This window comes from Martes martes (assembly GCF_963455335.1).
Source record: "Martes martes genome assembly, chromosome: 4".
In the NCBI taxonomy this organism is placed as follows: domain Eukaryota; kingdom Metazoa; phylum Chordata; class Mammalia; order Carnivora; family Mustelidae; genus Martes; species Martes martes.
Window position 1 is genome coordinate 164,503,527 of NC_137891.1, and position 70,724 is coordinate 164,574,250.

The window sequence follows — 70,724 nt, forward strand, 5'->3', positions numbered from 1 at the left end:
GGTGACTGAATAGATGTTCTTCAGAGAGGAAAATGCTAATTACTTCTGAAAATGCTAATATCAGGAGTATTATCTCATTTATTCATTTCCCAAAGGAGTTCATGAATAGTATAGTTTCAAGTGATGGAATTAGTTCAGCAAATACTGATTTCCCTACCATGAGTCAGGTTTGTTTTAAGCCCTTGGTTCTCAAAGTGTGGTCTCCATACCAGCAGCATTAGCATCATCTGGGAACTTGTTGGAAATGAAAATCCTTGGGCCTTGGAGTGCCTGGGTGGCTTAGCCTGGTAAGTGTCTGCCTTGGGCTCGTGTCATGATCCCGGGGTCCTGGGATCCAGCCCTGTCTTGGCCTCCCTGCTCAGCGAGGAGCCTGCTTCTCCCTCTGCCCCTCCCCCCTCCCTGTGCTCTCTTGCTCTCTCTTAAATAAATAAAATTTTAAAAAATCTTAAAAAAAAAGAAAATTCTTGGGGCTCACATCAGACATACTGTCTCAGAAACTCCAGGAGTGGGGTTCAACAACCTTTTTTACCAGCTCTTCAGGACATTCCAATGGCTGTTCAAGTTGGAGAACTAGTTAGTGAGGATATGGTGTTAAAGGAAACAAAATGCTTGTCCTCTTGGAGCAGCAATATACAAATAGATAAAAGTAAAATTTCAAGCAGATGTGTTGTTGGGGAAAATAGAACAGGGGATGGAGGGAGAATGGAGAAGGGGCTTAGGCAAGGTCTCTCTGAGGAGTATGAGCTCTGGAGTCAGACTGAGCAGGATATGAATATTGGCTCCACCAGTTACTAGAATTTAAAGGTTTAGTCTCCTGTTGAAAATGGAGATAATATATTACTTACCTTACAAATTCACTCTGAAGGCTAAATAAGATGTTTGCAAAATTCTTGCAAGTGTTTTTGTCACAGGGTAAGCCCCTGATAAATGTTGGCTCTCCAAATATGAAGGAAGAGTACTATAGCTGTATATTTGGAAATCATTAAGTAGAAATAGTGAAGTGGGTAGAAATGTGGCTATATGGATGGGAGAGAAGAGGATGGATAATGGGATCTGGAGGAGGGAGCAAAAGTGGGTTGAGAAGTGGTGAGGAGGTAAAGAAAGAAAGACGAGGAAAGAGAATTTTTATCTGAACCCAGCTAAAGCTAGAAACTTGGACGAGGAGGCCAGTGGATATAGTAACTAACTATCCTGGTTTCCCTGGGACTGAGAATCTCAGGAGGTGAGATTTTCAGTGCTAAAACTGGGAAAGTCCTGGGAGAACTAGAATGAGCTGGTTACCTACCAGTGGATAGGATCATGAGAGTGAAGTGGGGACGGTAACTACAGTGGCCTTTCTTTCTTGGTGCTCTCTGATGTCCTCCTTAACAGTAACATTGTAAAGTATCTTCCAGGAGTTTGACTCAACCAGAAGCCTTAGGTCAAGGGAGCTTGGGTAACACAGTGGGGAGAAGTCAACCTTGCCTGGACAGAGCAGGATAAGGAATGACAGAGAATGGACCCTTGGGGAAAAAGATCGTGACCAGCATAATGACAAGGTATTAGAATTGTCTGGGATTAGTCTGACTCCAGAACTTTTATTCTTTTTTCTTGCTTTGTCTTAAGAGTCTAGGAATGGATAGGTAGGGGTTTTCCACATCCTCAAGTTAACTTTATTATTTTTTTGAAGATTTATTTATTTGAGAGAAAGAGAGAGAGCACAAGCAAGGAGGAGGGAAAGAGGGAGAAGTCGACTCCCTGCCAAGCAGGGAGCCCCATGCAGGGCTCCAGAGGACCCTGGGATCATGACCTGGGCCAGGGCAGATGCTTAACCCACTGAGCCACCCAGGCGCCCTCAAATTAACTTTAAATAAAATTATAAAGTCTATCCAAGGATATTCTTTGGTATCTGAGCAGCCCACAAAACTTTTCTTTGCCGATGTTGGGTAGTGTGAATGCACTGTACAAGAAGGAGCAGGTAGGATCTAGCTGCTCTAGGGATGGAGGGAGGTCTTGGAGAAAATCCCCACAGGTACCTTCGGTTGCCCTGGGATCTTCTCCCAGTTCACTTCCCGCTTGGAAGGCTTACTCCTCAAAATGCGCTGCGGCAAGGGCCAAAGGTCAAAGGCCACCACTCGCCTGGTACTGCCTTACGAGGCCAGAGGGCCCCTTCGGCCCGCAGACGCGATACTCCCAGCCTCCTTTAGGTTCAATTGACTGGAGGAGCCGGGACCCGCCAACCCAACTCAGATTATACGGGCGGGACTGGCCGAAAGCGCTTTGTGATTGGTAGGACAGTGTGGAGGGCGTGGCCTCATATAGAAAGGTTCCTCGGGATTGGTGCGAATCGCTGGGGCGGGGCCTCCACTCCGGCTGGGCGCGAAAGCTCGAACAGTGTCGCTTGACTGGAGACGGCGGGAGCAGCTGCACCCCGGCTAAGAAACTGGAGACCTTCTCCGTTACAGCAAAGCGCCGGGGAAGCCGGAGTCATGACCGGCGAAGTAGTTTCTGAGGTGAGTTCGTGCACAGACCCCCGTCCGCGGCTCCAGAGGCCTGGCACCGAGGAGCGGTGTCGGGTAGGGGTCGAGCCGGACGGAGCGGGTCGCGGAGGCTGGAAGGACTACAGCTCCCGGCGTGCTCTGTGGAAGCGCGGCGCGCTGTCGGGCCTGGCGGGATACCTCCGCAGCCCCGTGGGCTAGCGACCCTGCCGTCGAGTCCCGCGCTGGGCTTCCCGCCCCTCGGTGAGCTCGGCGGCGTCGCTTGTGGCCCCTTCGGCGCGCTCAGGCGGCCGCCAGCGGTTCCTCAGCTGGCCCCGCCCGTCCGGCCTCCCCTTTGGCGCGTTTCCTGCCGCCGGGGCTCTTCCTTGTTCAGCTCCCCAAAACAGAGGCAGGCTGAGGCTGACCTGGGCCGCTGGGTTGCGGGGCGGGATTCCCCGGAAGTGGACGGCGGGAGTCTCTGGGAACTCGGAATTGAGTCTGCAAGGGGGCTTTGAGGTCATCGTACGGGACCCCGAGAGAAGCAGCAGTCTTGGGGCTTCCCGGCTGGTGGCTGGTTGATTGCTGGCGGGATTGGGCATGGAAGCATCTGTTTTCAGACCCGTGTTCTTTCCTGGGGCGGGACTAGGGTGAGACGCTAGCCTTGGGAGCAGAATTTCAGAGGGCTCCCCAAAACTCAGTAATTGAGATAGTATTTTAATGCAGTATTCTTTAAAATAAAGCAAACCCTGCAGTTGCACTACTCCAGCTCACCTTCCCCCAATCCTGGCCTTGTTTCCAATAAAACTTTATTTATAGAAGTAGTTGGCCGACCTCATGAACCATAGTTTATAAATTTGGTCTTTTTTAAATACTGCACTAAGATACTATCTTGATTACTGAGGTTTTTGAGACTTGACTCTGTCTTCATCCTGTTCCTGGCCCTGACTGTTGCTGATACTGGTACAGATTGCCTAGAATAAAGTGATTCAGAGCAACACCGTGTACTGAGTTATGTGGTTACCTAAACTCAGTTTCAGCATCCACAAAAAATCTTACTGCTTTGGATTGTTGAGAGAAACATCAGCACATGCATGATGATCCTCAGTGATTTCCTGGTACCTGTTACCTTTGGTTATTATTTAAATAATTGTACCAAACATTTAAATCAATTTAATAATTGTTTGAGAAACCAATAAGGTGGGTAGTGCCCTGCTACTTTACAGATGTTAATATTTACCCTCCTATTATGTCGATTCAGAACCCTAAGAACACCAAGGATGTAGGAGATCTGGCCTCTAGGATCAGCCTGGTCACTAACTGGTCAAGTCACCTAACACAGCAGTCCTACTTATATTTTTCACTTGTGACTTTTTTGAAACATTTCTTTTTTCCTCTCTTTATTTTAAGATTTTATTTATTTATTTGACAGAGAGAGAACACAAGTAGGCAGAGAGGTAGGCAGAGAAAGAGGGGGAAGCAGGCTCCCTGTTGAGCAGAGAGCCTGATATGGGGCTCGATCCCAGGACCCCAAGATCATGACCTGAGCCGAAAGCAGAGGCTTAACCCACTGATCCACCCAGGTGCCCCTTACTTGTGACTTTTAAAATGGTTTTATTTGGAAAATTTCAAACATACACAAACATAGAAAGGTTGGTATAAGGAACCTATCACCTAACTTCAACAGTTATCCAATCATGTCAATCTTATTTCATTTATAGTCCCACCCACTTTCCACCCTCACTGGATTATTTGGAAGCAAATCCCAGACATCATTTCATTTACAAATATTTCATAATGCATCTCTAAGATAAGAGCTTTCCAAAACAGATAACCACAAATATTACTACCACACCTAAAAAGTTTAGAATTGTTACTTAATACTAAATATCTAGTGTTCGTATTTCATTGACTCATATGTATACTTCCAGTTTATTGGAATCAGGATCCAAAGTCTGCATATTACAATTGCTGATATGCGTGTGTGTGTGTGTGTGTGTGTGTGTATCTTAACTCTATATAGGTCCCTCTCCCTTTTCTTTTTTTCTTGCCGTTTACTGTTAAGGAAGCACATAGTTTTTTCTATAGAGTTTTTCACATCTGGATTGCATCTCTGTGGTGTTATTTAACATGTCGTTTGAATACACTGAGCAGCAGCTCAGACAGAAAATGTGTAAATGCTTGATTCTTTTTATTTACACACCATTACTCAAAATAAAGTCATTGGTTCTATAGCATTCTTCAAAGGTGAACAATGAATTTTTGTTTTTTTGTCCAGTGATTTTTTTTTAAGATTTATTTTTAAGTAATCTCTATACCCATCGTGGGGCTCGAACCCACAACCCGGGATTAAGAGTTATATGCTCAGGGGCACCTGAGTGGCTCAGTGAGTTAAAGCCTCTGCCTTCGGCTCAGGTCATGATCCCAGGGTCCTGGGATTGAGCCCCACATCGGTCTCTCTGCTCCGCAGGGAGCCTACTTCCTCCTCTCTCTCTCTCTCTCTGCACTAACCAAGCCAGCCAGGTGCCCCTTGTCCAGTAATTAATGTCATCCTTCGTTGAACCATTGTATTGGTGCTTTCCTTACTTCAGCCTTACAATCCTATGATGATTTATGTATCATTATGTACTTAGAGATTTTTGTCCCCAACTGGCTAATGCAAAGTATGTTCTCATTTTCTAGGTTCACCTAGAAATCAGTGATTCAAAGCTCATTTCACAGGAAGAAGCCAATAGTTCTTCAGACAGTGGACAAGGCAGCTGCGAAACAATTGTACCCTCGAGTGACAGAGGTTTCTAATAGTGATTTTGTTTTTAGGAATAGAGTGTGGGGGCCTGGATTGTAAGTGGGTTGGATTAATTTCATTATTCTTTTGGTTTGTTAAATTAGTAATGCCTAACCTTATTATCTTATTTATTATAAAAGCAAAATAGTAGTGCTTGTACCCTTTTGACATTAAGCATTTCTGTAATGTTATTGAATGTATAAAATGTTTAAAAGCTACCACATTGCCTTGTTGAATGCATTCATCCTTTAATAAAAGGATTTTTAACACCTGCCAGAATTAGAACAACTTTACACTTTGTAAATATATATAATTATTTTTCTTAGTAAGAGACATTTTTCCAGGGAAAATGTTTTTCAAAACCTATTTTTAGATTTACTTTGCTACAGTCAGTTCTTAGTGGTAGTTACATAATTTCACAAGGTGACATAGCACATGGATAATTGGATGTTTTTGAGAAGCAGTGGGACTAGGAGGTGGGCCAAATGACAGTAGACCTCTGAAAAGAATTATGTTTCCTCCAGATTCAGATGAAGAGATATTCGTGAGTAAGAAATTGAAAAGCAGGAAGGTGCTACAAGACAGTGATTCTGAGAGAGAGAACACAAATGCCTCTCCGGAGAAAACTCCCTATGACAGTGTTGAGGAGGAAAATAAAGAGAATTTATATGCTGGAAAAAGTGGAAAAGTCAGAAGAGTTTACAAAACTCTGGCAGACAGTGCTGAAAGTGACATTGAGGAGTCTTTGTATCAGGAAAACCTTGAAACCCAGGTGATGCCTTGCTTAGAGCAGAGTCTCCAATCTGAAAACTCTGTGGACTCCCCAGTTGACAGAAAGACTCCCAAAAAACTCAAACACGATAAAGAAGGAACTAAAGGAAAAGCAAAAGTAAAATCAAGGAGAAGACTTGAGAAAGAGGAAAAAAAGATGGAAAAAATCAGGCGGCTAAAAAAGAAGGAAACAAAAAATGAGGTATATTTAAAAGAATACATTTGTTTTTTCTAAGACAGATGAATTTAACATCTTAGAAAGAGTTGCTTTCAGTTCTTGAGGTTTCTGTACTCAGAATATAACTTTGAGTTGATTGTTTTGCATTGTGAGTAATGAGAAAAATAATTTAAAACTTGTTGGTCTCATTTTCCATTTTGGATAATGGACACTTCCAAATAAACAGATTTCTGGTTTTCTTTGTGAGCACATGGATTAATTGCTGTCTCTGTTCTGATGAAAATTAACTTTCAGAGGAGAGTTTTTTAGGCATCCATAAGTCAAGTCTTATTTGCTAACTAGAGAAACCATCAAGTTTTATAAAGTAGTTGCTTAATAAGTATTTAATTGACTCTTCAAAAAATATATATACTGTTTACTAAGTTAGTTTAGGACACTAAAATCACAGCATGAACCTCAAAGGAAAACTGGGTAGGAACCAGAGAGAATGTTCTAGAATGCCATATATTTGTCTACTGATGAAATATGGGCTTTTTATGGCTTGATCCAAATTACCTTATGATGTTGTGAAATATTGGAGTTCGGGTGATTGGATTTTGCTTTTTCTTTATGTATCCTCCAGGAAGATGATGTGAAACAGCCATTTAATGACAGTGGCTGTCTTCTTGTGGATAAAGACCTTTTTGAAACTGGGCTGGAGGAGGAGGAAGAGGAAAATGACTCTGCATTGGAAGATGAAGAGTCATTAGAATCAATAAGGGCAGCTGTGAAAAACAAAGTAAAAAAATACAAGGCAAGTAAAAGATGATTGCAGAAGAGCTAACCCACTGCTTCTAACCTTTGCTTTCTCTTCTGATTCACTGTTGGAACTTTTTTTTTTTAAACTGAAGAAAAACATGTGGCAATTGATTTAGGTTTTTTGGCTGTTAATTTTGGAATCAGACAGTACAGGTGATAGACACGCTAACTTATGTGGAAGCTAGTATTTTTTTTTCTTAAGATTTTATTTATTTATTTGAGAGAGAAAGAGAAACAGCGACTGAGAGAGAGAGAGAGCATGAGCAAGGAAGGGGTAGTGGGAGAAGCAGGCTCTCTGCTGAACAGAGAGCTGAATGTGGGACTTGATCCTAGGACTCTGAGATCATGACCTGAGTCAAAGTCAGATGCGTAACCAATTGAGCCACCCAGGCACCCCAGGAAGCTAGTATTTTGACTGCCCTTATAGGAATGTTAAGGGGAAAATGAGATATTTTATATTGTAGAGATATAAATTTTAAGAGATATAAATTTTATAATCCCGTGGCTTCTATGAAATGAACCTCAAGTGTTTCTGGAAAGGTATCAAAGAGAAGCAACAGTCAAATATTATTGTCCTGAGTGTTTGGAAGCACAGTTGTTCTTGCTAAGATTATCTTTAGCTCCCTGGGAGGCAGCGTCCCTCCTTAGGGAAAGATATAATAAAGAAATGTAAGAAACAACAGTCCAAGCTCCATTCAAGACAGTAAATTTTTTTCTAGGCTTTATAGGGATGCTATATGTTTAAAACTTTTATTTGATAATTATTGACTCATTATTAACGTAGCATAATGTGATGTTGGGATACAAAACCAATCTTTTGAGTAGCCAATATCCTCTTATTTCAGTTTAATTTTTTCCAAATAATTTTTTTTAAAGTTTTATCTATTTCCTTTAGAGAGAGAGAGTGAGAGTGAGCGAACTGTAGTCGGGGGGGTGGGAGCAGAGAGAGAGAATCCCAAGCAGACTACCTGCTCAGCAGAGTGCCATGTAGAGCTGGATCCCATGACCCATGAGATCATGACTGGAGCTGAAATCACGAGTTGGTCACTTAACCGACTAAACCATCCAGGCGCCCCTTCATTTTAATTTTTCTCCATATTTTTCAACTTGTAATATTTTCTTTTAGAAAAAGGAACTATCTTTGGAGAGTGGAGTCTATCCATTTGGAGAAGAAACTGAGTTGTCAAAAGGCACCATAAGGAAGGTGAGATAGAGCTCTGTATAATTGTCATGTTGATTTCTTTCCCCAGGAGATTGTGAATTTCTGAGGGATAAATATTTTATCATGTCTGTCATATTTTCCTGGTACCCAAGATACTGCTTTGTATATAGTAGGGACACAAATATGGATTGTGTTGAATTAATTCTGTGATAGGCAAAATAAGCAATCTTGAGTTTATATTGTACTGAACTTAGTGCTTACTTTTCTCTCTCCATCCACTTTTCTTGGAGAGGGAAAATTCTTGAAGCATGAATATCTTTCTGGGTAATAGCATTAATGTAGTCTCACTTTTTGTTTTCTCTAAGGAAAGGAAGGCAGCCAGATTAAGTAAGGAAGCGTTAAAAAAACTGCATAGTGAAACTCAGCGCCTTATTCGAGGTAATGTAAACCAGTGCAGTAACTTTGAGGCAAATCACAATATTTCTTTGTAAGTTCAACTTGGCTGTTAGGGATTTTTTTTTTTTTTTTGAGATTTTATTTATTTATTTGAGAGAAAGTGTGCACACGCCCATGAGTTGGGGGGTGGGGTAGAGGGAGAAGCGCACTCTCCACTGAATAGGAAGCTTGATGTGGGGCTCAATCCAGGACCCTGAGATCAGAGGCTGAGCCAAAGGTAGACATTTAACCAACTGAGCCACCTGAGTGCCCAAGATTTTTTTTTTAAAGATTTTATTTATTTATTTGACAGAGATCACAAGTTTGCAGAGGCAGGCAGAGAGAGAGGGGGAAGCAGGCTCCCCACCGAGCAGAGAGCCAGATGTGGGGCTCTATCCCAGGACCCTGGGATCATGAGCCGAAGGCAGAGGCTTAACCCACTTAGCCACCCAGGCGCCCCCCGAGATTTTTGTTTTAAGACTTTATTTTTAGGGGAGCCTGGGTGGCTCAGTCGTTGAATGTCTGCCTTGGGCTCAGGTCATGATTCCAGGGTCCTGGGATCAAGCCCCACTTTGGGCTCTCTGCTCAGTGGGGAGCCTGCTTCTCCCCTGCCTGCTGCTCCCCCTGCTTGTGCTTGCTCTCTCCCTCTCTCTGTGTGTCAAATAAATAAATAAACATTTAAAAACAAACAAACAATTTCCTGGATCAGTTTGATTTCACAACTAGGTTTAAAAGCTGCTGGTCTTCAGGAAGTTCTTTTGTACTTAGATCCCGTCTTTATTAAATCCGGGATTGTTTTCTGTTTCTCGTGATGACTTTTGCTGTACTGTTTAGTTAACTGAATATGAAATGACATTCCAAATATACAGTATATGTATTTGCTTGTTTTGTTCCATTTTATAGAGTCTGCACTTAATCTTCCATATCATATGCCTGAGAATAAAACCATTCATGATTTCTTCAAACGTAAACCCCGACCCACTTGCCAGGGAAATGCCATGGCACTACTGAAGTAAGAACTCTCTTTCCTTGTGATTATAATTTTTGTAAATATTCAGTTTTATAACAAACATCTGGTATAAAAAGTTCAGATTACTCACTCCTAAAACCAATTTAATTGATATTATTATGAGAGTTTCACACATAGGATAATTTTCAACTTCAGCTCATTTTCCCTTCTCTAGGTCATCTAAGTATCAGTCAAGCCATCCCAAAGAAACCGCAGACACTGCAAATACAAGTGAGAAGAGTAATGACTACCATAGCAAAGATTCTGAGCAGGCAACAGGTGTAGGATATGAAATGGAGATTCATGCCCTCCCTGCAGCTTCAAAGGAACCCCAGATCACTACTGGATCAGATGAGTCTTGCAGTAAGGATTTGATGGGAACTGAAGAGCAAGAAATTCAGGAGAAACAGAAGCAGAGTGACAATAGACCTTCACCTGAGGACAGCTCTGTGGCACAACAGGAATCCAGCATCCTCAGGAATGAGGACGAGGAGTGTCAAGCCAGAGGGCTTGTGGCACCTGAACCTCATGCTCTGGTGGAAGAGGAAAGCCTGAAGAAGACAGGAGAGGCAGATGAGAAGGTGGAGGAGCCTGGGCAGCAAACTAAATCAATAATTGTGCCACCTGAAAAAGTGAGGAGGTTCACTCTGGATAGACTTAAGCAACTGGGGGTAGATGTTTCCATTAAACCTCGATTGGGTGCTGATGAAGATTCCTTTGTGATACTTGAAGAACCTGAGACCAACAGAGGTAATCCTTTGAATTGGGGGGAGCCTCTAGAGTAATTTATTTTGGCAAATTTCTAGTAGTTGCTACTATGGAGGATAGGGAACACAGGAGGAACCCATAACCACATGTGATTGTAGTCTATAGATGTACCAGATATGGGTAAAAATCTATTTAGATAAATTTGGCAGGGCATCAGAGTGTTCTCAACCTTGTTTAAAACGGAAGCCTTTTGGGGCACCTGGTGGCTTAGTCATTTAGCGTCTGCCTTCCTCTCAGGTCAAGATCCCAGAGTCCTGGGAATGAGCCTCACATTGGGCTCCCTGCTTGGTGGGAAGCCTGCTTCTCCCTCTCCCACTCCACCTGCTTGTGGTCCTGCTCTTGCTATCTCTCTGTCAAATAAATAAATAAAATCTTAAAAAAAAAAAATGGAAGCCTGTTGATAGGTTAGTATACAAAAGAGGTATGTCACTGTTGTATTATGGTATGACATCCAAAAAAGCATTATTCATTTTTTTAAAAGATCTTTTTTATTTATTTGACAGAGAGACACACACACACATAGCAAGAGAGGGAATACAAACAGGGAGAGTAGGAGAGGGAGAAGCAGGCTTCCTGCTGAGTGGGGAGCCCAATGTGGGGCTCATTTGCAGGACTCTGGGATCTTGACCTGAGCAGAAGCAGACACTTAACTGACTGAGCCACACAGGCACCCCAGCATTATTCATTTTTTCACTGTTAAGGGAAACATTTCGTTCAGTAAATTGTCTGCAAACTGAATTTCTTTTCTTTCTCCACTCATTTAACAAATATTAAACTATCCACGACATGCAAGGTTCTGTAGGGCACACCAAGAGCAATCTAAAATTCATTGTACATCCCCTACTTACACTCTTGTAGGGGAGATAAATATGCAAATAACAGTAATGCAAGAGAGAAGGTGGAAAGTGACATCTAGAATGAACGTGTGTCACTGATGATTGGGAAAAATTATATGAGGGAAAGGGAAAAGTAGTCTTTGCTGAAGGAAACACTTAGAATAAAGTGCTCTGACACTTTAGAGGAAGGATTGGTTTCTTCCAAAAGGTGGTTAAAAGAAGGCTTGAAGAGTAGGTGGATGTAATTACTTGTTCACTGCCTTTCCGTTTATACTTTGAATAGGGATCTTCTAGCTTGTTCCTTACTCTATCACCAGTGTTCCCACAGTGGATGACATATTATAGGCATTTATATTGGATGAGTGAACGATGAATGATCCTTCAAGACAGAGTTCAGAGTTCAGATATTACCATGTTAGGTAATATTACCATATCCTGAATAGTAGGTAGAATTGGATCTTCCCTCCTCTGTACTGAGGCAGTATGGCATGATAATCAGGAACTAAGTCTCTGTAGCAAGACCAAGGTTTGAATCTGGACTATGCTACTCACTGTTTAACCTTGAGTGTGCTATTATATGACCTCTCCGAGCCATCTTTTTTAGGGGAAAAAAAAAAAAGAATATCCAGTTCCCAGGGCTACAGTGAAGATGTATTGAAATAAGGCACAGAAATAGATGGCATAAGGAAACACTCAAATAGTGGCTCCTGTTTCTATTATTAGTGAAATTACTTACATCATAACCATAACAGCTTCTGGCTGGCAGGTACTCTGTCATCCATGGTATCTAGTGGTAAATTATACCCTGTGAGTCTTTGTTGACTAAATGGGTGGGTTTTTTGGAAGTGGAGGGAAGGACCTTTTTGGAAGGGACAGAGTGAGCTCTGCATAGAGCATATGGGTAGGATGGATAAGTCCGTTTGACCAGAGCAGGAGGTGAAGTGAAAAGGATTGTGTAACAGAACCAGCATAGCTCCATTAGCAAAGAAGCAGGGAAATAAGTTGTTGTCCAGAACATGGAGAGAAAGTTTCGTGATGTGGGACCAGAAATAATCTGAACAGCACCAGAGTAAGAGAGGGGGAAGAAACATTTCTTAAATAGTTACAATACTAGACACTGTGAGGGAATCTAAACAGTTCTGGACTGAGACAGGAAGAGGAAGAAATCTTTTTTTTTTTTTTTTGAGTACCTACTATATTAGACATTGATAGATTCCCTACTATTGTTCTTAATTCTCCCAGCCCCAGGTATTATTTTGCAGTGAAGAGACAGAGACTTGGAGAGGTTGGGTCATTTTTTCCAACATTACACTTGGCTTATATAGGGAACTAGCACAGTGCTTGGCACGTCGTAGGCATTTATTTTTAACTCAAAATATGTTTTCCTTCAGAAATAGTATTTGACGTGAAAGTTGGGTTTCCATGCCAGCCAGTTCCATATGTATGAACTTAGGATCAACTTTTATTTATCCATGCAAGAAACTTTTATCTAGCATGGTGTCGGCTGCTGTGTATACAAGACATAGTCCCTGCTCTCAAGGAAGTTCAAGTCTAGTAGGAGGGACAGGCAGGCACCCAGACCGTTATACGACTAGATGGTAAGGGCTGGGTATACTGTGAGACTAGAGGAAGGGTAGCTCCCTTGAGTACCTCGTTGGGAGTCAGGGAGGCTTCTGAAAGGAACCAGTATCAGAGCTAAGTCCTGAAAGCCAAGTAGGAGGTTCCAAAGCAGAGAGGTGAGGGAGGGCATTCTTGGTGGAGGGAACAGACCTGCAAATGACCCAACAGCGACAAGAGAGAGAACAGGGTATTTTGGTGAGCCAGAGTGAAGATTGCAAAGGCATTGCGGTCATGCAGGGTTTTTAGGCCCTGGGAGGAGCTGAGCCTTTTTCCTTTTGTTAGAAGAGAACCACTGACAGATTTTTAGCAAAGGAAATGACCCAGTCAGATAGCCATTTTGGGAAGTTCAGTCTGGTGGCTAGCTGGGTGGACAGGGGAAAGGGTTAAGAGTAAAAGCAGTAGGAACAGCTTAGTTTACTTAACCTCACATAAAACAAGATTTCCATGAGAAAAGGCAGGTAGATCTCAGCTTAGAGATGCCAGAAATGTAGGACTCCTGCTTCCCGTAATAGTGTAGGGAATAATCTCTGCCCTTAATTCCTCTACTTTCTGGACTAAAAAATGAGAATGAGAACAGTTTTAGATTCAAGCTGCTGCTCCTAGAGACCTGAGCTGGAGCAGAGACTTTTCACGGAGGACATGAATGGAGCTGGACAGAGACTGATTGAGGGAGAGGAGCCTGAGCAGGGTTTGTAGGGTGAGGGGGGAGATGGTTGAGTCATGTAGTAAAAGGCAAGGAAAGTAGGTGCCAGGTACGTTGGAGTTGAAGAGCTTTAAGAGACTGACTTTCTCTAGAAGAATGAAGGCAACTCCTCTGCCTCACTATTATTTTGGGTCCCAAACATATCTTCCTCCACATCCATTTGTTCTGTTCTGTTGGTGCCAATAACAACCTGCTTACTTCTGTTACCTTTCCACTTGCATTTCCCCATTGCTTCCAGCCTTACTGAACTGCTAGAAAAGTAGGTGCAAACTTACATCTTCTCTTCCTAGACTTTTGTTTATCATTTATTTTTTAATTTTTTAAAAGATTCTATTTATTTATTTGACAGAGACACAGTGAGAGAGGGACACAGCAGGGGGACACAAGCAGGGGGAGTGGGAGAGGGAGAAGCAGGCTTCCCACTGAGCAGGGAGCTTAATGTGGGGCTCGATGCCAGGACCCTGAGCTGAAGGCAGAGGCTTAACGACTGAGCCACCCAGGTACCCTTGAGTGCATTTTAGAAAAAGAATCAAACTTGGAGTGTTCTGGACATTTTAGATGGAAGAGAAGGCACGTGTAAATATCTAACATACCTTAACCCCAAAGGAATCTTTTTATAACTGTCAGCTCTCTTAAAACAGCCCACTATGGTGTGAGATCTTAAACAGAGGCAGAAGGTGATGATGCCAGGTCGCAGCTAGCTGAGGGAGAAAGGAAAAAGAAATTCTGAGCTATTTTAGCAATGGGGAAGTAAGGAGAGACCCTATTGTCATTGAACCACTGAACTAACTGCTCCCAGCATATATATTCCCCTTTGTATACTAGTCGGATATGTGGTATAGAGGCCACGTGTAAATAGAATTTCCTTCCTGATGATATTGATCTTACTAGTACAACAGTTTTACCAACAGACTTTTCCAGTCCTGCTGCTGAGTTATATCACTAACTGGATGGATTATCATTTCTCCACTTTTTTAAATTGATGTTGTCCGTATTTAATAAGATTGCTAATTAATAGTGAAATGTTCAGAATAGGTAAATTTTTAAAAAGAGGCTGGAATCTATGAAAAATTAAGCCACTGAATGACTGATAATTATGGTGCAGTTTCTACCAGTTCAATACTTTTTTTTTTAAGAATTGCGTACATTTATCTGAAACTACTAATATATGTTAATTAACTGAATTTAAATTTTAAAAATGAGGAAAAGAAAGAATTGTTTACATTTAGAAACTTCAGTTATAAATTTCTACCGTAAAATGATTTTTGAAGTATACTGGGGAAGAACAATTGCAACATTTTATTAGTTTGGGTTAAGTTATATGGGTATGAATTTGACACAGGTGTTTAGTAGTAAAGGAGTTTTTGGTGTCTTTGGGTATTCCCCCCCACCCCCCCGGGCAACTTTTTGAGCTTAAACATAACTGGAATCTTTTTTTTTTTTTTTTTTTTTTTTTTTTTTTTAAAGATTTTATTTATTTATTTGTCAGAGAGAGAGAGAGCGAGGAGCGATAGAGCGAGCACAGGCAGACAGAGTGGCAGGCAGAGTGGCAGGCAGAGGCAGAGGGAGAAGCAGGCTCCCTGCTGAGCAAGGAGCCCGATGTGGGACTCGATCCCAGGATCGCTGGGATCATGACCTGAGCCGAAGGCAGCCGCTTAACCAACTGAGCCACCCAGGCGCCCCCATAACTGGAATCTTAAAGGAAAGAGTTTAAGCATGGCAAACTGACATACTTGTTGGTGTTTGGATCTAGAACTGGAAGCCTTGAAACAGCGTTTCTGGAAGCATGCTAACCCAGTGGTCAAGCCCAGGGCTGGTCAGAAGGTGAATGTGAACATCATAGTGAAAGGCATGGATACTGATGGAAAGGAAGAGCTGAAGGCAGATGTGGTACCTGTGACTTTGGCCACTGAGAAGCTGGATGGAGCAAGCCACACAAAGCCAGGTATTTAAGTTCATGTTTTTGTTTGATTCCTTACGCTTTGTACTCGGGCAGGTATTTATGGCAACTGAAGACCCTGTTGTGAAAAGTTCTAGAATCTCTTTCCTTGGACACTTTGGAGATTGGATAGCAGTACCTGATTCACATGTAGCATTGCTTAGATGTGTGGGGTGGGTAGGATGACTTTATTTCCAATTGTCTTTGTCTTATAAAAAACAATAAATAGAAATGCCTGGCTGGCTCAGTCAGAAGAACATGCAACTCTTGATCTTGGGGTTGTGAGTTTGAGTCCCCCATGATGTATAGAGATTACTTAAGTAAAAAACTTTAAAAACTAATATATTAATTAAAAAAACTATGAATATTCATGTAGAAAACACAAAGAATAAAGACAAAGCTTCTACGATCCTCTGTCAGAGATACTTATATTGTGTATCCTTTTTTTTTTTTTTAAAGTTGTTTATTGTAGAGAGAGCATGGGCATGAGTTGGGGGAGGGACAGAGAGAGAGAGAGAGATTGGGAGAGAGAATCTCAAGCAGACATCCTCCTGAGCCCAGGGCTTGATCTCACAACCCTGAGTACATGAACTAAGCTGAAATCAAGAGTCCATCCCTTAACCGCCTGAGCCACCCAAGCATCCCTATTGTGTATCCTTTTAATCTCTCTTTCCATGTATGTATGTGTATGTTTTTAGAAACAAACAATAGGGGCGCCTGGGTGGCTCAGTGGGTTAAAGCCTCTGCCTTCAGCTCAGGTCATGATCCCAGGCTCCTGGGATCGAGCCCTGCATCGGGCTCTCTGCTCAGTGGGGAGCCTGCTTCCTCCTCTCGCTCTCTGCCTGCCTCTCTGCCTACTTGTGATCTCTGTCAAATAAATAAATAAAATCCTTAAAAAAAAAAAAAAAGAATACTTTAGAAACAAACAATAGGATGATCAGACCATGCATTCGGATTTCTTTTTTTTTTTAAGATTTTTAAAATTTATTTGACATAGCGAGAGAGACAGGGAGAGCAGGAACACAAGCTGGGGGAGTGGGAGAGGGAGAAGCAGGCTTCCCGTGAACAGGGAGCCCGATGCAGGGCTTGATCCCAGGACACTGGGATCATGACCAGAGCTGAAGGCAGACCCTTAATGACTGACTGAACCACCCCGGCGCCCCTGTGTTCTGATGTCTTACCTGCTTTTTTGTTTTAACAATATCTATAGTCCCCACTTCTACTTTGAAAATACAATTAATATGACACATAGAAAAAAATTAAGACACTGAGGAAAATGTATGAAATGTAAAGTTATTCTTCCTAAAGGTAGCTGTTCACAGTTTTTTGTGTGTTCTAGGAAGAAAATTCATAATGTATATATATACCATTGTGTGTGTGTGCGAGAGAAAGAGACAGACAGACTTTGGATACTTACTCTCAGCCAGGCACTGCTCTAGGTTCTTTACTGTAAATAACATCACTATCTTTATTTTATATATGAAGAAACTGATATGCAAAGCACTTAAACCACTTGCTCAAGTTTACACAGCCTGTGAGTAGTAGAACCAGCAGCCTAATCCAGACCTCGTAACTTCAGAGCTCAGATACACATTTTATTGCTTTTGAAGTTTTTTTTTTTAAAGATTTATTTATTTATTTATTTGACAGACAGAGATCACAAGTAGGCAGGGAGGCAAGCAGAGAGGTGGGGAAGCAGGCTTCCAGCTGAGCAGAGAGCCCGATGCAGGGCTTGATCCCAGCACACTGGGATCATGACCAGAGCCGAAGGCAGACCCTTAACGACTGAGCCACCCCGGTGCCCCTGCATTCTGATTTCTTATCTGCTTTTTTGTTTTAACAATGTTAAAACAAGAGTGGGAGAGGGAGAAGCAGGCTTCCCATGAACAGGGAGCCCGATGCAGGGCTCTATCCCAGGACCCAGGGTTTATGACCTGAGCTGAAGGCAGAGGCTTTAACCCACTGAGCCACCCAGGGACCCACTTTTAAAGTTGTTTTTTTTTAACAGCTGCATAATATTCCGTTGTGCAACTATAACATGATTTGTTTAACCATACTCCTATTAATGAATATCTTGTTTATTCTAGTTCTTGGCATTTTATACAGTGTTGCACCCCAGTATCAGGTGTATATTGGTGTATCCGGATACAGAATTCCTTACTCCGTGGAATTATTGAGTCAAATTTTGATATGTATCATCCCATTGTCCTTCAAAATAGTTGTACCAAGAGCGCCTGGGTGGCTTAGTCAGTTAAGCGTCTGCCTTTGCCTCAGGTCATGATCTCAGGGTCCTAGGATCGAGTCCCATGTCTCACTCTCTGCTTAGCCAGGAGTCTGTTTCTACCTCCCCTCTGCTACTCCCACTGGTAGTGCTCTCTCTCTCTCTCTCTCTCTGGCACAAATAAACAAATAAAATCTTTAGGGCACCTGGGTGGCTCAGTGGGTTAGGCCTCTGCCTTCCGCTCGGGTCATGATCTCAGGGTCCTGGGATCGAGTCCCGCGTCAGGCTCTCTGCTCAGCGGGGAGCCTGCTTCCACCTCTCTCTCTGCCTGCCTCTTTGCCTACTTGTGATCTCTCTCTGTGTGTCAAATAAATAAATAAAGTCTTTAAAAAAAATAGTTGTACCAATTTACACGTGGAATCACAGTGTGTAAGAGTTCCTGTATCCTCTTGTTAATAAGAGATATTATCAAACTTTCTAATTTTTGCCAAATATGTCAAATTATTTTGACAAATTGTTTTGATTTGTATCTCTTTAATTAGAAATGAGGTGAGGGGTGCCTCACTGCCTCAGGTGGTGGAGCATACGACTCTTGGTCTTGGAGTTGTGAGTTCAAGTCCCACGTTGGGTGTAGAGATACTTAAAAATAAAATCTTAAAAAAAAGAAATGAGGTTAAGCATTACTTTTGTTTATTAACCACATATGTTCATTTTTTCTTTGAATATACCCTTTGACCATTTTACTCTTAAGTTGTTTCTTTTTTTCCTTAATATTATCAGTGTTGTCCTTCATGGCTTCTGAGCCAGAGCCAGAGTCCTGCTTCTTCCACCGTGTTTTTGCTCTTTAATAACTTTATAATCTCTGTGTGGTATATTATTCCAGGGTGTAGAACATCACTGTGAAAGTTCTCTTTTACATTTTAGTTCTTTATACTCCTTATTTGTTAAGGTAACAAAAGCCTAGAGTACTAAAGTCTCTGATTTTCCTTTGGGGATGTGACTAGAACACTTCTGGAGTTACCTGAAACACACGCCTCCATGATTACGGTGGGTAGTCGGTCATTCTTTCTGAAGCGTTTCCCCATATTTCTGTTCAGGTGAAAAGCTTCAGGTGCTGAAAGCCAAACTACAGGAAGCGATGAAACTCCGTAGGCTTGAGGAGCGCCAAAAACGCCAAGCCTTATTTAAGTTAGATAATGAAGATGGATTTGAAGAAGAGGAAGAGGAGGAAGAAATGACGGACGAGTCAGAGGAAGATGGAGAAGAGGAGGAAGAGGAAGATTTAGAGCAAGGAGAGGAAGATGTAGAGCAAGAAGTAGAGGAAGAAGTGGAGGAAGAAGGCAATCAGGAGGTTCTGAAAATTATTTAATTTTGTTTCTTGGTCAGGATGGATAAGAGAAAGAGAAAATCAGATTTGAATAAGAGCAGAGTAAGCATGTTCAATTGTATAAGAGATTTTAGGGGCAGAGGTGATGTAACTAGCTCAGAGGTACTAAAATCCTAGTGCATTCAGTTCTCTCAGCACCTTTGACTACCTGCCGTTCACGGGGCCCTAGCCTTGGCTTCTACCTGTTAGTCTGCTTGTTGAAACATAAGGCTAAAATGGAAACAGCTTTGTATTCATAGTTGCTTTTATCTTGTTGTTTACATAGTTTTCTCTATTTAGGATGAACAGCAGTCTTCACTTTGGTCAGGTGGAGGTCTGGAATAAGTTCTCAGACAGGCTGAGATCTTCCTGAGTTTCTTTCTTTCTTCGTGGGGAGGGTATTTTTAGAAGGGCCTCTTGCCCTTGTTTCTGGCTAGGTAAGATAGATGATGATAGGATTTTGGGTATTGAGAAAGAGAAAAAAGCCACCAAAGGAAATACATACATACATACATACATACATACATACATACATACGAAAAAAGAAAAGCTTCCTTGCTGGAACTCTGCAGTCATTGTGAGAGTTGGCTCATATTTATCCGGGTAAAGAAAAAAGAAAAAAGAAAGAAAGAAAGCAAAGGCCGAACTGGGCAGCATGTCACAGTCTGTTTTTGGTCTGAGGCCACTAGTTGTCCTTCAATCTCAGACTAATTATTTAACCTCATATTGCCTCAATAAAATGATAACCCAGTCTTTCACAATCTTTTAGCAATTTGGGGAAGGTAAAAGGTAAAATAAGTATAAAAGAGCTCTAGAGGTGTCGGAAAGTTATGTTCCTGCTAATGGTTAAACCAAGCTTCCTTCAGATTTACCTTTTCAGATCTAAGATGTGACCTGTAACCAAGCAGCCATATATTTGGCTAACAGCATATTTGCTTTTGAATTTTTTGACTCTTTTTATTTTTGGGTGGCGTGATTGGTGAAGATTGCAGAATTCCTTCTCGGTAGTGAAGAAATAGAAACCAAAGACGAGAAGGAAATAGATAAAGACAACAGTGATGGCAGTAGTGACATTGGGAAATCAGTTGGACTTCTGTCTGTCCCCAAGCCTCTGTCATCCGATTCTACCTTACTTCTATTTAAGGACAACTCTTCCAAGATGGGGTAAGTAATTCTCTCTAGTAAAAGATAAGATTCCCTTGGGTTTGTCCTCTCATAAGAAGCAAAAACATGGGGCGCCTGGGTGGCTCAGTCAGTTAAGCATCCGACTCTTGATTTCTGCTGAGGCATGAACTCATGGGTTATGGGATGGAGACTTGCATCTGACTCCAGGCTCAGTAGGGAGTCTGCTTGGGATTCTGTCTCTCTTCCTCTCCCTCTGCCTCTCCCCTTATTCGTGTGCACTCAAGCTCTTTTTTTTTTTTTTGCGCTCTCTTTCTAAAACAAATAGATCTTAAAAAAAAAAAAAACAGAAACAATTTACTTTCTTATTTTATAGTTATTTTCCTAGTGAAGAAAAATCAGAAACAGATGAAATCTCAGGCAAAAGGTCTAGCAAACTGGGTAAGTAATGACTCTTACACAGAACTTGACTTTTCTTAGCTCCTCTAGCTTTGGTACTTAAGGACTACAATTCCATAAGATTCCATTTTTTTTTTTAAACTCTAGTAGACTTTTCTCAGTCTTCCCTGTGGCAATGAAAGGAATTATGAGTTAGAAAATTTTTCTAAAAGGACTTTGTGAATTAGAAGATTTTTCTTGGTTCTGTTCCTTACAGATGACTGTGGACATATAATAAGTCCTTAGTAGTGTGTGTTGATTAAGTGAACCATGACACATTTCTGTCCTATGTAGATGAAAAGAAGATGAATACATGATTGGATAACAGGGAGAGTGATGATAGGTGTTAGGCAGGGTGAGAGAAAGATGGGAACTTTCAGATGTCACTTAGCTCAGTGACAAACCCCAACTGTATAATGCTATTTTAGTATCATAATTCACCTTCACCTTCATGTTTTAGAACTTATAACTTGAGAGGTTTGCCTATGAATGTTACCTGACAGTTTCATTCTCAATTCGTTTTCCTAAACAGATCCACCTTATTTCTGGACCCATGCACTTAAGAGTTATTTCTCTTTCTTTAGATGAAGATGATTCATGCTCATTGCTAACAAAGGAGAGCAGCCACAATAGTAGTTTTGAGCTGATTGGCTCCACGATTCCATCCTATCAGCCTTGCAACAGACAGACAGGCCGTGGGACCAGTTTTTTCGCTACACCAGGAGGATTCAGATCTCCTTCCCCTGGGCTATTTCGAGCCAGTTTGGTCAGCTCAGCTTCTAAGGTAAGATGGTAATGGTTTTCTAATCTCCTCCCCCTTTTACTTCCCACACTGCTAAATTGTGTCCAAGCCAAGCAACTCCCACCACATTATGTATGTTCAGTTTAAAGAAACCACCCCCTTTGTGTATTAAAAACAAGCCTCATCCAGCGTTCTTACTTTCTTGAAGACGTTTTTTCTTTATTCTTCTCTTGGCTATGCATTGTCCTCCTCAGCTGCAATTGCCTGAGAGTAGATAAAATCCTGCAAATAGCAACTTCTGTTGTTGTCATGACAGTGAATGACAATTATAAAATGTTTTGTTTTTGTTTGGTTTTGTTTTGGTGCCAGAGTTCAGGAAAGCTGTCTGAGCCTTCACTTCCCATAGAGGATTCCCAGGATCTGTATAACGCCTCCCCAGAGCCTAAGACACTTTTCCTAGGAGCCGGAGACTTCCAGTTCTGTTTAGAAGATGACACTCAGAGCCAACTGTTGGATGCAGATGGGTAGGTAGTTTTATGTTTCTGTGGGTGGAATGGTGCTGGGTAGTGCTTAATTTTGTTTAAAAATAAAGTGAGCTTCTGTTGCTCCATCTGTGCTTTCTCTTCTGAGAAAGAGAAGGTATACAGACCATTAGTATTACATTCTGCAAGTTTGAACAAAAGCTCTCCAGAAAATAAAACGTAAATAGTCCTTGCTGGCATTCTGATCCTTCGAGCTCTGCTTTCCTTGAAATGCACAGCTCTTGTAAAGGCATCAGATTATCTGTCCTGCTGTGTTAGGATTGAAGTGTGGGATTGAGGGTGGACAGAGCTGTGGCACATTACGTGGACATAACACCAAGTTCTACTCTGGCACTGTCTGAAACCTAAAATTATCCTTTACCCCTTTACCTTTCTAATAGCATTTATTCTCTTACTAAACTCCCTCCCTCTTTAGATTATCACAGGGCTACAGTTTGATCCTTTGTCTTCTCATTTGGGATCCAGCTTTTTTTTTTTTTTTAAGATTTTATTTATTTATTTGAGAGAGAGCACAAGCAGGGGGAGGGGCAGAGGGAGAGGGAGAAGCAAGCTTCCTGCTGAGCAGGGACACTGACAACAGGGCTTGATCCTAGGACCCTGAGATCATGACCTGAGCCACCCAGGTGCCCCTGGAATTCAGCTTTTAAGATTAGTTTTAGAAACATCAAATTTTGGGGACACCTAGGTGACTCAGTTGGTTAAGCATCTGCCTTCGGCTCAGGTCATGATCCCAGGGTCCTGGGATTGATTTCCACATTGGGCTCCTTACTCAGCAGAGGGGGTACTTCTCCCTCTCTCTGCAGCTCCCCCTGCTTGTGCTCTCTCTCTTTCTCTGACAAATAAATAAATAAAATCTTAAAAAGAAAAAAAAAAAGAAACATCAAATTTTTTTACCCACAGTATGCCTGGGTGGCTCATTCAGTTAAACATCTGACTCTTGATTTCGGCTCAGGTCATGATCTCAGGGTCATGAGCTCAAACCCTGCCTTGGGCTCTGCACTGGACATGAAGCCTGCCTAAGATTCTCTTTTTCCTTCTCCCTCAACCCCTCCCCAACCTTCTTTAAAAAAATCCTCTTTAAAATTTTTTACTCACTACTTTGTTTTTTCCCCTAGAGAATGTCTTATATTCTTTATTGTGCTTGTAGATTCTTAAACGTTAGAAACCACAGGAATCAGTACCAAGCTTTGAAGCCTGGGTTGCCATTGGCCAGTATGGATGAGAATGCCATGGATGCGGACATGGATGAGCTGTTGGATCTGTGTACTGGAAAGTTCCCATCTCAGACTGAAAAATCTCTGCCCAGGAAGAATGACAAGAAAGAGAACCTAGAAGAACTTCTGAATCTTTGTTCAGGAAAATTTACTTCTCAGGGTAAATAGCCAAGAGATCAGGCTCCCCATAGTAAATATCTTAAGTCAGTGTCCTTGAAGAGAAGCCTGTTACCCTTGGGTGAGAAATTCACAGAAGGCAGGGCTGTGACAGATTCTTGTGGGTGGTTTGAATTCTTAGCTTCCTGACATTTGGAGCCCTTACTTTCTTAACGTGATAAAATGTCAACTTAAGCTTCAGTGATTTCTTAACTTAACCCATGTGATTTCTCATTTATGGTTAATATGCATGCAAAGCTTAGAAGAGAGTTGGTGTATAGTTAATTTCATATCAGTGCCTACTTATTTCCACCTGCGTGTTCCTTCCTCCCCGATGCTAGAATGTCAGCTCTCTGAGAGCTGGGATTTTTGTTTTGTTCACTACCATATCCCTGGTGCCTGGCACATAGTAAGCACCAAATAAAGATTTGTTGAATGAATGGATGGTGAGCTCTTTTTGGCAAGCTTACCTTAGAACTGTATTGAGCTGGGGAAAGAGGACAGAGCTGTTATTTCTTGATGACAAATCTTTTTCTTTGTTGTGGTATAGACGCCTCTACTCTGGCTCCATCAGAGTTAAATAAGCAGGAGAAGGAGAGCAGCTTGGGGGATCCCATGGAAGAAGCACTTGCTCTTTGCTCAGGTTCTTTCCCTACAGACAGGTGAGTCTCAGTGACTGGAGGGAACGTAGGAAGGCCCAGACTTCTGATAAAATCCTGAGGTCAGCAATAAGGAACCATCTTAGGCGCTTCCTATCCTGAGAGTCTTATAGTACATTTGAGTCTTATTTGCAAAGTAAAGAAATTACAATACTTTCCTTTAGTTGGTGGAGAACAGGGTTAAAGAAAGCAAGAATACGGAGTGACTGTTTGACTCAGTTGGTTAAGCCTCCGCCTTGGGCTCAGGTTATGATCTCAGGGTCCTGGGACTGAGCCTGGTGTCAGGCCCCAAGTTGGGCTCCGTCCTCAGCAGGGAGTCTGCTTGTCCCTCTCCCTCTCCCTCTACCACTCCTCCCACTGGTGCTTTCTCTCTCTCTCAAATTAAATAAAGTCTTTTTTTAAAAAAAAAATATTTTATTTATTTATTTATTTATTTGAAAGAGAGAAAAATCGAGAGACAAGGCATAAGTAGGGGGAAGAATAGAAGCAGATTCCCTGCTGAGTGGGGAGTCCGATGTGGGGCTCAATCCCAGGACCCTGGGATCATGACCTGAGCTGAAAGCAGATGCTTAACCCACTGAGCCACATAGGCACCCCAATAAATAAAATCTTGGAAAAAACTAAAAAGGGCAAGAATAGAAACTTAGAGCTAAAGCTGGGAGGCAGAGAGCACAGAGGACCAGGCATTGCTCATTTCTTTGGCTCTGATCTGCTGTTGGGCCAGGGTTCCAGTCAGGCCTTTGTCTGCCTCCTTGAGTAGGCCAGGATCCCATCTAAACAGCCTCCTAGAGCAGCTCCCCACTACGGGGGCCCTGACCAAGTTCCAGACCAGCGTTGTCTCCTGGGACATTGCCACAGCAGCCACGTTTATTGGTGCCGAGGCTGCCATGGTTAGTGTGGCTGGTTCGGGGGCTGGCTCTGGAACAGTGGCGGCTTTGATCATTGGCTGTGCTAGAAACCCTTCTCTCAAGGGGCAGCTTTTCTGTACCATTCTGGGCTTTGCCCTGTCTGAGGACACAGGGCTCTTCTGTGTGATGGTCTCCTTCCTCATTCTCTTTGCCACGTGAGCCTTCGTGGGGGTCACTTATCTGTCCCTGCTGCTTCAATTTAAGGCAATGGCTGGTACTAAACGTGTGCCAAGCTTTACCATTAAACACAACATTTCTCTTTAAAAGCGGGGGAGGGCAAGAATAAGCACATGAAAGTGTTCATCACTAATAATTAGGGAAATACAAATCAAAACCACAATAAGATACCACCTCACACCCATTAGGATGGCGACTATAAAGAGAAAAAAAAAAGCCCATAAAATAATAAGTGTTTGTGAGGATATGGAGAAATTGGAACCCTTATCCACTGCTGGTGGGAAATGTAAAATGTTGAAGGTTCTATGGAAATCCGAATGGCAGCGTCTCAAAAAATTAAAAATAGAATATGATCCAGCAATTCCACTTTCAAGTATATTCACAAAAGAAGTGAAAACGGGGTCTCAGGTGTTTGTATACCCATATTTATCGTAGCATTACTCATAATGATCAAAATGTGGACACATCCCAAGTGGCAAAACAAAATGTGGACACACACAAGATTATTTAGCCTTAAAAAGAAAGGAAATTCTGACACATGTGACAACATGGATGAACCTTGAGGACATTATGCTAGGTGAAATAAGCCAGTCCCCAAAATACAAGTGCTGTAGGATTCCACTTACATGAGATACTGAGAGTAGTCAAATTCCTTGAGACAGAAAGTACAATGGTAGTTGCCAGGAGCTGAGGGGAAGGAAGAGGGGGAACCTGTTGTTTAAAGGGTAGAGAGTTTTGGGGCACCTGGGTGGCTCAGTCAGTTAAGCATCCGACTCCTGATTTCAGCTTGGGTCACAATCTCAGGGTCTTAAGATCAAATCCCATGCTGGGCTCTGCACGGGCCGTTGCGCTTATGATACATGTATTTTGTTTGCTTGTTTGTGTCCTAGGCAAAGAACTTTATTAAATTAACATTGCTTCAAACTTTGTTCCCAGACTTCTTCGGCTTAATTCACTCCAAAGAATGAATTGTATATAAGCAAAATCTGAAAAGAGCTGCAGTGTCCAAGGGGCTTGGGCTTAAAAATATTAGAGATCTAGATTTCATCAGATCCATGAACAAAATTTTAAAAAGCTGTCATAATATAAAATAGCAGCTCCCAGTAACTTCTTCAAGTTTTATCTTCTTGAGAAGTTGACTCCATTCCATTTGCTTCATTCTTGGAAGCTTCATCCAAATTCTCCACAAGAACTAGAACTTTATCATCATCGTCCTCTCTGGTAGCAAGTGGGGCTTTTCTATTCACAGGTTGTGTGGACAGAGTTTCAGCCAGTCTTAAACTAGTCAGACTGCACCAAGCTGGTTTAAGACAGCCGGTAGCGTTTCTGTCAGCTGCTTTGTCTCAGCATGGCCTGGAATGGTGAAAGTGTTCGCCGCCAGTGATGCCTGAACTTTGGGGTTGTTAGAGTGGATCACTGTTCTTTGTGAACATACTCACTCCTTCAGTACCAGAGATAATTGTTTATCCCTAACTTCTTTAAGGAGAACCGAAGTTTTTTATCATCTGCTATAGCCATTCTATGAACCATCTTCTTTCAGCAAGCAGTTCCTTTCCCACCAATGCGCACTTGTGCTTTGCCATTTGGCGAATTCTTCCTGGTTCATGAGAGTCTCTTTCATCTTGTTGGAGCGGAAATGGGACCGAGTTGGAGAATAGGGTTGGCACTCAGGGGGTCTCGGGCAGGGCAGCTGAGATGAGGTGCCTTATGTGTATTTTATCATAATTAAACAAAATTTTTTTTAAAGGCAAGGTATCTTGTTTCCTGTTTCTTGAAGAGATTATTGGTGCCAATAAAATACTTTCAATTCCTAAGTTGACTGAATCCTTGTAGTTTGCTTTCAACAACTTATTTATTGGTTTCTTGATTTGCACTTTAGGGAAGAAGAAGGTGAAGAGGAGGAATTTGGAGACTTTCGGCTTGTCCCCAATGATAATGAGTTTGATAGTGATGAGGTGAGTCTGAAGGTAATAGAGTGATCCTAACTGATTTCCAGGTGTTGCTGCTGTTTGTCTTTTTCCTAGTCTGAATTGTTGAGAATTCTGGGTTTGGCATATCATCCGAAGCCATTTCCTAGAATGAGATGTTTGGGCAGAAGTTTATAAATCCTGTTTTAGTTGAGGACTAAAGTTAGGCAGAGCAAAGTTAAGCAGAACATGTTTTGTTCTGCTAACCCCATGTGCAATACTCTGCATTTTTCAGGATGCACACAGTAACTCTGATAATGAAGATCTGGCACTGGAAGACCGTGAAGATGGTGATGAGGAAGAGCTCCTGAAGCAGTCTGAGAAGCTGAGAAGGCAAATGTAGGTGTTAGGGCCATTCCTTCCACTGCTAGAGAAAGTTCTCCTAATGGTTAAGTTGTAGCTTGCTATCGTTTTACCTAAGTCTGCTGGTTCTGTTGCTTTTTATGGTTAACACAGATGAAATAAACCCCATTCTCATGCTATCTCTTGAGTGTTCAAAGATGGTATGTACTCTTTCAGTGAGTTCTATACTAAATATCTCTAGTTCCTTCAGCTATTTCTCATATAACGTTGCTTCCCAACTCCTCATGTCCTTGATATTCTCTTTATCCTCAGGTGTGGTCGGACTCCAGCTGTAGGTAGCGATATAACCACATCTTGTTCTGGGTGCACATGACTTACAAAGTAACCAACAATTGTAAGAGCAGAGTCACTGTAGATCCTGAGGATTTAGTAGATGATGAAAATTCCTTGTCTAGGACTAGGGTTTTTTATCCTATGAATTACTGTCATCTCAGGTTTTCCTCATCCTGTTCTTGGGCAAATGACCTCCTGTTCATTTTTGGTTTTTTTTTTTATGTTTTTTTCTGCTCATGAAAGTAAACCATTTATTTTAGAATAGTTAAAAGAAGACAGAAAGCTACAAATAAAAGCTTATCTGTGCTCATCATCCAAATATTTAATGAATGTGTGGATGGTAGCTTGCTCCATAACCATTTTTATACATATATTTTCATATAGTTGAGATCTGTGCCTTTTTTTTTTTTTTTTTTGCATGTACACTTTTGCATCCTGCTTCTTTCTTACTTGGGATATCCATAAGCATTTTCCTGTGATGTTACAGTTTTATAAAGACCATTTTAATAGGTATTCAGTATTATGTACATGATGTACATAATGTATATCATGTACAGTATTATGTACAGTACATGAGTGACTTTTGGAATTCACATATAGGATATCATATTGATCCCTATAGCTCTATATTATTGTCTCTAACCCATCATTCCATTCTTTTAAGATGGGGCTTTAATTTGTCACTTGTCAAATTAACTCTTGGGCACCTGGGTGGCTCAGTGGGTTAAGCCTCTGCCTTCAGCTCTGGTTGTGGTCCAGGGGTCCTGGGATCGAGTCCTGCATTGGGCTCTCTGCTCAACGGGGAGCCTGCTTCCCTCTCTCTCTCTGTCTGCCTCTCTGTTTAATTGTGATCTCTCTCTCTCTGTCAAATAAATAAAATCTTAAAAAAAAAAATTAACTATGTCTTGCAGGTTTGGGTCATCTATAGATTTTTCTAGGGTGGTGGTTCTTAAATCTTACTAAATAGCAGAGTCCTCTGTCCAAATGAAATCTTGGGAAGAATGACAGCTAAAAGTTGTACAGGTCCAAGTAAATGGGAAGATCAGAGAACTCAGCTGGTAGCCCTAGAAGGAATTCCCCAGGAACCCTGAGATTTAGAGGAACTCAGCTTTAAAAAAATAACATAAGTCTGGGACTTATAACATAAGCCTGGGTGGCTTAGTTGGTTAAGCTGCTGCCTTTGGCTCAGGATCATGATCCCAGGGTCCTGGGATCGAGTCCCACATCGGGCTCATTGCTCAGCAGGGAGCCTGCTTCTCTCTCTGCCTCTGCCTGCTGCTCGGCTTGCTTGTGTTCTCCCTCTCTCTCTCTCTCTCTGACAAATAAATAAATAAATAAAATCTTTTAAAAAAAACAAACATAAGTCTTTGATAAAAATCAGCCTTCCGAAAGCCATCAGACTTCTGCCACTCATGGCCATAGGTGACAGGACTTTGAACTCAGAGTGACAGCAGACTTGTTCTCAGTAGGAACTGAGGTCCCCAAAACTAACTAATAGTGGTTTTACTCACCAGTAACTCTGAGCCTCAGTCATGCCTCTAACTTGGGGGTCAAGATGTAGCTGTAAGGGACCCCAGGCTATTATGTTTCTGTACCATACCATCTCTAACCTGTCTCCTAACACTGGTGAGCTTAAATACAGAACAGAATAATCTGAACCTGCCAGCGGGTATGTCCCAAATGTATAAAGGAGATCGGGAGTTCTGGCTTTAAAGAACCTCATTGAATCCAGGCTCTGCTACTTCCTAGCTATGTGACTTTGGGTAATTTATTTACTCTCTCGGTCTCTGTTCATTCAACTGTAAATTGAAGGGAATAATAGTCCCCCCCTTAAGATAATGCCGTGATGCCTGGAAAGTGCAGTTATTGGCATCCAGTGTGTATTAAATGACAGACTTTATCTTCAAAATGTATTATTAAAATTTAAGTGGCTCTATGTTCTGCTTTTCTCACTCCATCCCTGGTCTGTGTATGTTTGTTGCATTTCTGATCTTCACAATTCTTTTCTAGGAGATTGAAGAAATACCTGGAGGATGAGGCAGAGGTGTCGGGGAGTGACGTGGGAAGTGAAGATGAGTATGATGGGGAAGAGCTGGACGAATATGAACAGGAGGAAATTGATGAAGTGCTTCCTTCTGATGAGGAGCTGCAGAATCAGATCAAGAAAATACACATGTCAGTATCCCGACAGGCCCTTTTGCGTGATGGGATGTTTCTACGACCAGCCAGAGTGGTCCTGGTTTTGAACGCTGTACTTTTCCTGCAGGAAAACGATGTTGGATGATGATAAGCGACAGCTACGTTTATACCAAGAGAGGTACCTTGCTGATGGGGATCTGCACAGTGACGGTCCTGGCCGAATGAGGAAATTCCGATGGAAAAACATAGGTATTTTGGTCATTGCTTTCAGAAACACAGCGACCGTGTTTGTCCAGTTTAAGATGGCGAGTGGAAATCCAAACTGCAACAGACCCGGCTGTCATCGTGACTTTGTGTTAGTGAGTGGGGAAAGGTTGTGTCGATGTATGAGGAATGATGAGTTCCTTGTGTCTGTCCGGGCACCTTCTCTTAGGAGACTGCAGAATGCTGACAGCCTTGACTCTTTGCTTTAGATGATGCTTCCCAGATGGACTTGTTCCACAGAGACTCTGATGATGATCAGATTGAAGAGCAGCTTGACGAGACAGAAGCCCGTTGGAGGAAGGAGCGAATTGAACGAGAGCAGTGGCTTCGGGACCAGGTAGAAAATCTGCATGAAAGTCCTCTGTTCTGTTCCTAGTTTATGAAGATGAGAGGACGTACTCACCTCACTTGTCAGGATAGTTTCAAAACCTTGGGCAACTTATTGCTGTCCCTTTTAATCCAGTTTTCTTTTGCGCTTTGAGAAGATGACCATGAGCAGTTCAATTCATGTTTGTCTAGTACCGATTTTTTTTTGTCTACAGCAACAAAGGTTGCAAAAAGGAAAGCAAATGATATCCCAGGTGCCTTAGCTTCACAGTCCAGGCTATGCTAACTATTTGGTGGCAGGGTAGACTTCTGTTAATGCTGATTTTTATTTTCAGGCACAGCAGGGAAAAATTGCAGCTGAAGAAGACGACATTGGGGAAGACAGTCAGTTTATGATACTAGCCAAGAAGGTTACAGCCAAAGCACTACAGAAAAATGGTGAGCTATTGGCCGTCCTCAGGTTCTAGCCCCCTGGATTATTTGTGCTGGACCCTTAAAGTGACTCCAGCCTTAGGGACTCTTGTGGCTTAGGCATGGGCCTGTGTCTAACATTGTCTTAAAGAGGCCCTCCAAGATGGGAAAGGATAGTGTTCTTGTATCTTAGACTGTTGCGCAGTGGACATTGTACTTGTGAGTATATGTAGCTGGTTTGACTTCATCTTCTAAGGCCTCTCAGAGTAGGAATTCTGCCTTCTTTATTTAGTTGCCCAGGATTGTGTTAGAGGTGGACTTTGAACCCAGATATATCTAATTCCAGAATGAGGCTCTAAAACACTATTCTATACTCTTACCATGCTTGTTTTTGTTTATTACTGTCAATTATTTATCAATGTTCAAGTTGGTTGTCTGTCTTCCTGCTGCTCCTTACTATAGTTTCAAGTCATTGTTATAAAACAATCTAAGTTCTTAAGCTTTAGTTTACTGGTCTAGTTACAGGCTTCTTAACTTGTTTAGATTTAAAGGTAATTCTATCCAGCTTTGCCCAAAACAAGCCTCTCTGTCTTGTCTTTTCAGCTAATCGCACTGTGGTTATGCAAGAACCAAAGTCTTTACTCAGAAATCCTTTTGAATCCATCAGTCCGGAAAGTGCCCACCAGGTTGGTTGGGGACTTCATGATCTGCAAGGTTCTATAGGCCTAGGTCAGGCTAAGAGAGTACTCTGTCATTAGCAGAGGGAGGTGCCTGCAGGAAATGGAAGTAGATGTCGAAGGAGTCTGCTCTTTCTTTTCTACTTGAGTGGGGTAGGAATATGTCCCCTCAAGATGAGGGGGAGGCAGGGAGGGACTGGCTTCTCATTCTTCCCTTGGCAGTTGGGATCTGATGCCATCCGACTCTTCTCTCTTTAGCCGAAGACAGGCTCACTGCTAAACCAGCCCAAAGCTGTGCTTCAGAAACTGGCTGCCCTCTCTGACCTGAACCCCAGTGCACCCCGAAATTTAAGAAACTTTGTCTTCCATACACTTTCTCCTGTCAAGGCTGAGGCAGCGAAGGAATCGTCTAAGCCTCAGGTAGGGAATTTGAGAACTGATTTGGTGGCTGTCCAGAGCGAGGTTGATGGATGATTGATTTTTAAGTAAAAAAATATAGATGTTTCTGGCTTAAAGGCTTACACTGTGGTGTTAATCTTGTACTCCCTTATGAAGTACAAGAGGACTGCTACCCACAGTAGGTCATCAGCTTTGAATCTTTCCCGGAAAGTTTATATTTCTCTTTTTCCTAAACATCCATGATTTAACTCTGCGTTCCTTAAGAGCTAACTGAAGGTAAGGACTTGTATGAAGGTCTTGAGCTGGTCCTGACTCTTTCTCTGCTCTCTAGGTAAGGAGAAGGACTCCATCTTTAATGACATCCCCTTCACCTAAGCGCCTCAAAACAGATGATAGCACTTCAGGATTGAAGCAAAGCATCTTCAGATACTTGGAAAGCTAACATCATCAAGGGTGCTGGTACCTTTGCTGAGACTGCTTTGAGAAGTTTCTGGCGTTGAAGATTGGAATTAATGCTCACGTGGATGATCTCCACCCCCCTCCCTCCTTTGTAATCAGCGCATTAAGATTACAGACAGAGATTCCAATTCTTTCCACTGCATCGCTCTGGACATCTTTTTCCTTTCCTAGTATTATTTCCTGGGTTGGCCACTAATCTTAATTCTGCAGTGTTTACAACATTAACCTATGGCTGCTTGGGTGAAGGGTCATTTCCTCCATTGTATATTTGGCATTTTAGCCTAGCAGACTCTTAGGTTGATAGCTCTTTGTGAAATGGGTGGTTAGAGGAGGAGGAGGAAAAAGTGTGGCATTACGGAAAATTCCAGAAAACAGGGAATGTTGATACCAGAAGGAATCCTTCACACCCTAAGATGTGCCCCACAGTGACCTGGACTCAGTAAAAGAGACCTTCTTGGAGGACCTTGGAACCCGCTGATGGGCTGTTATATTTATCTTGCCCCTTCCGTTTTCCCGTATGCCTCTTCCCAAGGCAGCCTCAACTTGCCGATTAACTTTTGCTTCCCTTATAGTAAGGATGCAAATCGGTACCCAAGTCAGAAAGACGTTGACCCTTATTTTCTGGACTATGAGGATGAAGATAAAGGGTTGCACACACCCGGTGTCTGTCCACATTACCCCATGGGACAGAGAGAGCTCTCTCCTCCAGGAGCTACATTCTCAACGTGGAACAGTGTTGCTCAAGGACCTCCCTTCTCATCCTGGCAAAAAGACATATAACCATTATTTATTGCACACAACGGGGTTTATTACATTGCTCTGACCAGAGGACAACACTTCATTGCTTATTCAGAGAGAAAACCACTATCAAGTTTATAATCAAAATATTGTTGAAGAGAATGGTCCCCCACTCCCAATTTTCCCTGAACAATCATGAGGCTCTTAGAATTCTAGACAGATTTTTTTTCTCCCCCTTCAAAACTGAGTGTCACTGCTGCTTTGGAAAAACGTTCCATGTGAATACGGCGGTTTTACTGTCAGCTGGACTTAAGAAATTGGATGAATTGTGCCAGTTCGTTACAGGCAGATGGGGAACACCAATCTAATTGCTGGAGTTAGGGCATAGGTTTTCTACAGTTGTTTCTAATACACAAGATGCTGACCTTGAATGTGTATATTTGTAATCTTGTAATGGGGAAAATGTATATAAAGATGTTTTAATATGTATGTAGTGTTTCAATAAAACTCAATGCCTGAAGGCAGGGTTTGCTGTCCAGATTGGGTGCTTGTTCTTAGGTCAGTGCCTGTCTTATGTTCAGAAGCATTGTTTTCAGGCCTCTTCCCTCCCAGGGGAGCCCCCTGGGTCTAAAGAGAGAAAGACCCCTGCAGTTGCCCCTCCTGGCCTCTCTGCTCTGGTGAACTCCACAAGTGGTTTGGGTTCAGTGCAGGTGAAAAGAATTTACACAAATGGTGCCTGGGGTTATAGCTCTTTGATTGGCAGCCTGAGGTCCAAGGTGAGGGCTAATGCACCCCCCCCCCCCCCAGCCCTCTAGACAGGGCCCTAGGCAGGCAGCCTTCGCCATGCAAAAGAGCTGGGAAGGAGGGCCAGCTATTCCTCCCCTCTTGCTTTCCCAGATCCTTTTTGGAGGGAGAAAAGAAGAGGGTTGGAATTGATAAGGATAAGAAAAGCTTTGCAAAAGATCACCAGGGAGTCAGTGGTTTCCGTCCTAGGCTCTGGAAAGAAAGCTCTCTTTGGAGAAAGCGAAGATGGGTCTTCAGCTCTGGATCACTTTTATCCCCATGCTGGTCTAGCTGTCATAGGGCAAGCCAAGCCTTGACCTTGCTAACAGGATTGGAGAGTTGCCTCCAGACCCAGAGGCCTGTGCCCCAAACACTGAGCCATCACCTTCAGCGATGTATTCATGAATCAGGCCCCAGGGCCCACTGCGATGATGGCTCCTGCTGGGACTCCACGCCTGCTAGCTTGTACTCCTCCCTGGAGGTGAAAGAGCCCACGTGTCTGTGAGAGAGATGCGTTCAGTGTCGGCCCTCTCACCTCCTGGTTCTACACAGTGGGGTAGGACACATGGTTTTACTTCATGTGAACAGGTCTCTGATCTCGTTAATTCAGTCCACAGTTGTACAAACTACAAACCGTTCTAGGACTAGTGCTTAAAGTGTCAGATTCCGTTCACCAAAGTGCCATGGGGACAAGCCGCTCAGCCCTCTTGCAATCCCTCATCTCAACTGCTTCTCCACAAACTGCCCTTTGAGAATTTCTAATGGTCCAGACTGAACATCCGTGGTCTTTATGTCCTGTACTTGTTTAATAACTCCTGGGGCTTCCTGTCTTGACTTGTTCACCTAAGGAGAGGGGAGCATATTTCTGGGAGGAGTGTCATGCTATCATCACATCATACTCAAGACAGCATTCTATCTTCTACCTTGTATTCTTTTTTTTTTTTTTTTTCATAAAGACTTCATTTTTAAGTAATCTCTACATCCACTGTGGGGCTCGAACTTACAACCCTGAGATCAGGAGTAGCTTCCTCTACTGAGTCAGGCGCCCCTCTCCTTATTCCTTGACTTGCGGCCTGGAATGTAGTGCTGCCTAGTAAAGGTAGAATGAATAAAACCACACCTTTCAGAGCCTCCATTTATAGCTATAAAATGAGGATCGTCATTCATGCCTGTCTCGGAGTTGCTGTGAGGCGCAAGTTGGAAAATGAACGTGAATGCATTATGTCAAGTGTTTCTCTACAAGCATAAGAAATCACCACTGTCTCAACTGTATCACGTTTTGTGGACAGCTTCTTAAAAGGTCATTGTCTCATAGGCATCTCAAATGTGTGATGTTAAAAAAGCATCTTAAAAATGTGATCTTCCCCATGGCACCTGGCTGGCTCAGTCAGTGATGTGAGCAACTCTTGATCTTGGGGTCATGAATTCAAGCCTCATGTTGGGCCCAGAGCTGTTTATTTTATTTTAATTTTTTAAAAGATTTTATTTATTTGACAGAGAGATCACAAGTAGGCAGAGCAGCAGGCAAAGAGAGAGGAAGGGAAGCAGGCTCCCTGCTGAGCAGAGAGCCGGATTCGGGGCTCAATCCCAGGACCCTGAGATCATGACCTGAGCCGAAGGCAGAGGCTTAACCCAATGAGCCACCCAGGCGCCCCTGGCCCAGAGTTTTTCTAAAAAAAAAAAATACATATATATATGATCTTCCTTCCTTCTAAAAACCTGCTCTTCCTCAAGTATTTCTCATTTCAGTAAAAAGTACCTCATATACCCAGTCATTCGGGCTAGAAAACTGAAGGGCATAATTTTTTTTTTAAGTTATGAGGATCTTATTTCATTTTATCATTCCTTCAAATCTGAGTCTAAAGGATTTTCTTTTTTGTTGTAATTGACATATAATGTTTTATTAAGGTATACATTATAATGATTTGATATTTGCATATATTGTGAAATGATCACCTCAGTAAGTCTAGTTAATTAACATCTGTGACCACACATGGTTACTTAGGCATTTTTTTCTCATGATAAAAACTTTTATGATCTACTGTCTTGGTGACTCTGTAGTGTGCTATACCATATTATTAACTACAGTCACCATGCTGTAGAGTACATCTCCATGACTTAGTTAATTTATAAGACCATTCTCTCTTTTTAACCCACTGAGCCACCCAGGCGCCCCCATTCTCTCTTTTTAAAATATTTTTCTTTATATTTTCTTTTTTTTTTAAGTATTTCTTTTATATTTTAAGCCCAATGCGGGGCTTGAACTCACAGCCCTGAGATCCAAGACCTGAGCTGAGATCATGAATTAGATGCTTAACCAGCTGAGCCACCAAGGTGCCCCAAAGATTTTATTTTTAAATAATCTCTACACCTAACATGGGGCTTGAACTCACAACCCCAAGATCAAGAGTCGCCCACTATACCCACTGAGTCTCCAGGTGCTTCTGTAAGGGCATCGACCCCTCCTTTCTTACTTCCATAATCAAACACTCTGAGACCTGTTACTTTGACTTCTACATTGCCGTTCCATAGCCAGTGCCCTAATCCAAGTTTCCTTAATTTCCTGCCAGCGGTCTGTGGCAGCCTCCTGAGCTCTCCTCTCCTAAAATATTTTAGCTTGCCTTCCATCTAATCTATGTACAGCAGCCAGAGGGTGACCTTTGTATAAACATAAACTGGAGGAAGCCACTCCCTCATATGAAACCTTTCAGTGTCTTGAGTGTCTGGGTGACTCAGTCGGTTAAGTGCCTGCCTTCAGCTCAGGTCATGATCTCAGGGTCCTGAGATCAAGTCCCAAGTAGGCTCGCTGCTCAGTAGGGAGCTGCTTCTCCCTCTCCCTTTGCTGCTCCCCCCATTTGTGTTTGTTCTCTCTCTGTCAAATAAATAAAATCTTAAAAAAAAAAAAAAGATTCTCTCCTCCCTCTGCCCCTCCTCCCTCTAAAAAATAAAAAATAAAACCTTTCATTGTTTCCATTGCACTCAGAATGAAGTTCAAACTCCCCATGGCCTACAAGGCCCTCCATTATAATAATAGCTCTGCCTCCCAACCTCCTGTCCACTCTCTTTCCACATTACACTTAACCTCAGAGCCTTCCAAAGTATTCTTCCCTTTTCCTGGCATGCCTTTCTCTCCACCCTCCTTTTTTGTCTGGCTAGTGTATAATTCTCCAGATGTTAGCTTAAATTGAACTTCCTCCGAGAAGCCTTCCATTACCACCCCTTTCTTAATGTGCTTACCTCTGTTAGTTTCCTTTTCTTTTGCATCTTTTATCACAATTAAAAAAAAATTTTTATTTATTTACTTGACAGAGAGAGAGAGCACAGAAGGAGAAGGAGAAGCAGACCCCCGCTGAGCAGGAAGCCCAATGCAGGACTCAATCCCAGGACTCTGAGATCATGACCTGAGTTGAAGGCAGACGCTCAACTGACTGAGCCACCCAGGCACCCCCTTTTGTCACGGTTTGCCACCTTAAATGTTTGTGTAGGTCTGCCTTCCCTGTTAGACTAAATTCTGTAAAAGCAGAGACCATATCTGTTTTGTTAAAAAATATAAAGAAAGGGGCCCCTGGCTGGCTCAGTCCATAGAGTGTGTGATTCTTGATCTCAGGGTTGTGAGTTTAAGCCCAATGTTGGGTATAGAAATTGCTTTAAAAAAATCTTTAAAAAATGTAAAAAAAAAAAAAAAAAGAAAGAAAGAAAGAAAGAAAAAGCATAGGTATCACCATACCCAGCACATAGAATCATTCAATAAGTACTTCCTGAGCAAAGACTGATTTAAAGCCTGGAAGAGCTAATGGGGAGAAGCTTGGAGCTGAACTGCTTATAAAGTAGCTTCCTAGTGTGGGATAGAATATTGGCAGTGGCTGAAGCCTTAAATCCTTATTCTGCAACTTACAAGGGGCATGACCTTGAATAAGTCATTGTCTGAACTTCTTTCCTCATCTGGAAATGAGGTCCGTGTGAAATGACTGGGTTTAGCTCACAGGGTTGTGTTGGGATCAGAGGCACAAATTAATCTGAAATGATAGACAGAAGAGGCCGCACTGATGGCTACTAGCCCACTGCTGAGGACAGGCTGGGGGTCAGGCTTCATAGGATTCTGGCTGAATGGGGAGGAGAAGCCAAGCCTAGCCAGAGCCAGCAGCCCATGGCCTGCGAGCTGGCATGTGCTGGGACCTGTGGGAGTGATTGGGATGAGTGCAGGCCGTGTACCCGGACTCTTGCAGCAAACTGAGGAGATCAGCACGACTTTGTGGATGGTTGGGGTCACCTCTGTACCTTTGGAGACCCCGGTACCAGACCTCCATCCCTAGTAGCTGTATCATCTGTCTGTATAATCCACGTCCTTCCCATCCCCTCTTTTTGTCCTCTCTTCTCTCACCTTAAAGGTTTTCATTTTCAGTGTATTGATCTAGTTCTTCCCTGTGGTGGGATACATAATGGGAAAAGGGGGTTTGAAGTAGCTCAGCCTCAGGGTGTTTGGAAGAAACTCTGGGGCTGAACGCCTGGGTTCTTTCCCTTTATTTTAGAAAGCACCATGGTCTGGTATTCTTGATGGCTGGTGGGTGAGGCGTGTGGGGGTGAAGGGGAGGCCCCCAGCTCTAGACTTGGGGAATCACAGGGCCGAGTCTAAGGGGTGGAAAATGCTAGGGAAGGGTTGGGAGTGAGTCATGGTGTACGTTTTTCAGCCCCTGTCTTTCTCTCAGAGGCTGATGGAAGGAAAAAAGCCGACTGCCCACCCCTCTCCTTGTTTGTCTTGTCTAATTTAACTTATGTTATTTATCAAAAAGACAGGTTATTTGGAAAGCCAGATGGACCCAGGCAAAAATCATCTGGGTTTTCCAAACGTGAAAAATTAGGTTCTGGGGGCCCAGGAGGAAAGGCTTGTGTGGTGTATGTGCATACATGTGAACGTGTGTGTGTGTGTGTGTGTGTGGTTGGGAGGGGGTGAGGAATATTGAGAGTACTTTATGTCTCTCTGCAGTCAGACCCAGAAGTTGCTTGACATCCAAGCTTCCTCCCGACACACATACATGCCTCTTTTTCCTTCAAGTTCTTTATGATTAGAATCTAAATGAGAAAACTAAATCTTTATGTTGGTGGCAGGGAGACTTAACTGGCCAAAGATGAGAATGGGTCAGGGCTATAATGGAACAGCGGCTGACAGGTTCCTCTATCTGTCCAGCCCTCACCTCCTACGGTCAGGTTATGAGAGCTACAGAGTACAGAGAGGTTTTTGGAGCAGAAACCTCCACCTAAGGGCGCCTGCGTGGCTTAGTCATTAAGCGTCTGGCTTCGGCTCAGGTCATGATCCCAGGGTTCTGGGATCGAGTCCTGCATGGGGCTTCCTGCTTGGCGGGAAGCCTACTTCTCCCTCTCCCACTGTGTCTCTGTCAAAAAAGTAAATAAAATCTTTAAAAAAAGAAAAAAGAAAAAAAAGAAACCTCCACCTCTTGTCCCTTCAGGGCTCTCCCCAAATGATCATGCAGTTAAAGAAGTTATGTATCGGAGGTAGAACTCACCTTTTCATGGACTTTCTAATGACCACATGACCAAAGAGCAGCAGGGATGAAGAGTGGTCCCTCCCTTTATCCAGAGAAGAAGCCAGTTCTGTAGCTACAACCAGGAATTTTTATTTATTTCTTTTAAAGATATCTATTTGTCAGAGAGAGAGAGAAAGAGCATAAGCAGGGGAACAGCAGACAGAGGGAAAAGCAGACTCTGTTGAGCAGGGAGCCTGACACGGGACTGGATCCCAGGACCCTGGGATCACGACTTGAGCTGAAAGTGGACGCTTAACCAACTGAGCCACCCAGGTGCCCCACAATCAGGAATTTTTAAAGCCCAAGCTTCTGTAGAAAGGAATGAAAGCCAGAGGCCATGGAGGCATGACTCTTGGCAGTGATCTGGGAAATATTCTGACTAAAAGCCGAGAGAAAAACCACCTCTCTCCATACAGGCATGCGTACACACAGAACAGAGCAGACACCCCTTTGGGGCCCGAAAGACCTTTGACACCAGCAACAGCACTTGTCCCATTGTGTCATTTTTTAAAGTGTCATTGTACAGCAAAAGCCACTTAGTAACTTCATCTCATGTGACTAAGTTAATACCAGCCGCACAGTTGTGAGGATTAAATAAGAAAAACATTGGTAAAGTGTCTCCCTCCAGACCTGGCACACAGTAAACCCCAGTGAGTGTTTGTTGAATGAATGGGTCCACGAGTTGGAGCATTAAGACTCCCTTAACCATTTCCCAAGATCAGTTGCTTGAATAACAGATTTGGAGGCTGCCCCCATTGAGCCTGGAGCCCGAGGCGGGATCGAACCGTGCTGCTCCTGTAACACACGTTTGATGAGTATCTGTGAGGTAAGGGGTAGACAGGAATGTGCTGTCCCAACCCACTTCGAGGAAGACTTGTTGGCCCAGTTTTGGGGAACACTTTCTGCAGACAGCTTTCAGTGGTCAGCCCCTTGAAGGACTGCCTTTCAGCAGAGAACCCCTTGCCTGAGGTCATGCCCCTTTCCAGCATGGCCTGCATGCAGTGACAGGAGTATGAAGGGCTGGCCATCTCTGCTCATTCGGGGACAAATTTGAAGGACCATCCAACCTTTAGAGTTCCCTGAGGTGTTGACTAAGGCCATTGGGGGCCTGAATGGCGGTTGGGCTTCTGTCCCCTCACTTCCACAGATGTTGATCCTAAGGGCACTTCTTTTTTTCTTTTTTTAAGATTTTATTTATTTATTTGACAGACAGAAATCACAAGTGGGCAGAGAAGCAGGCAGAGAGGGAGGAGGAACCAGGCTCCCTGCTGAGCAGAGAGCCCGATGTGGGGCTCCATCCCAGGACCCTGGGAAAATGACCTGAGCCCAAGGCAGAGGCTTTAATCCACTGAGCCACCCAGGCACCCCTCAAGGGCACTTCTTAACGAGTGTTCTATATGCTAAACTGCCTCAGCACCTGCTTCCTGGGGTTTGCTTGTCCTGGTGGCCAAGGCTTTAGAATAGAAAAGGAAACAGACTGCAGTTTCCAGCAAGTTTCCAGCGTTGGAGGTGTTGAGACTGTCTTTTTTGCCCACCAGAGGGCAGCAGCAGCATAGCAACCTGCCCTCCTGGGCTCAGGGAAGTGGGCTGGGGGCCTTCTCCCTCTGACTTTCCACCACTAATGTTCCGTATTAGGCAGGATCACCTTCCTTCATGCGTCTACCCTCCTGTCTCAGGGAAGAAAACTTTTTTGGAAATTTCAAGGCCTTAATTTTTGTCAGTCTCAAACCACCCCCTTCCTGTCCCAGCACCAAAAGCCAATCTGTTTTCCTACTGCAACTCCCTTCCCCCTCCTGAGCTGGGCAACTTCCTTGCCCAGGATCTCCCATCTCTCCGCATTTAACACCCACATAGATTTGTTTTCTGTGTGACAGGGTAATTATGAGCTTGGGGCCAGGAGGCCCTGGGGCCAGTCTGAGGATGGTCACTTCAATCTGGTTCTCCCTGTTCTGCTAACATTATTGATTTTTAGTTTTATTTATTATTATGATTTTTTTTTTAATCTGGCTCTGGTGACATGAGGTGTGGAGGCTAGGAAGCAAAAACAAATTTATTTTTGTCACAATTTAGCTTCTCGAAACCTCCTACCCACCCAACACTTTTTAAAATATATATTTTTTTAATTTTAAGTACAATCTGCCCCCAATGTGGGGCTCGAACTCGTGACCCCAAGATCAAGAGTTGCATGCTCTACCTTCAGTCAGGTGCCCCCTCAAAATATATTTTTTTCCAATCTACTGGTTTTAGCATCTCTACTTACCTGTCTTCCTTCTCTCCTCTAATTCCCAACATTCTCCCTAAGATCGTTCTGAGGAATCAGAGGCAGATGTGGCTGGAGGATGGGGGCTAGAAGTGTGGACAACAAATAGGATACCTTCTGTTAGCAAGACTTTACTGCATGCCCTTTATCTGAAGGCCATCTCCAGGCTGAACTCCCAAACCCTGCTTTTTTTGGCAGCCCTTCCCCTGGGGCAGTCCTGAGAAGGGTCAACCTATGTGCCTTTTTTTTTCCTGCCTCAGTTTCTCTGGCTGTGAAATGGGTTTGAGAAAAACCTGACCAGGAAGATTTTAGAGAGCGTGAGGTTGAGACTGGGTGGAGCGAGTTCAGAGAGCAAGCCCGCCTGACCTGCAGGCTAGTCAAGGCATCCCTTACCTTGTCACGCACTCTACTTGCTGGCCGGGAAGAGGAAGGGCTGCCTGGAGGCAATGCATTACAAGTGGGAGGGGTCGATCTGAGCGGCTTCATTGCCTCCGGAATCAGCTGAGGTCAAGGGCGATTTGTGGGGCCACGTTCCCCCGCCCCCCCCCCGCCTGTTTTTTCTGTGTGTGCCAGGGGAATGAATAAATCATTGTTCGGGGGTGGGATGCAGCTGCCGGGCTCCTCCCCTCGGCACATGCCCCGACTCCCGCTCCTCCATTGAGGGCTGCTGGAGCAGAGCGGTTTATACACCCAGCTCCCCAAATCCTATTGAGGCCTCCCCTTCTGCACGAGCCACCGGCTCCAAGCCCATTCAGCTAGGCCCTTTGTGCTGGGGGTTAAGTGGTTACATGTGGGGGGCACCCAGAAAGGACCTGTCAGACCCTGAAAGGCTGTGCTGATACCGTGCCCTCCTACTGATGAATGGGGTGGGTGGAGGAGAGGTGGGCGGCCAGAGGGTGCGGAGGGGGAGAGTGCATGGGGATTACGAAGCCCACGGAGGCAGCTGGTAGGAAGGGGGTGGGACAGGCAGGCACTGCCTTCTCCTAGTCCTCCTTCCCATCAGCTTCTCTAGCCCGCTCCCTCTGTTGTGGACTCTAGGATTTCCCACAGCCTCGGGACCTCGGATTTGCCTTTCTGGTCTCACGGTGGGAGAGATGTTTGGAAGAGGCCATTTACCACTTGGGTACACTGAGGAGAAAGAGTCTACACTACCGTTCATTCCCCCAGCAGCTCCAAAACACCCCTCAGTTTCTCCTTGCCCCTTTGAAGGGGGCAGGGGTGGTGAGTGGAGGGATGCATCTCCTAGCACATTTGTAACTGTGCCCCATCCGAGCTCTAAAAGCTTACTGGGAGCCTCCTCAGGAGCCATTTAGGGTGGAGGGTTCCAGCAGAAGAGGAGATCTCGGTCTGGGTATACTGCATGGATTTTGTTTGGGGGAAAAAAAATAAGATTCCAAGGCTTAGGAAAAAAAAAAAAAAAAGCTTTAAAACTTCTGATTTGAGGGCACCTGGGTGGCTCAGTGGGTTAAGCCTCTGCCTTTGGCTCAGGTCATGATCTCAGGCTCTTGGTTCTCTGCTCAGTGGAGAGCCTGCTTCCCCCCTCTCTCTCGGCCCACTTGTGATTTCTCTCTCTGTGTGTCACATAAATAAAATCTTAAAAATAAAAAACAACAACAACATCTGATTTGAGGGGCGCCTGGGTGGCTCAGTGGGTTAAAGCCTCTGCCAGGGTCCTGGGATAGAGCCCTGCATCAGGCTCTCAGCTCAGCAGGGAGCCTGCTTCCCTTCCTCTCTCTCTGCCTGCCTCTGCCTACTTGTGATCTCTGTCAAATAAATAAATAAAATCTTAAACACAAACAAGCAAACAAACAAAAAACAACTTCTGATTTGATGGCGCTCCCCTCATTTTATAGCTGAGAAAACAGCCATACTGGGGGTGGGGAATGGACGTGTCTTACCTAAAGTGATCGCACAGCAATTTCTTGAGAGAAGAGAACGACACTTTACCTTTAAAGGGCAGCGGAGAAATGGATGAACAAAACAACTAGGTCACCAGCTCTGTAGACCTTCTTTCCAAGGATGAGCTAATTCTGGGGGATGATTTTCCTTCTCATCGGCCTTAAGGGCTCTCTGGGACACCAGAGGTCCTCCAGGGCTGTGTCTAGTGCTGGGAGTCCAAGGAACCATGTTCACAATTACAATGTTATTTAACCATGTTCAAGGCACAGTGCCATTACTTAATCTGGAAAGTTTGAAATGCTTTGATTTGCCTAAGTTCCCAAAGCCATGTGGGGAAGCTGGCAGATGCCGTGAGCTTGAGGAAAGAGAAGAAAGTGGGTAGCAATAGAGTTGGCCCTCCAGGGGCACAACTCTGCTTTGTTCTGATGAGGAAGCTTTGGGGGCGTGCTCAGGTTTTCCCTGCTGCCTGCAGGATGAGGCTCAGGCTACTTGAAATGGTGGTCAAGGCCTTTCACAGCCGGGCCAACTTTACCCTCTAACCTCATCTCCTACCTTCATTTCCCCTCAAATCCCGGTCACCTGGGCCACAGTCTGGGCATACACATGGCATATAATCTCCTTGGCCTTCCCCCACTTTCTCTTGGGGAGCTTCTATTCATCCTTTAAAGCCTGGCTCAAATATCCTCTCTGGGACTCCAGAGAGTTCCTTACCCTCTTTTGTACTCATTACTTTTGCCTCGTAGCTCTGTTGTAGGGCCTGCCACCCTGTACGACCCACTTTTTTTCTATTTCCCTTTCTAAATAGGGAGTTGCACGAGGCCCCCACCAGTCAGATTCAGATTCTGCCCTGAATCCCCAACACAGCCTGTGACCCAAGGTGAGCCCTCTGCTGGGTGTGAGGGAGTGAGGGAAGGGACGGGAAGGGGCAAAGTCTTTGAGGCTGAAACACCTTGATCCTACCCCCCACCCCTTTCTTCCTAGGAGTACTGATGCTGAGAAGTTCACCTGGAGAGGAACTCGTGCCTGTCCTGTTTCCTGGGGTAGAAATACCTCTCCTTCCCCTTGTCTCCTTGCCTGACATGCTAGGTCCTTAGGACCTGGGTCTGGCTACTCACTGCTAGCCTCTCTTGGTTCTGACATCTGTCTGTCTGCCAGGACATCTGTCTCCTGTCCCGGGCTGGCCTAGTCGGGCTGCTACTGGCCCTCTCTGGTGATTCCTATGTCCCTGCCAATTAAACATCTCTGAAATTTATGTAGGTGGGTGGATGCTTTACCACTCTACCTGGAACGACTGGTTCCTTGGCATTCTAACTGGAATCTTCTGGTGAATGAACCACAGACATCCATATATCTGCTTTTCTGTGATCATGTGGCATGGATACCCCTGCCTTCCTGGGGTTTTTTGTTCTCAAGGCTCTGGGCTTTTGAAAATTATGGCATGCCCAGGACCACTGTCTGAGCACTCACTGCACTCATTAGCCAGGGCTGGAAGATCCCACACAACTTGGCTCTTGACTAAGAGAAGAGAGGCTGCAATCTAACGCCCTTGGAATTCACATGCCTTCTCCCAGATGATACTATTTAGAGACAATTAGCTTAACAGGACAATGGAGAGAGCTACCCCAGGTGGTGCGCTGCCCCCCCACCCCCAGCACCGTAGAGGCTCCAAGTCAACAGTCAGCATAGAATTGGGATCTGCAGCCAGAATACATAGTAAGAGGCAGAGGTAGGCATAGCCCATTACGCGATTGCATGTGACACTTTATCCAAGACTTTGCTTCCTGTCTCCACCATTCTAACCTCTACAGGTCAGGAGGTTTCAGCGTCTGGGGAGGAAGGTTTCATTCCTCTTCAGAGGGAAAACTATGATGATTCCACTGCATCTCAAAGGAGGTCACCATGTAAGCTGGGTTGGTAATGGCTACTGTGGGGAAACAGAGTTGCTCCTCCTTAATGAGGGCTGAGAGGTATATGAGAGGGACCCTTGGGTCACCACCTTGTGCTCTTGTATTAATCAGGATTCTTTGATTGCCGGTGAAGGAAATTCCACTCAAGTTAGGCTTGGCAACATCGGGGCCTTATTGGAAGACAGAGAAAGGCCTCAGGAAGCAGGGACTGGAACGTCGCCAGGACTTCCGTCTTTTGTCTCTGCTTCCGTGCATGAGCATCATTTTCTCCTGCTATAAACTGACTCCCACTTGGCAGGGAATGTGATTGCTGGAGCCCTGTCCATCTATCTTCCCTGCTTTGTCTTCCTTTTATTTCAGAAAGTCCCAGAGAAGGATGTTAACTCCCCTGGAGTGGGGTTCCCATCTGGGGACGCATCAGGCTCCCATTTGGCCCACACGGTTAGATCTGGGAGAGATGCAGTCCACGGGAGCAGGGTGTAAGGGGAGGAGCAGCTCGGGGCCCACAGAACCACTAACTATCTGACACAGCTGTAGGGCGCAGCAAGATCGGCAGAACTCAAGACCACACAGGCTCAGGGTGGCTTTAGGAATATCTGGGTCACGTCATTTGATCACTTGGCTAAAGGCAAGAGGAACCTGCAGTGGGTAAGGGAAAAAGGGAGACTAGTTAGTACCTGATGTAGCAATGGGGCTGAGGTCTAAAAAAATAGCAAAAGATGGGAGGGGGAAGCAGAAAGAGATGAGGAAAAGACAAGAGTATTTTTAAATTTATTATGATCTAAAGATAAATTCATATCAGTTTTTTTTAAAGATTTTATTTATTTGGGGCACCTGGGTGGCTCAGTGGGTTAAAGCCTCTGCCTTCGGCTCAGGTCATGATCCCAGGGTCCTGAGATGGAGCCCCGCATCCGGCCCCTGCTCAGCAGGGAGCCTGCCTCCTCCTCTCTCTCTGCCTGCGTCTCTGCCTGCTTGTGATCTCTCTCTGTCAAATAAATAAATAAATAATCTTAAAAAAAAAAGATTTTATTTATTTATTTGACACAGAGAGAGACACACAGCAAGAGAGGGAACAGAGGCAGTGGGAGTGGGGGAAGAAGAAGCAGACTCCACACTGAGCAGGGAGCCCGATGAGGGACTTGATCCCAGGGACCCTGGGATCATGACCTGAGCTGAAGGCAACCACTGCTTAACGACTGAGCCACCCAGGCGCCCAGTTTTATTTTGTTTTTAATGGGGGAAGAACGTGAAGAAGGTTATAGCCAGTTGCTTGCTTTACTTGGGAAAGTGAGGAGTATGGAAGGGATCTCCTAGAGTCTCATGTGGGTGCCCTGAAGGCTCCATTTGTCCCAGTCTCCTTTCTAGGGCTGCCTTGGGCAAGAAGTTAAATTTAAGAAGCTGTAACTTCCCTAACACCAGCCAGTGCTTTCTTATTATTAGAGTCAGAATCAGCTCCCAATCCATTCTCTCTGATTGCAAACCAAGGGCCACCCCTTCACATTTCGTCCTAGAAAGAAGGGAGTGAGGGGGTCAGGCTTTAGTAAGCAGGAACTGAGAAGAGCTCACTGCACAGACACCACGGAGAGGTTCTCTGCCCTGCAGAGAGGAAGGTGCCAGGGCTTAGGTGCGGGACAGGAGGCCCAATCCTGTTCCAGAGCAGATTTTCTTTCTTCTCTTAAAACATAGCTTTCATTAAGTGACTTTAATGAAATAAGCACAAAATAAATATATCATTTCAAACTGCGATAGATTCAATGAAGGAAAGGAACGAAGTGCCCTGGGATAACATAAAAGGGGAAACGAATCTGGTCTAGGAGGTCAGAGAAGGTTTATCGGAGAAGAGAGCTGAAACATGAGTAAGTCGAGAATGGGAACAGAGTTTTAGGTACAGGGAACAGTGTGTGCAGAAGTCGTGTGGCAGAAAGAGTCGTGAGGCCTAACTGCAGAGACGGAGGGCAGAGGATGAAGCTGGGTAGGTAGACAGGACGGGGGGCTCAGAACCCTGTGGCTGCTGCCTTCGGTATTTACCCCGAAAAAGGGAAGCCATTTGAAAGGCTTTAAGCAGGAGGCAGGTGACACGATCAGATTTTCATTTTGAAAATGTCACTGTATTTGCAGTGACGCAAAGCGATCCGAGGGACCCAGTGGATGCAGTTAGAAGATAAACCCCCCACCGGCAGGCCTCGGTCGAGGCTGCAGGAGGCGGGGAGTCGGTTCGGGCGCTCGGGCTGCGGGAGCCGCCAGCTCGGCAGAACCCCCGAACCGGCCCACGTGGGCCCGGCCGCCCCGCCCCGCTGCGCTGACGCCGCCCGACTCCGGAGTCCGGGCCTGGGGCTGGCCGCGCCGCGCGGGAACGCCGCACCCCACGCCCGGCCCGCGGGGCCGCCCAGACCAGGCCGAGGGACGCCCCCCTCACCCCACCCCGCCCCGCCCCGAGGGACGAGATCCCGCCACCGGGTCCGCGGGAGCAGAGCCAACCGCGCCGGGGCGGGCGCGTCCAGGCCGTGAGTCGGGCGGGGAGGGGAGGGGTGGCGAGGGGAAGGGTGGCGAGGGGAGGGGTGGCGGTCCAGGTCTGGGGGCGGGGTGGGGGGGGAGGGTGTCGCAGCCTCCGCCTGGCTGTCTCCTGTGGGGAGCTTAGGGAAGATGGTCTCTATCCTCTGTCTCCTGGGGAGGTCCCGTCCCTCAGGGCTAAGCAGGAAGGGAGGCCGCCTCCCCGACCCTTACTGAGCCAAGGGCCGCCCACTCCACCCCATCCCGCGACCCCGGCCGACTTGCAGATTAGCTTGGGGGGAAGCCTGATGCCGGCGTGTCTGGGTTCCCATTTCACCATCTCAGAGAACCCCGTGAGCCTCAGTGCCGCAACCACCGCATCTCTGCTTGCCTTGTTGGCCCCGCCCAGCTTAGGAAAAAGAGAAAACATTTGGGCCGGCGAGGATCTCCAAGACTGCTTAGAGGCATGGGAGCATGTAGGTCACTAAGGGACTCCGGGACTTTTGCCCATTCCTGGATGTAGGCAGGGTCCCTGCTACCTACAAATACCTCTTCAGTGCGTGCTGTATTTCCACTATCCCTTGCTCTCACCGATCCTCTATTTTTCTAATCCTAGCAATATACAGTCAGTAGAATCCTCTTGTCGATTCAAACCCTAATTTTGGTAGAAGTGGTTAGTGGGGAGGGAGGAATGCTGTGATAGGCCCTCCCTCTGGGGCCTCAGGATGGAGCAAGCTAGGGCCGGGGCACGAGATAGTAGTTGCAGAGGGAAGGGGTCAAGGTCAGGAGAGAGGCTTGTCAGTGGGGTGTGGGCGCAGGGCATGGAGGCTCTCCCTGGGGCAGAGGAGGGAACTGAAGCCAGCTCTTCCAGCCCTGGGCAGCCAGCAGTAACCTCCTGCTACTGTTGGATCCCTCTTTCTGAGCACAGACAGCCCACCGCGTTCACTCCCTCAGCATGTGTTCTGTGACACCTGCTTAGTGCCAGGCTGAGTGCCGGCTCTGGGGATAGGACAGAGGAGATTCGGAAGAACTCCAGAATTAGTCACGTACAAGTTGCTAGCACAAGATAGCCCAAAACCAAAACAAACCCCAAAGCGACTACATAGAAACATTTACTGACCATCAACTCCGTTCCAGGGACAAGGAACAAATACGGACAAAGCAGTGTGTACCAGTGCAGTGGGGACCCAGGGAAGCCATGGTTAACTATGCTTATTGATGATTGCTGGGGCAGGCACGGGGAGGTTATCAGGAAGGACGCAGCGAGGAGGAGAGTTGAGAGCTGGGACATGAGAGCTGGGTTTTGGGTTTGTTCAGAAAGGAATTTGCTGGGAGAACAGAGGAGCTTAGAGGTGAGGGGACACACTTAGAGGGTGTGTGTGTGTGGGGAAGGGCATTGTGTGAAGTGAATGATAGCATATTCTGAGGTTTCTGAGCAGTTTGGGGGTGGTGAGAGGGCCAGAGTGGAAGAGGCCAGTCTGGAGGGGTGAGCAGGGGCCAGCTGAAGCACAACCTTGTGGGCCACGTGGAAGTTCAGCAGTTTAGAGAGGGCACCCGGGGCTGTGACAAGTCAAGTTTACCTTTTTAACTGGAGTCAGGGAGATCAGTGAGAAGGCTGTGGCCCTCGGTACTCCAGGTAAGAAATGGCCTGAACCAAGTGAAAGTGAAGGTTGATGGCTGTGCATACACGCACAGGGTTTCATGAGAAAGATTTGTCAGCATATGGTGGCCAGTGAGATGGGGGAAGGAAGCTGAGTGAGGAGTCGGGGCTGCTTGCAGGTTTCTGGCTGGAGTGACTGAATGGAGAGTGGACCATTTTGCTGAGCACACTGGGGAGGGAGAGCTGGTTTGGATGTGTAGAATTCGGGGAGCCTGTGGTTGGTTGCAGAGTTGAACAGCAGTCAGATCTGGGCTGGAGACACATCTGAGAGTCACCAGCACCTGACGGTTCTTGAAGCTACCACAGAGGATGGGGTCCTTTGGGGAAACAGGCGTAGAGTGACATAGACAGATATAGAGAAGACAGGCTCCCTCAGAGGGCTGAGAAAACCCTACGGGGGAAGGACACTGAGTTAACAGAGAGGGAGGAGGAGAACCACAAAGGGAGGTGTTGCCAGAGGGAAAGGGACTGAGACTGCCTTGCCCCTGCCGCTAGGTTGCCATGACTTGGGACACCCCCCCCCCCGCCCCTGGAACCCCTGTCCTGCTCTAACTCATTCTTCTGCTTCCTGTTTACAGACCAAATGTTCACCATCCAGCCAGGGCTAGCTGAGGGGGGCCAGTTCCCAGGGGGCCCACCGGGAGTATGTCAGCCAGAGTTCCAACCAGACAGCAACTCTAACTTCATGGCAAGTGCCAAAGACGCCAATGAGAACTGGCATGGGATGCCTGGCCACGTGAAGCCCATACCGATGAGGAGCTCCTCTGAGTTGCCTTCTGACAACCAGGCCTTCCAGGCTCCCGGACTCCCTAAGCGGGAGGTGCGCAGCCCCCCAGAAGGGGCAGAAATCCCCGGAGCTAAGCTTGAGAAGCTGGGCGGCGCCAGCGCGGTCTGCTCCCCGCTGGAGGACAACGGCTATGCCAGCAGCTCTCCAAGCACCGATGGCTCCAGCAGCAGTCCTGAGCCAGCCTGTGGGACCCCCCGAGGCCCGGGCCCTGCAGATCCCCTTCTGCCCTCAGTGGCCCGGGCTGTGCAGCAGCTGCAGGCCCAGGAGCGCTACAAAGAGCAGGAGAAGGAGAAGCACCATGCACACCTGGTGATGTACCGCCGGCTGACCCTGCTGCAGTGGATACGGGGCCTGCAGCATCAGCTGGTAGACCAGCAGGCCCGCCTTCAGGAGAGTTTCGACACCATCCTGGACAACCGGAAGGAGCTGATCCGCTGTCTCCAACAGAGGGCAGCCCCCTCTGGGCCCCAGGAGCAGGGCTAAGGGTGTGTCTCCGCCGGGGTGCAGGGGTGTATGTCCAGATTTGCGCGCATGTGTGTGCTTGTGCTCAAGGAAGTATGTGATTATTTGCTGGTATGAGTGCAGGTAAGCAAATGTGAGTGTGTGCGCCGACCTGCAGGCAGATGCGTCCGGGCACGGACCTGTGTGTACACGCCAGCTAACTTGGGTGCAAGCCTCTGTGTGTGAACATAGGGTGTGTGGAGCATGTAGAGGAGAGGGAGTAAGTTTGTGTATGTGTGCATGAACAGGTATCCGGCAATGTGCATATATGTGCGTGAGGGAGGATATATATACAGAAGGTGTGTGTGCATATGCGTAAGTTTGAGGTCGTGGGAGGTGTATATGAATGTGTCTTTGTGTGTGCAGGTGCAGGCATGGGAAGTGTGTATCAGGGGCACGTGTATTTGCAGGCAGACTCACAAGCAGGTGTATGCAAATACATACGCAGCTGTTTATGTGGGGGTATCCACACCCTGTGTTACCCGATGCCAACCCTAGCCTTCTTTCCTCTGCAGGGTCCCATTGCTCCGGAGAGAGGGCTAGCCTGCAGTATTTATCTGAGGGTTGTGGCTGATCCAGTCCCCTGAGATTTCCCAGGCCGGCTCTCCACCCTCTCCCCATCCCTCCTCTCAGACTTCGCTCTGCTAAGGCTATTGTCCCTGATGGTGGATTTGCTTTGGGAAGTATGGTGGCCGCTCTGGCCTGCCGTGGCTTTTTGGCTACAGTTTTGCCAGGGCACCTGGTAGAGAATTAGTGTGAGGGAGGGGAGCTGGGGTGGTGATCAACACTGTGGCAGGAATGGGGTCGGGTGGGATCAGAGAAGAAGATAAAGGACTGTCTCACTTGAACTCTGCCTTGGGGCACATGGGAGATGGGGATGGGAGAGGAGAGTGCAGAACCCTGTGAGGAAAAGGAGAAAGGGAATTCTAAAATATCCCTTTGAAACAAACCACACTTCTCCACGGCAAAGGAGCTGTTGCAGACCATATTGATTTAAGCTTCTGATGAAAGTGAATGTGTGCTTAATCTCTTGCAAGGAATGGACGGGGTGTTCCAAGACTGCTGGGGAAAAAAAAATCTCACTTTCTTCTCTGTGCCTCTACTTGCTGTGCCTCTCTGGCTTTAGTGACACTGGATGTTAAATTAGGTTGGTCTGTTTTCCTGAAATCAGGCTGTCTGGGCCCAGAGGAGCCATAGTCAACTTTCCAGGAGGAGCAGGGGGCAATGTCAGCCTATAACCCTTTCTGTCATGGCATGGTCCTTTTGTTGGGGGTTGACAGGCTCCAGCAGAGGCTCTGTGACATGGAGAGTGGGTGAATTCTGGGGAGAACCAAGGACTACAGGAGCCAAGCTCTCTTCTTTGCTTTTGGGAGCCGTGAGGATACAAGGTCTTGGTGGGTGAGCAGTGGCATGACGCCAAGTCTCCCTATCTTCAAAATGGGGGTGCTCTTCCTTTCTCTAAAGCATTCTATCCCTGACAGGTGGGTGGGTGAAGGGCATAGGGAGTAAGGTTGAAGCGATGGTCCTGGGGACTTTTGTGTCTAACCCTTGCATGTTGAGTATGAACCAGGCCTCTGGGCCAAGCCAGGGAATAAACTGGGGCAGAGAAATGCATTTCTTGAATTTGTGTTTCTATTCTACCCATTGTCTGGTGGTCTCTCACACACCGTGTGAGCTGCCCTTTTGAGCAGAGTTCTGTGCTGGGAGCTAGGGGACAGGTGGGGAGAAAGTCACTGGGGAGGAGGAATTCAGCCTGCTGTGGCTCTTGGGGGTGACAAGAAGTTCTCCCTGAGGGCCTCTTGGTCTGAGAGGGGAGACTTGGCTGCAGCCTGAGAGCCTTGTATAGGATTGCCCTTGTCCTAAGGCAACTTTGGACCTGAAGGTGGGGGGTGGTAGGCATTGATAGTAAGGGATACATATGCTTCCTCCCTCCCTACCCCCACACTCCTACTCACCCCTGCCTTAGAGTCACCACTTCCCTGGAGGGTGCCCTGACTGCAAAAGACTGAGTTAAGGGGCGCCTGGGTGGCTCAGTGGGTTAAGCCTCTGTCTTTGGCTCAGGTCATGATCTCAGTGTCCTGGGATCGAGCCCTGCATCGGGCTCTCTGCTCGGCCGGGAGCCTGCTTCCCCCTCTCTCTCTGCCTGCCTCTCTGCCTACTTGTGATCTCTGTCTGTCAAATAAATAAATAAATAAAATCTTAAAAAAACAAAAGATCGCATTAAGCTCCTTAGATGGTTCGGGCAGATGTGGTTACAGTGCATGTCTATGACTTCAGATATTTACTGCCAGTGTAGACTAGACCTTCTTTTTCACATGGGTTTGTATGATGATTTATTAATTCATTTCTCAAAAATTCACTTGTATAAAAAAAAGGTATCTATTGCTGTATAACAAATTACCCTAAAACTTAGGGATTAAAATAAGACACACTTGTTGGGTGCCTGGGTGGCTCAGAGGGTTAAGCCTCTGTCTTTGGCTCAGGTCATGATCTCAGGGTCCTGGGATCGAGCCCCACGTCAGGCTCTCTGCTCAGCAGGGAGCCTGCTTCCTCCTCTCTCTCTCTGCCTGCCTCTCTGCCTACTGATGATCTCTCTCTGTCAAATAAATAAATAAAAAAAATCTTTTAAAAAAATAATAAGACACACTTGTTATCTCACGATTTCTGTAGGTCAGGAATCTCTCACAAGGCTGCAATGAAAATGTCGGTTCAGGGTCTGTGGTCTTATTTGTCGGGAGCATTCAGTTCCTCAAGGGAGGTCATTTTCCGTTCCTTGCCATGTGGTCCTTCCAACATGGCAACTCACTTCATCAAAGCATGCAAGCCAAGAAAGTGACAGAGTCCTAGCAAGTCAGAGGTGATGATTTTCTGTAACCTACTCATGGAAGGGCTAATCCCTCAATGCTGCTGTATTCTACTGGTTAAAAACAAGTTACTCAAGGGGCGCCTGGGTGGCTCAGTGGGTTAAGTGTCCAACTTGTGATTTCAGCTCAGGTCATTATCCCATAGGTCATGGGACTGAGCCCCACACTGGCGGTGGGGGGGTGGTCCATGCTCTGCAGGGAATCTGCTTGAGATTCTTTCCCTCTGCCCCTCTCCTCAGTCACACAGCCACATGCATGTGCACCCTCTCTCTAAAATAAATAAATGTAGAAAAAATAAAAAAGCAAGTTGCTCAAAGGGAGGGTATTATATAAGACTAATTACCAGGAGGTTGAAACTGCCTACCACAAAAGGCATTTTTTGATTGACTAAATAAAGGCATATTTTTTATTGTTTTTTAATTATACAAACAAAAATTATGTTCTACTTTAATAAATTGGAACATTTCAGAGAAGTCTAATGTTCCCTTGTACTTCTCTCCAACAAGATTAATATATTTTAAACCTCACAAAGTATACTTTTCACTGAAACAGTGATCCAAGGCATTTTTTGTTTTGTTAAAGATTTTATTGATTCATTTGAGAGAGAGTAAGAGAGAGGGAGGGGGGAGAGAATCTGAAGTGGACCCTGTGCTGAGTGCAGAGCCCAACTCGGTGCTGGATCCCAAGACTCTGAAATGATGACCTGAGTCAAAACCAAGAGTCAGCCTCTCAACCAACTCAACCACCCAGGAGCCCCAAGGTATTAATAATTCTTGTCACCTTGACATATGCCATTTAAACAGAAACAATACTGCATCAGTTTTAACAAATTCCACTTATTAAGAGATGTTCTGGCTAAGAGCTATAGCTTAATGCGCATAATTGAAAATTAATAAAAGGAAACCTCATTTATTTTTTTTTATTTTTTAAAGATTTTATTTGACAGAGAGAGCACAAGTAGGCAGAGAGGCAGGCAGAGAAAGAGGGGGAAGCAGGCTCCCCGCTGAGCAGAGAGCCCGATGCGGGGCTCAATCCCAGGACCCTGAGACCACGACCTGAGCTGAAGGCAGAGGCTTAACCCACTGAGCCACCCAGGCGCCCCAGGAAACCTCATTTAAAAAGCAGTAGGGAGAGCATCTGGGTGGCTCAGTTGATAAGCGTCTGCCTTTGGCTCAGGTCTTGATCCCGGGGTCCGGGGATTGACACCGGCATTGGGCTCCCTGCTCGGTGGAAAGCCTGCTTCTCCTTCCCCCACTTCCCCTGCTTTTGTCCCCTCTCTCACTGTGTCTCTGTCAAATAAATTAATAAAATCTTAAAAAAAAGAAAGAGAGAGAGAAATGCAGTAGGGAGGCCAGAAGGGGGAGCTCTCACCCCCCCATCACTCCTAGTCAATTGCATAACCGATGGGACGGGACTACTTTGCATTTCCAACAGGAAAAAGCTTATTCTTTGCTGCCAGAGCAGGAGCAAGAAAGGTTTTCTCCTTGCCGGGCAACAGCCCAGCCAATGAGAATCTGTCACAACTCAGCCGTGACCGCCACTACACTTCAACCTCCCGGGTTACTCCTACATGGACGTTTGGTTTATAACAGCTCCTCCCAATTCTCCTCTTTTCTCTATGGAAGAGCATTCTTCTCCTTTGTTCTCTGGACTTGCTATGGTTTGCTGAAACTTGTTTATTCTGAATTACAGTTCTTTGCTACCCTCAAATAAACCCATCTTTCCTGGTAAAATAACTGACAGTTTTATTTTTAAGGTTTTCAACTTTAACCATGGAGATGTCTAATAAGGAGACAACGTCAATCTCTCAGAGCACAAGATAGTGAATTTTTAGAAGGGGTTCTTTCCTAAATGTGTGAAAGCTCTTGTGAGCACAGCCAGTGGTTAAGATCACAGACTCTGAAGCCAGACCCCTGGATTTGGATATTGGCACCACTGCTCTCTGTCTCTGTGACCTGGGCAAGTCAGTTAACTTCTCTGTGCCTCAGTTTGCCTCATCTTAAAATGGAGACAATAGTAGTAATTACCTCATAGGGTTGTTGCAAGGATTAAATGAATATATAATATGCAAAATGCTTAGAACTCTACATGGCACATAGTAAACTTCATTAATGAGAGTTATTTAAATAGTGCTTTTGTGATACACAATTACATTTTTCTTTAAAAAAATTAAAATTTTCCTTAAGGAATTTGAATCTAAAATTCAAAAGGCATCTTTTTTTTTTAAGATTTTATTTATTTGACAGAGAGAGCACAAATGAGCAGAGCAGCAGGCAGGGGAAGAAGCAGGCAGAGGGAGAAGCAGGCCCTTTGCCAAGCAGGGAGCCTGATGCAGGACTCGATCCCAGGACTCAGGATCATGACCTGAGCCAAAGGCAGACGCCTAACCAACTGAGCTACCCAGGCACCCCTAAAGGGCATCTTTAAAAAAGAGCTTTTAAAAATAAAGCTGTCCAGTATTCCTTTCCATAAAAGAGCTGTCCGAACCAAGGAAAAGATAAAGCCAGACCAAGGAACTGGTGTAGTGAATTGTATGGACCCCTGCCAGTCACTGAGGGTCTAGGGGCAGGCCCAGTCCCTGGTACGGTGGGGATCGAGAGAAGACTCCAGACTGCCTCAATTTCTTCACCTGTGGCAATTGTACAGCGTGAATGAGGAAATGAGCCTGGAGATGCTTGGTACGCATTAAAACCCGCGAGGCCCTGTGGAGCCTGCCTCTGCCCTTGAGCACGCCTTACCTGAGCAGGCAGAGACTTGCATCTCAATCTCGAAAGACTAATGCATAAACCACTCTGGGCCTAGGAAAGGGGAGCTGCGCTGATCCTTTGCACAGGTCTCGGCCAGAGGTTTCTTTACTCAGGAGCTTGTTTTAAAGTCATTTGGGTGGGGATTAGTTAGTCCCTGGGACTGCGACAGGAGTAGGGAAGGTTCAGCTCTAAGGAATTAACCAATTAGCCACTTCCCCTTCCAGCTGGAATGGGATCCCATGACCAGGAGCAAGGAAGTCTAACTTGGTTTCTGGTACTACCTGAGGAGTCTTGCTTAGCAGGAAGAAGGAGGGATGAGATTCACAGAGTCAGGGCACACAGCAGAGGCCTGAGCAGGGCCCAGGGACAGGATGAGGCATGGAAGGGATTGGCGGGGAGGCAGTGCAGGGCTCATCCTCTGGGGAGAGAAGAACGCGTTAGTTCCACAAAAACTTTCTCTCCTAGGAGAGAAATAGGTCATTTCCATTAAGTGTCTCAGAGCTGATGGGGTTAAAGCCTGAGGTGCAGGCAGTGACCTGGGAACTGAGGAAGAGTGTAAAGAGTTTGGCTCATGATGAGGCTTCAGAATGTGCTGGGTGAGCTCCCCAACCTGGCTCATCAGGGCTGTGCGTGGTCGCTATCTCTGAGGAGATTGAATGCCCCCTGGTGGCAGCCTGTGACCTGTCTACTAACCTCTGTTTCCTAAAAGCAGCTCCTAATCCCAGAACAGGTGACGGGAACAGAAAAGCGATGATATCTGTGAGCACCTGATCTAGAAAGGCTCCCGGAAGGAAGAAGTGCCTAGAGAATGAGTAAAAGTTGAAGTAACAGAGGATAGTGACTTCTAATATAGACTGTACCTAGATGTCTTGGATCCTCCACTTACTAGCGGTGCCTCAGTTTTCTCAACTGTCAAATGGGGATAATTAGTACTTCTTTCATAGGATTATGTGAGAGAGAAATGAGTTTACACATGTAAAGGGCTTACACTTTAGCCTGGCACAAAGAAGCGAACCTGAGCTGTTATTAACTGACCAGGAGAGGATGGGGAGCCAGCACTGGTAGGAAATACAGCTGGGCCATTGTGCTGTCTATTAGCACAAAGGCTAAGGGGCCTTGAATCCCAGACCCATGAGTTTAATGAAATGGTGGTGGTTAGAAGAGGAGCATGAGATGGGGACGTTCTGGGGTCTGAGGCAGACCTCAAACCCACAGGGCCCCAGATACAAGGGCCCACACCAATGCATGAGCGCGTACACACACACACACACACACACACACACACATACACATTCACTCACACTCACAAACGCACACTCCTGGCTAGGGACCCCACATGCTTTCTCCCTCCTCCTCCCTCAATCCCTTTCAGAAATAAGACTGCACCCAGCCTAGGGAGGTGTCCACACTCCCACCAACCCTGAGACTCTCCCAGGCCCAGTACCGGACAGCCGGAAATGTGTCTGCTTTTCCTCTCCAGGCCTGGAGGCTTCTCTGGCTAAACCGCATCCTCGGCGCCCGGCTCCTTTCCCCCAACAACCCACCGTCCCACCCCCCGCCACCCCCACCACCCCCACCCCCGGCTCAGAACCGGTCGATCCTCTAATCGCTCCATTCTCATTTATCACCAGTAGATTTGAGAAAAGATTCATCTGGTTATGGGACTAGGGGGTGGAAAGGGGGAGGTGGCGCGCGAGAAACGGGGGTTCGTCCTACTAAGGTCAGGGCCCTTAGGGGATGGCTCCCTGGAGGCCTGTACCCGCCCCCACTTGGGAGGAGAGAGGACTCGGGCCGTGGGGTGGGAGCAGTCCAGGGCCTCGGGCGTTGCGGGGGGGCGTGACCTTTCCCCATAAAGGCGGGGGTGTCAAGGTGGAGCTCCGTGCTCCGCTCTTGGGAAGAAGGAGAGGGCTGGAGGCCAGCGTTCAGCTGGTGTTCTGCGGGTCCGGGCGGGGCTCGTCCCCGAAAGGCGCAGACAAAAGGACGGCCTCCCCGGAGCCAGGGCTCCGCACAAAGCGGGGGGCGGGCGGGGCCGATCCCGCCCCACGCGCCGGCGCGCCCCGGACTGCTGATCCGCACGACTGGGAGCGACGTTTCCTGCGCCTAATCCCAACAAGCATGAAAACGGCTCGGGCCGGCCCGCCAGCAGGCCCTTTGTCCCGGCCTCCTCGCGGGACAGCTGCAGCCGGGGTTCCTCCTCCTCTTTGTGTCTCCTCCCCGCACCCCACTCCGCCCTCCCCCACTCAGCTGCCCCGACGGCCGCGAGCCTCCCAGGGCTTTCGCCTCGGGCACTTGGGCGCACAAAGCGGGGCAGCGCCCCTAATCTGGGGGAGGGGAGGATTAACCCCAGGGTCTGCAGGGAGGGGCGGGGCCGTGGGGGAGGAGCAAAAAGGGGCTGTGGGGTGTGCCCCCCGCTTGGAGTGCAGGGGTGTGCAAGTGAGAACACAGGTGTGGGACGGGACCTGTGGGTGGGAGCTGGTGCTGCCTGCTTCTTAGACTCCTCTAGCCAGCCCCCTCACAGTCAGTATTCAGACAGCTCTCAGGGCAAACAACTCCCTGGATGCGCCCCTGGGCTGTCCTGGGACCGGTTCTCTCCACGCTCCTTCTGGGATCTCCTCCATTCTGTGACTTCAGTCGTCTTCTATCCTTGGGACTCCCTCCCCAACCTCTGTCTCCAGCAGGGCCTCTGCCCCCCGCCCCCCATAGTCAGCTACCTACTGGACAGCGCCACCCAGATACCCTCGAGCACCCTAAACTTCCCAAGTCCCAAACTGAGCCGTCTTCTCCGCACCCACAAACTTGCTCGCTCCATTCAGTCATCTGGGGCCCTCCTCTGTCGCACTCACTGGAAGTCCCCAGGCACTTCTCCAGCCCTCTCCGGCTCTGGCTCCCTCCCTTCCATTCAGGGCACTGACCCTGCTCTTCGAACTTCAGACCAGGGACTGCACTCTCTTAGCCTGGCTTGCAAGGCCTTCTCTGGTTCCTGCATGCCTGCTGGCCTGATCTTTCTCCAGGGTTTGGTGTTCTGCAAGTTACAATCTAGTCCACAAACACCTTCCTCAAGAGGCTCCATGGAGATTGTTTCCCTCTCAGGCAAGGGAATGAATTTGCTGGCTTAGCCTCATTCCCCACAGAACCATCCCTCAGTGCATAGGTCCAGGGAATGATGGGGCAGTGGCTGAGTCTGGGAAGCCGGGCTCTCCAAAGATGGTGTATATGGGCCCAGCCTGACCCACCCTGTGCCTGCTACGCGCGCAGGACAGCCAGGCTCCTCCCAAGCCGATGAGGACCTGCCCCTCCTGGGGCTCTCTCAGACCACTGCGGCCACAGAGACCACTTCAGGTGCTTGAATTCCCAGAGATGTTGGACACCCTCACCTCTGTCCCAGATCCCTCAGGATGAATCATATCCCTGGAAGGCCTGGAAACCAACAGTCTACAAGTGTATCTGTGTCACCTTGCTCCTGTCACTACTGTCACAAGACATTTCCTCCAAGGTGCTGCCAGGAACCTGCCTTCATGCCTCATCTTAGTCCCAGACAGGAAATTCCTGCATTGAACAAACATTTATTACTATGTTCCAGACTCTCTGCTAGGCACCGGGGACCCGGATGAATCAGAGACCGTCCCAGCCTGCAGGGATTTCACAGTCTCTCCAGGGAGCCAGACCCAGACATGAGTAATCAGAGTGCAGTGTGATAAGTGCTAATGGAAGTCTGTACACAGTGCTATGGAAGCACTTTCCAGAATAATAGGCAGGAAGTAAAAGATTTCCGAGACCAAAGGGTTTGGGTTTAACCATGCAAACTGGAGTTCTTATTTAAAAAAAAAATATTTTATTTATTTGAGAGAGAGAGAGAGAGAGCACACGTATGAGCAGGAGGAGGGGCAGAGGGAGAGGGGGAAGCAGAGGAGCCCCACGATGATGGGGTGCGATGATGCCGTGCTCCGGGGCTCGATGGGATCATGATCTGAGCTGAAGGCAGACACTTAGCCAACTGAACCACCCAGGTGCCCCTTTTTACTTTTACTGCAGGACTCCTCAGGCCTTTACTGTGCCAGTATGTGTGTGACTTCCTGAGAGGAGAGCAGCGTATGAAAAGGGCTTCTCAAACTTATTTGAGCATGGAACCCTTTTCTTATGGATCATCTTCTAGATTGAGTGTTCCAGAGATCGTATTTGGGAAACACATTGCTGTGGGAACCTAGAGAATGGAGAGATTGCTTCTGTGTCTGTGGTGGAAAGAGGAATGAGGGAGGTAAGGGGCGATCAAGAAAGAGTGCACAGGAGCTGGTGTCACCTGGGAGGATGAGGAAAAGGAGGTGAGGAAAAGAGCATTGTAGGAAAAGGAAGCGGACTTGTCCTGGGGAAGCAGGAACCCAGGGACTCTGGGCAGGGCACTGCGGAAGAGACAGAGGCGTCTTTTTGTGCCAGCAACTGCAGTGTGGAAAAGGGCTTTATCTGTACACCTGTGGCAGATGTTCGCTCTCATCATGACCTGAGCCAAGGGCCGAAGCTTAACCCACTGAGCCACCCAGGCACCCCTTTAAGATTTTATTTATTTATTTGACAGACAGAGATCACAAGTAGGCAGAGAGGCAGGCAGAGAGAGGGGGAAGCAGGCTCCCTGCTGAGTAGAGAGCCTGGGGGCTCCATCCCAGGACCCTGAGATCATGACCTGAGCCTAAGGCAGAGGCTTAACCCACTGAGCCACCCAGATGCTCCTAGGCGCCCCTTTAAAAAAAAATTACTAATCACGAACAATAAAGATTAGAACAATAAAGATTACCACGTCATTTGGCCTGGGACATCACATCACTTCCTGGGATGCTGGGCAGTATAATAAGGTCAGTAAAACACCCCAGTGGTCTGTGAGCCACACATACCTCTGTCTTCGGGTACACCCAGGACTGTCGCAGTTTGGGTGCATATGGGGTAGTAGTGGGTGCGGACTGGGAACCCCAGAAGCCAGGCCTCTGTAAAGAGGGGTTCTACACCAGGGTCACTAGGTGTCATCGAGGGAACCCACAAGATCCCCTCAAAAAAGCTTACTTCATGTCAGCTGAATCCGGTCCTGCAAGAGCCCAGCATACGCTCCGTCTAGAACATGCAGGTGTATACAGAGGAAAATGTGTGTCTAGACTCGTGTGAAGAGACCCAGAGCATCTTTTCTCTGGCTGCTCTGGCAGTTTTCCATGCCGTGCTTTCTCCAGGTGGGGCTCGATCCCAGGACCCTGGGATCATGACCTGAGCTATAGGCAGATGCTTAACGACTGAGCTACCGAGGCGCCCCATGCTTTATGAGACCCAGAGCATCTTTTCTCTGGCTGCTCTGGCAGTTTTCCATGCCGTGCTTTCTCCAGGTGGGGCTCGATCCCAGGACCCTGGGATCATGACCTGAGCTATAGGCAGATGCTTAACGACTGAGCTACCGAGGCGCCCCATGCTTTATGCACGTTAACTCACCTAATCCTCACAGTAACCACAGGAGAAAGATACTATCATCATCCGCATTTTGTGAATGAAGAAATTGAGGCCCAGGGGTGTGAGCAACTCGCCTAAATTCACACAGTTGGTAGGAGGCAGAGCCAGGATTCAAACCCAGATGGTGCGGCTGCAGGATCAGTGCTTTCACTCCCTCAAGCTCCTCACTGCCCTGCTTCCACCCCTACCTATCTCTGTACATTTCTTCATTTCTTCCTACTCATATTCCCACCCCAGTCTCCATGCCCAGATGCCATCATCATCCTGTCCTGAGAGTATGACTCCCGCCTCACTTCCTCTGAGTCCGGTTTCATCCCATTCAGCACCAGCAGCCTCATTCGACCTTCCCATCTCTGTTCCCTTCCTCTTCCCCAGACCCCTTAGAAAACTGTAAACTTCACAGCCTCTTCTCAAGCTCATTAGCCCTGTGACCAAGAGAGAAATTCATTTAGTCTTTTGTAGCCTTAGTTCCCACATCTGTTAGAAGGAGGTAAGAAAGCAATAATATTATTATTGTTTTTAAAGATTTTATTTATTTATCTGAGAGCAAGAGAGAGCATGGGGTAGGGGGAGAGGGAGAAGCAGGCTCCTTGCCGAGCAGGGAGCCTGATCTGGGGCTCGATCCCAGGACGCTGGGACCATGACCTGAGCCAAAGGCAGATGCTTAACTGACTGAGCCACCCAGGCACCCCAAGTACCATCTACTTTACAGGATTATTGTAAGTATTTTAAACAATGCTCTTGTAATTGCTTTATAAATTGCAAGATTGTTACAGGCCAATGTGTTGTGTTTTTTTTTTGGTTAATTTGTCTTGATATTATTTTCCAAACTTTCTAGAAGCAAATGTCTTTATTTCAGCAGTTGACCATTTGTTTTCTAAACAGTGACATTTTTATGCCGTTCTGAAAATAATTGTATGAAGTTTACTGACGTGGTAATCTTTATTGTTCGTGATTAGTAATTTTTTTTTTAAAGGGGCGCCTAGGAGGATCTGGGTGGCTCAGTGGGTTAAGCCTCTGCCTTAGGCTCAGGTCATGATCTCAGGGTCCTGGGATGGAGCCCCCAGGCTCTCTACTCAGCAGGGAGCCTGCTTCCCCCTCTCTCTGCCTGCCTCTCTGCCTACTTGTGATCTCTGTCTGTCAAATAAATAAATAAAATCTTAAAGGGGTGCCTGGGTGGCTCAGTGGGTTAAGCTTCGGCCCTTGGCTCAGGTCATGATCTCAGGGTCCTGGGATCAAGCCCCACATCGGGCTCTCTGTTCAGCAGGGAGCCTGCTTCCCCCTCTCTCTGCCTGCCTCTCTGCCTACTCTTTCTCTCCGTCAAATAAATAAATAAATAAATAAAATCTTTAAAAAAATTAAATCCTTCAAAAAATAATTTTAAAAAAGATTTTATTTATTTGAGAGAGAGCGAGCGAGAGAGAGCATGAGAAGGGGGAGGGTCAGAGGGAGAAGCAGACTCCCTGCTGAACAGGGAGCCTGATGGGATGTGGGCTCAATCCCAGCACCCTGAGATCATGACCTGAGCCAAAGGCAGTCGTTTAACCAACTGAGGCACCCAGGCGCCCCTGTGATTAATAATTTTTTAAAAGAAAAGAAAAGGTTGTTTTATTCACAAGTTTGGGAATACTTTCCATGGGAGGTTCTGCTCTTAGTATTCCTGAACATGGAATGGTTGTGAGTGAAAGTGCTATGGAACAGGATGGGAAGGAGGTGAGATGGGGAATGGGGGATGGGGACGGAGCCGGGGATGGGAAGAAGGTAGAGATATAGAGCCAACAAGAGGCGTGGGCACCATGTTTCAGGCCTTCCTAGCTAGGTGTCTTTTCTCTATTATCCCATTTTACAGGTGAATACACAGAAGTTACTTTAGGTGGGTTCCATTTCTGGGAGGACCCAGAAATACTCTACATTCTCACATTCCCCCTCCGACCCTGGCCAGGAAGAAATGAGGTTATAAACTCCTTGTCAGAGAAAGAGGCTCATCTGTACTCAGAAAGGGTCTGTAAGTTAGGGAACATCCCCACCAATCCACCTGGGGCTGAGTGAAACTGAGCAGGAAAGAGTGGGGAGCTTGCCATTGGAATGGAAAAGGGAGGGAGAAATGATAGCTGGTGTCTGCCTCATGGTACAATTTTATAGTTAATGCCCTAGATTTAAAAATATTTTTTTACTTATTTTTTTTTAGTAATCTGTACACTCAATGTGGAGCTTGGGAACTAATGACCCCAAGATCCAGAGTCACTTGCTCTCCTGACTGAACCAGCCAGGTGCCCCTATAGTTAATGTTCTAAATGACGGTTTCCTCCTTCTTATGGGAAAATGGAGAGAAGGGAAGGTGTTACTTATTCTGCTTCCTGTGCTGAATGCCTAGAATCCTCATTCGGCCTCCCAGGACTCACAAACCACCTTACTCCTGAATTCCTTCCTATCCCCAAACTGAGGCAGATAGGAACAGACTCTTCTATTATTGATTTCTCAGGTGCAATCATCACCTTCATCTCCATAAAGAAACTCCTTTTGTGTGAGACACTCAAGGCACTCCCCTAATTCCTTATAAGATCTTCTCATTCATGGCTCTGTGTGTGTAGGTGTGTGGGCTTGAATGCATGCGTATATATTTTGGGGATGGCGAGTCAATGATTATGCATTCATCTAACAGATGAGGAGACTGAGGCACGGAGAGAAGGCAGACTTTTCTGGCTCATTTGAAAATGACAAATGACCTTATCGGAACTTCTCATACCTTGCCTCTTCATAATATTTAAGATTTTCTCAAATCACTTCCAGTTCTGTTATTTGGCTATAGAGAGGGTGCAATGAACGCCCATTTTTCCGTGGCGAGGCTACAGTCAAGGACAAGCAGTGTTAACTGACCTTGTGACCTAATGAGTACCTCACTGGTGAGGAGGGAATGGTTAGGGTCGCCTTGGCCTTATAAACTGCCCAGAGAAGGATAACTACCCTAAGGGGTTCCTTACATCCTCTAACGTGCGATCAGAATTCCGTAGTTTATAACACTTTCCCTCTATTTTCCCATTGTTGAGGGGGAGGCATTATTATGTCTTTTTTATAGAAGAGGAAGTAAAGACTCGGAGAGGTTAAGTGACTTACACGAGGAGAGCAAGGAACCGGCCCATTCAGCTAACTAACTACTCAAAGCACGCAGGTCTTGGTTGAATCCCACGCAAACAACCTTGCCGGACTCACAGGAAAGGCTTGCGCATGCGTGTGGGTAGAGAGTGCTTTGGTATTTGGATAGTTCTTTGAGCGGCACTGTGCTGGGCAATGCAGGGTCCCACTTTAGCATCCCTGGCCCCAGATATGAAACCAATAGGACTGTCTCCGCGATGGCTGAGACAACCAATACATCTCTCTCATATTTTTAATCCCCCCCATAGGGGTGGTATTCCCCTCCCGCCCTCCACCCCCACCCTCACGCCAGCAGCTTGGAACCGAAGGGCTAGTGTCTCAGTTTTGGACCTCTCCCTAGTCTAGGTATCGCTCAGCAAGAGGGTGTCCGCCTGCCTCTGAGGCCCAAGGAGGCTGTTCCTTTAATGAGGCTGGTTCCCAGGACCGGGTGGGGGTGGGGGTGGGGGGAGGTGGTGCTAAGGGTGGGATGGGGTGGTAGGAGGAGGGGGGGGAAAGGACCCCATCCCCGCCCCCTGCAGGCCTCACCTAATCGCCACACTCTGCATTATTACCCGCCTAACGCAGCGTGCTTTTAAATAAAATATGCAAAGATTTCCCTCTCAAATTATCTCCCCAGGCAAGCTAGCTCGACTCCAGCTTGTTAATAGAAAAAATGCAAATAGGGCCTCCCACCTCTCTCCTCCAGCCCCTAGGCTCTGGACAGCTAATGTGATTTCCTTCTTTTTGGGAATTTCTGTTTCCATTGAAACCAATTTTTAGGGGGGTGAGGGAGGGGGGCTTTTCCCAGGTGCCATCTAAAGAGAGAGTCTTAGAAGGGAGGGAACAGCTCAGGTAGAAGTTGGAGGAAATCACTTTGTTATGAAGCCAGGCCCTTTGTAAGCCTTATTTTCTTCATCTGAGGTCTCAATTAGTCCCTCCCAGGGCTGCTGTGAGGGAGAGTAAGCAAAAGGCTGGGGACCCAGATAGGTGCACCTTTCCAGTTTAAACAAACCTGCTTTGCTTGGTGGATCCAGAGATGGAGAAAACAGACATGGTTTCCGCCCTCATGAAGCTCACAGTCTAGTAGGAAAAAACAAACAGACAAAAAACCCCCAGATCATTTAAAAATTTAAAAGCAATTATAGGACACCTTAATCAAGCAATCAAAATCAGTATCATCATAGTGAGACAAATGGCCATCCATCTCCAGGTATGAAACCCCGAGGACACACACTGCCATTGAGGGGGCAAGCCTGCCAACGATGCAGAACCAGGAGGGAAGCCATCAGACAAACCTCAATTCAAGGTCATGCTAGGAAGCAGGCAGGGGCTCTTTCAAGACATCATAGTCAGGAAAGAAGAATGAACTCTTCCAGATTAAAGGGGCGAAAAAGACAAGACAACTAAATACAATGCATGATTCTGGATCAGATACTGGACTGGAAAAGAAAATTCTGTGAAGACAGCATTGGGACATTTGGCAAAATGTGAATATGGGTTATATTATACATATTTTATCATATCTATCTTAAATTTCTTGACTATGATCAGCATATTATCATTACATAGAAGAATCTCCTTGTTTGGGGGGATATATATGTGGAAATGTATAGGAATAAAAGATGATATTTGTCATTTAGTCTCAGATGGTTCAGAGAACAAATGTGGCAAGATGCTAACAAGTGGTGAATTGGGTGAGAAATTTAGGGTTGTTCATTGAATTACTCTTGCAATTTTTCTGTAGTCTGAAATTTTTCATAATAAAAAGTTGAAAAAAGAAAATTATAATTGGCTTTTATTATTTAAAACATTTTAAAAGATTTTATTTATTTATTTGACAGAGCGAGAGAGAAAGAGAGCGACACTACAAGCAGGGGGAACAGCAGAGAAAGAGGGAAAAGCAGGTTCCCTGCTGAGCAGAGAGCCTGATGCAGATTTGATCCCAGGATCCTAAGATCATGACCTGAGCCAAAGGCAGACGCCCAACTTACTGAGCCACCCAGGGGCCCCTATAATTGACTTTTATTTATTTATTTATTTTTAAAGATTTTATTTATTTATTTGACAGAGAGATCACAAGTAGGCAGAGAGGCAGGCAGAGAGGGAGAGGGAAGCAGGCTTCCCGCTGAGCAGAGAGCCTGATTTGGGGGGATGGTGTGCTCGATGGGGAGCCGGATGCAGGGCTGGATGCAGGGCTCAATCCCAGGACCCTGAGATCATGACCCAAGCTGAAGGCAGAGGCTTAATCCTCTGAGCCACCCAGGTGCCCCTATAATTGACTTGTAAAAGTATGATGATGATACTGTACCTAAGATTTGTAAAGTCTTTATCTTTTAGAGACACTTGCTAAATAAAATATTTTCAGATGAAATATTATACAGATGAAATATCTGTATTGCTTGCTTAAAAATAATACAGGAGGAGGGAAATAGTTGGGAACTCAGGTGAAATCAGATTGACTGTGAATTGATAATTGAAGTTGTGGAGTGAGAATATCCTCTTTTGTTTTTCTTATGTTTTTCTTATGTTTTAAGAAAAGCAATTACAAGAAAGATGTGTCAGGAGAGAAGTACAGGACTAGCAGAGGGGACACAATCCAGTCAAGGGGTTTGGAGCAAACTTTCTAGAAGAGAAGAGTGCTTAAACAGACTTTGAGGGGGGCCAAAGTAAGCAGGAGTGAGGTAGGAAAGAGCTCTCTGGGGGATTAGTCCAAAAGGTATGAGAGCGAGACCCAGTGTGGTGGGGTTTGTAGGACCTGCAGGTAAGGCAGAGAAGAGAGGCCAGTTGGAGAATGGAGAGAGTTGGAGCTAGAGAGAACCTTGCCTACTAGGTATGGACTTGGGTATTTATCCTGAGGGCAGTAGAGAGCTTTGAGCAAGGAAGTGAAAAGATGCGATTTGCAATGAGAAAGACCACTCTAGTGCTTTGTGGGCTAATATTATAGAAAGGTGCAAGGCTGGAGACAGTTGAAAGGTCCTGCCCTGTGAGTTGGAGCTGAGTCACTTCTGTCCCCCAAGGCTTCCTGACCTTCCCTTCCCAATTAAGAGATGAAGCTTGGGTACCAGCTTTCAAACATGAAACCAGCTGGTTCCCAAAGCCGGGATGGCTGTCTCTCATCACCAGTTCCTTTGGCCTCCATCATCACAGAGAAGCAGTATGGTTAATGGTTAAGAGTTCCGACTCTGGAACCAGGCTGCCTGGATTCAAATTCCACCTCTGTTCTTTACTTGCCAATGACCTTGGGTGAATTTCTTTACTTCAACTGCCTCATGTATAAAATAGGAATGATAGTAATATTACTCAGTCATGGAAAAGTTGTAAGGATTAAACGCACTGATGTGTGTCAAGTGCTTCGAACAGTGTCTGTCTTGCAGTGAAGACTCAGTAAGTCCTCTGTACCAAGTACTGTCCCAGGATGACACCAATGGATGGAAAGGGAACACAGATCAAAAAGCAGTATCGGGGTGGCTGGGTGGCGCAGTGGGTTAAAGCCTCTCCCTTCTGCTCAGGTCGTGATCCCAGGGTCCTGCTTGGCGGGGGGCCAGCTCGGCAGGGAGCCTGCTTCCCTTTCTCTCTCTCTGCCTGCCTCTCTGCCTACTTGTGATCTCTGCCTGTCAAATAAATAAAAATCTTAAAAAAAAAAGCAGTACCAAATCAGTATATTATTGCATTATTTACAATATTATATGCAGGTAGAAAGGACCAAGGTCCATCAATCAGGGAATGGCTAGGGAAATTGTTATATCCAGTCATGGGAAAATTCCCATTTTATCGTATTAGGTAAAAATGCCATAAGCAAAATTGCAAATGTCATGTGACTTCAGCCATATTTTAGAAAGAGTAGAGAGAAAAAAAATTCAAAGGAAACACTGAAATATTTACAGAGATTACCTCTAGATGGTGCTATTTGGGTGTGGTTGAATTTTTTAAAACTTTTCAAAATATCTCATAAAATGCATGAATTACTTTTATAATGGAAACATTTCAACTTTATTTTCTTAAAAAATTCCTTTCAGTTACAAATGAATAATGGGGAACATCATTAGCCATCAGGAAAATGCAAATCAAACCACAGTGAGATGTCACTTCACACCCACAAGGATGGCTATAACCAAAACAACAGATAATAACTAGTGTTGGTGAGGATGTGGAGAAATTGGAACATTCGTGACCTGCTGGTGGGGATGTAATATGATGCAGCTGCTTGGAAAACAATCTGGCAATTTCTCAGAAAGTTGAAATAGAGTTACCATAATTCCACAACCCACTAATTTCACTCCTAGTAAGTCTATGCCCAAGAGAATTGAAAACATACATTCACACAAAAAACGTATGTGAACGTTCAAAGCGACATTCTCCATAAAGTCCAAAGTGGAAACAACCTGTTAAAAAACAAAATCCAACTGAATAAATTTAAAGATCTAGTTGAGGGGTGCCTGGGTGGCTCAGTAGGTTAAAGCCTCTGCCTTTGGCTCCGGTCATGATCCCAGGGTCCTGGGATCGGGCTCTCTGCTCAGCAGGGAGCCTGCTTCCCTTCCTCTCTCTCTCTCTCTGCCCACCTCTCTGCCTACTTGTGATCTCTGCCTGTCAAATAAATAAATAAAATCTTTTAAAAAATAAAGATCTAATTGACTTTATTTAATGATTCATGAAATGGGCAGCATCTCAGCAAATAGAAAGGAGCTCCAAGGAGCCGTACAAAATGGAAGGTTTTATAGGCAGAAGGAGGTGGGGCAAGAAGTAATTCTAGCAGAGAGGGGACTGTTTCAGGCGAGGTTACCTTCCTTTGAGGAGATCCTGTAGATTACCTCACTAGTGCTGATGAGGTTCTTCTAGAACAACTGGTTAAAGGTTCCATTCCTGGGAGAAGCTCAAACTGAGGTTACATTAGGTATTAAGTCTTGGTTGCTGATGTGGGGTTAGCACCAGTGATTCCATTAAAAAAAAAAAAAAACATTTTATTTATTTATTTATTTGAGAGCGAGCATATGTACACCCATAGCGGGGCAGGGGGGTGGAGAAGGAAAGGTGGAGGAAGAGGGAGAGAGAGAATCCAAAGCAGATTCTGCACTGAGCACAGAGCCTGATGCGGGACTGGATCCCAAGACCCGGAGATCATGACCTGAGTCGAAACCAAGAGTTCGATGCTTAACCGACTCAGCCACCCATGTGACCCAACAGCGATTCCATTTTGAGTTTGCAGTTCCTTTTTTTTTTTTTTTAAATTTTTAAGAGTTTTTATTTATTTATTTCACAGAGAGAGAGATCACAAGTAGACAGAGAGACCAGCAGAGAGAGAGGGGGAAGCAGGCTCCCTGCTGAGCAGAGAGCCCGATTTGGGGCTCGATCCCAGGACCCTGAGATCATGACCTGAGCCGAAGGCAGAGGCTTAACCCACTGAGCCATCTGGGTGCCCCTTGCAGTTCCTTTTTTTAACAAACCCAGAGTCCATCAGCTGATGAATGGGTAAATGAAATGTGGTCTATCCATACAATGGAATTTTACTTAGCAATAAAAAGAACTAAAGCACCGATTCATTTTTTCTTAAAATTATTTGATGTTATATGTCATATCATAAAGTCACCAACTACACGTTTGAAAAGTAGGGTTGTGGGGTCAGAGATAACTGGTGGTGACTCCGTAATCATTGT

At 45.8% G+C, this 70,724-nt stretch overlaps 2 protein-coding genes and 1 pseudogene across 3 annotated transcripts; 2 read left to right on the forward strand and 1 right to left on the reverse strand.

The window, feature by feature from the left end:
* The first annotated feature begins 2,363 nt into the window (after positions 1 to 2,363).
* On the forward strand, positions 2,364 to 33,556 carry CLSPN (claspin). The gene is made up of 25 exons (XM_080802521.1): positions 2,364 to 2,492; positions 5,136 to 5,244; positions 5,763 to 6,211; positions 6,810 to 6,980; positions 8,112 to 8,189; positions 8,513 to 8,585; positions 9,486 to 9,594; positions 9,767 to 10,341; positions 15,272 to 15,463; positions 18,776 to 19,029; positions 20,030 to 20,208; positions 20,543 to 20,607; positions 21,189 to 21,388; positions 21,716 to 21,870; positions 23,036 to 23,262; positions 23,809 to 23,920; positions 26,882 to 26,957; positions 27,205 to 27,308; positions 29,616 to 29,780; positions 29,872 to 29,993; positions 30,218 to 30,345; positions 30,671 to 30,773; positions 31,350 to 31,432; positions 31,682 to 31,843; positions 32,154 to 33,556. The coding sequence occupies exons 1-25, from the start codon at positions 2,469 to 2,471 to the stop codon at positions 32,262 to 32,264; spliced, it is 4,026 nt and encodes a 1,341-aa protein (XP_080658647.1). The 5' UTR covers positions 2,364 to 2,468; the 3' UTR covers positions 32,265 to 33,556.
* On the reverse strand, positions 26,115 to 26,623 carry LOC308340740 (transcription factor BTF3-like; annotated as a pseudogene). Its single transcript has one exon. The product of its transcript is annotated as a transcription factor BTF3-like (transcript).
* Positions 33,557 to 49,479: 15,923 nt separating the features above from the next.
* On the forward strand, positions 49,480 to 50,831 carry LOC308341096 (UPF0500 protein C1orf216; the record flags this gene model as incomplete). Its single annotated transcript, XM_080800753.1, has 2 exons — positions 49,480 to 49,537; positions 50,140 to 50,831. The coding sequence occupies exon 2, from the start codon at positions 50,145 to 50,147 to the stop codon at positions 50,829 to 50,831; it is 687 nt and encodes a 228-aa protein (XP_080656879.1). The 5' UTR covers positions 49,480 to 49,537; positions 50,140 to 50,144.
* Positions 50,832 to 70,724: the final 19,893 nt, after the last annotated feature.

Excerpts from the sequence above, each read along its gene's own strand:
- CLSPN (XM_080802521.1), top strand. The coding sequence starts at position 2,469 with ATGACCGGCGAAGTAGTTTCTGAG. Across the intron at positions 19,030-20,029 it reads AGGAAGAAGGCAATCAGGAG|ATTGCAGAATTCCTTCTCGG; the intron begins GTTCTGAAAATT and ends TGATTGGTGAAG. Across the intron at positions 20,608-21,188 it reads CAAAAGGTCTAGCAAACTGG|ATGAAGATGATTCATGCTCA; the intron begins GTAAGTAATGAC and ends CTCTTTCTTTAG.